A 72089-nucleotide genomic window follows, 5' to 3' on the forward strand; every position below is an offset into this window, starting at 1 on the left:
TGTTAACCACTTGCATATTCGCGCACGTAGAGCACTTGAGGTCAATATGACGTTTGTCATCTTCGTGGTGTTGCAATTGTAATGGCCAGCAGCGTATTTTGTTTAGAAGGCGTCGATCTGGTACAGAATCAAAGACTTGTCGATAGACTGGAATTACTGAATCAACTACGCTTCCTCTGTCCATGTCACTAAAGCAAGCCGCAACAACGGTCGGTGTGCTGACAGTCCGTTGTGCACCAGACATCAGTGTGCAAACTTGTCTTTGTGCAAACACGCCCATGTTCTCACGCAAGCTATGTGACGTGACTGTACGATCCCGCACGGCCGATCGAACTAATGCGTCTGGTCTCCAGGGCGTTATTCGTGCGGGGCCGCTGAGACCCTGCTTGAGGTCGAGTATAGCCATGCTCAACCCATCGATTCCATATTCGCATGACAGCCGTGGGATCCCGACCAACGCGAGCAGCAATATTGCGCCACGATAAATCACTGACTCGGTAGGTCACGACCCAGTCGCTTTGGAATTCCACACGCGCTGGTGGACGTTTCCGTTCCTTACACGAGGAATAACACTATCTTCTCACAAACGAACAACATTCAAACGAGGTTTCTGAATTGCAAGCCCGCAGAGTAATTTTTCGTAATATACGGAGTGTAGATGGAGCTATTTCTACCTATCGTGCGTTTGCATTTTCCTATACGAACTTGTAATACTCTTCATGACCATTTGTGAAGTTAATTGGAGGCAACTTTCATGGCGCTACAGTTTTTTTAATGGAATTATACACTTTTTTCTATAGCACTGGAAAGAGCTTTCGGAGAAGAGCCAAGCGTATCGTCAGGAGTGCCCCAGGGAAGTGTGATAGGAGCGCAATTATCCTCTACATACGTCAATGATCTGACGAACAGGCTGAGCAGCAATCTATGGCTGTCTACTGAAGATTCTAAATTTCTAGAAGATGTTATGAATGGTAGAAAAATGCAGGTTAATTGAGATGAGTAGGAAAAACAGTCCCGTAATACAGCATTAGTAGTGTGCTACATGACACACTCAGGGGTGACACTGCAAAGCGATATGATATGGAACGAGCAAGTAAGGTCTGTAGGGGGAATGCAAATGGTCGACTTCGGTTTATTGGGAGATTTTTAGGAAAGTGTGGTTCATCTGTAAAGAAGACCGTCAATAGAACCCTAGTGCGACTCATTCTTGAGCACTGCTCGAGTGTTCAGGATCCCCAAGGATTAAAGGATGTCATAGAAGCAGTTCAGAGGCGGGCTGCTAGATTTGTTACCTGCAGCTTCAATCAACACGAAAGTATTACCGAAGAGGCTTCGGAAACTCAAATGGGAATCCCTAGAGTGGAGGTAACGTTCTTTTCGAAAAACGCTATTGAGAAAATTTGAAGATCCTATATTTGAAGATGACTGCAGAACGACTCTACTGCCGCCAACATATATTTCGCGCAAGGCCCACGAAGATAAGATACGAGAAATTAGGTCTCGTACGGAGGCATACAGGTAGTCGTTTCTCGCGCGCTCTGTTTGCGAGTGGAATAAGAAAGGAAATGACTTGTAGTGGTGAAACGAATGCTCCGCCATCACCGTACGGTGGCTTGTGGAGTATGTATGTAGATGTAGATGTGTGGAATTTTATCACGTAGTAGCAAAACAATACCACTTGCAAACTACTGCCCCGCCGTCAGGAGAAGTACTCTCCTAAACATCTGCTCTACTGTACTAAATGCAAGCGAACATATAACACAGGTATAGTTCGTGTGCTTATTATAATTATTGTCATATCAGGTCTTCAAAGTATTGGCATCACGTGGATTGCCTTATGTCCAGTGGTTGTCCTCCAATAACTACTGCAGTTTATCTGTTAGAAACTGTAGTTACTCGCGGGTACTTATTTTGTTATCAATAAGAAATGAACTAACAGCATGACATATTGGGAAAATTGATAAGCCCTGGTTTACATACAAAATTTAATGCATAAACAAACTTTTGCATAGGAATTCTGCGTAAGGTTGAAATTTTCTAAGGCACCAGATTTCGAAAGTCATTTTCATGAAGCTGTTGATTGAGAGAAATATGTAAGGGATGATATTTGTTTATATGTAATATTTGCAGAAACTTCTTTCGTCGATCTTAGTAGTGATATCACGGTCTAACATAACAGTCGCGACACTCACTGCTGAAAAGTTGTTGCCGTTTGACAGATGGAGCGACACTGGCGCTTCAAGCGGCAGGTAAGGTGAACGTCAGACGCGTCGTCGGCATAATGTTTGTTCTGCATCCATTTCCTACGTAATTTCCGAATTATTCGAGTTAGTTTCTTGCCTCCAAGAGTTTGTGTAGTAGGCATATATGTTTCTAAAAATGATTCTAAAATAAGCGCAAGTACGGACAAAAATCATTAATAGAGTGGCAAGCTACAACACATTCGTGAAGAAACACTTGACATTGAACAGAATTGCAGCTTACCACGTTGATATCAAAAGAATATAAACACACAGATTCACATGTAAGAAGCACAGACATGTACCTCTACATGAAAAAGCGATGGACAGCTCGTTTATCGTTCTGTAGGCCTACTGTGTTTGTCATTGTCGCCTGTTGCCACAAGTACGACCTTCATCTTTATATTATTCTAAGTGGGACAAACAACTGACAAATAGTGGGAGAAATATGATGAAAATATTATAAGGGGCTGATTACATTACATTTCACGAAAAACCAAATATTTGAATAATTTTCAAACAATCTGTCTGTAGGCACTTTCCTTGTCTCATAATAGTTTCGCTCGAAGTCTAGCGATCTGCACATTCTGACACTTCACACGCTTTTGTAAGACACGAACAGCTGCACTTAATCTAAACACTTCATCGTCAAAGCAGGTCTGTGTTGACGATTCTCACGAATCTGGCACTAATACATGGAGAGTTGGACTGGCTGCTTCTGTGTCATAGGACTGTTTTACAGCTTTAGATTGACTGTCGAATCTTTGTGGCAGTTTCCTCTTCATCGTCAGCTGAGATGGTCATTTGGAATGTCAAACAGTGTGGGTACCGCATTCCACACGAGTTTGTTATTGTCTGCGTTCATGAACTGGTTTTGTTCGACATGTAGCGAACAAAACCTAATATTATTATACAGGTAAACCGGGTCTTTCTTTATAAGGTCTTCTCGTCTGCTATTAACTAGCCACTTTTTGTTCCTAAAATTTTTTTTTTTTTTCTTTATTGTGATTTCATGCCCCTGCCCCATATGGGCAGGGGAGGGCTGTCAGCAGCACAATCCGCCGCTCTTCAGCCGAGTGACATGACAACTAAAACAAGAATAAAATAATACATACATAAGGAGGTAAAAAAGGGGAACATAAAACAGAGTAAGGGGAGAAAATGGAGGTAAAAATACACTGACATGTAGACGTTCATTGGGGACAGTTAAAAAAGTCACCAGAAAGTTAAAAAAAAAACACAGTTGGCGATTCTTAAAACACAGAGAAGACACTGGATGCGCATGCACAGGTTAAAAGTTGGCCACAGTATTAAAAACACTCCGAAACAACACACTTAAAACCCACTGGGAGCACACACGACGAAGAATAAAACTACCAGGCGGGACCTGCCGAGGGAAAGGTCAGAGAGGATGGAAAAGGAGGGGAGAGCATGGGGCAGCTGGGGAAGCGGCGGGATGAAGAAAGGAGGGGCAACCGTGGGTTCACGAAGAGGCAGGAGACACATGGGGCGGGAGAGGAAAAGGGAAGACAGGGCAGGAGGGAGCGCAGAGACACTGAAAGAAGGCACAAGAGATGGACGGGGAGTAGGAGGGGAAATCCGCTCAGAAGGAGGGAGGGGGAGGAGAGGGAGCCCTGAGGAGGAGGCAGGAAGAGGGGGTTAGACTTGGTAGGAAGGGTAGATGTCTGGGCGAAGCTCATCATCCGGGAGTGGTAGACGGTGGAAGTTGTGTTGGGAAAGGAGATGGAGGGTGTGGAGATGGAGAGAGGGAGGGACACAACGGTACAGGCGCGGCAACTGGTTGGGAGTGGAGAGGAAGGGAGACACCAGGAGGTTTGCTCCTAAAACGAAACATTCATCATTTATACACATACATTTGCAAGTGAATCCTGACGATACAGTTTAGTAACATGATGGTATATAGCTCTCAGGATCCTTAGGAAACCTAAAAAAAGACAGCTATGGTGTCTTCTTCCTATTGCTGCTGCAATTTATTGCGCTACAAACGCTCCCGATGGTAAAAACCATTGTATAAATGAAAATAAACAATCACTATTCGCTTTCACGATCGCGCCGAACTCACAGTTCAACCTACCGGCCGCTTGGAGCGCTGCTGGCGCTGAAGGCAATAAAATCGAGGCGAAGTGTCGCGACTGTTATGTTAGACTGTGGTGATATTTGGATCGTGTGTTATTGTTGCTAAAATTATAGTTGCATATCTCTTAACAGTTGCTGTTCTTTTTCGTGCGACATATTTTATTCTTGACAGAGAACTACAAAAGTATTGTGACAGTTCAGTAGGAAACCGCACCTCGATGTGTTTAGTCGCTCTGGACATATACACTGATGTGACAAAAGTTATTGGATAGCGATATGCACATATACAAATGGCGGTGGTGTCGCGTACAAATGGTATAAAAAGACAGTGCATAGGTGGAGCTGTCGTTGGTATTCAGATGATTCATGTGAAACGCCACGACGGGAATTAACAGAATTTGAAAGCAGATTGGTAACTGGAGCTAAACGAATGGGACACTCCACATTGGAAATAGTTGGGAATTCAATATTTCTAGATCCACAGTGTCAGGGGTGTGTCGAGAATGCCAAAGTTCAGGCATTACCTCTAACCGTGAACAAAGTAGTGGCCGATGGCCTTCACTTAACGATAGAGAGCAGCGGCTTTTGTGTAGAGTTTTCAGTGCTAACAGACCGGCAACACTGTGTGAAATAACCGCAGAAATCAAGGTGGGACGTACGATAAACGTATCCGCCAGGGCAGTGCAGCGAAATCTGGCGTTAATGTGTTATGGCAGCAGACGACCGACGTGAGTGTCTTTGCTAAAAGCACGACATCGCCTGCAGCGCCTCTTCTGGACTTGTGACGATATCGATTGGACCATAGACGACCGGAAAACCGTAACTTGGTCAGATGAATCCCGATTTTAGCTGGTAAGAGCTGATGGCGCAGACTCCAAGAAGTCAGTTGTCAACAGGGCACTGTGGAAGCTGGTTGTGATTCCATAATGGCGTGGGCTGTTTTTACATGAAAAGGACTGGGTCCCCTGGTAACCGAACCGATCATTGACTGGAAATGGTTATGTTCGGTTACTTGGAGAGCATTTGCAGCCATTCATGGATTTCATGTTCGTATGACACTGGGTCATGTCACCAGGCCACAATTGTTTTGAAGAACATTCTGGACGAATCGAGCGAGTGATTCGGCCATCCACATTGCCCGATATGAATTATATCGAACACATTTATGGGACATAACCGAGAGGTCAGTTCGCGCACAAAATCCTGCACCGGTAACACTTTTATAATTATGAACGGTTGTAGAGGCAGCATGACTCAATGTTTCTGCAGGGGACTTCCAACGACTTGTTGAATCCATGCCAAGTCGAGCTACTGCACTACGCCTGGGAAAAGGAGGTCCGACCGATATTAGGAGGTAACCCATGACTTTTGTCAACTCGTTCAAGACATTATAACCACCTGCTTAATAGTGGTGGTCCACGTTTGGAAACAATACAGCAGCGATTTTACGTGGAATGGATTCGCCAAGTCGTTGGTAGGCATCTGCCACCATACAGCGCAGTAGATTTGTTATTTCGAGATCAGATCACGCGAATTTCGTGGTCAAGACATCAATGTGAGTTCGTTCTCATGCTCTTCAAACCACAGTTCTTGCCTTGTGAGACTGACAGTATCCTGCTGGAAGAGGTCATCGCCACTGGGGAAGATATCAAGCACGGCTGGTTGCAGTCAGTCCACAATAACGTTCACGTAGTCCTCAGCTGTCAAAAAGCCATCGATTCCTGTCACAGGTCCCATGGTAGGCCATGTGAATAGCCCCCATGGCACAAAATGGCCCCCTACCGAACTATGTCCGTGGCACGGCATGGTGACCGTGAAGCCAATTGCGACCATTTACCTGGCGTAGGAAGAAATGTAACTCATCCGACCAGGCGACACGATTCCATTGATTCACGATCAAATGTCGATGATCATATGCCCACTGAAATTTTAACTGACTATTTCAGTGAGTCAGTAGGAGAACACGTAGGGTGTGCTGCCACCAGAATTTTACTCTATCGTGTTATCTGTCACAGATTGCCGCCTATCGTGCTACACATACCGGGCAAGCTTCTCGTCTCACTGGCTCACCAGTGAATTTGTTTTAACTGCCTCAGTCGTTTTAAGGTAGTGGGCAGCGACGACACGAGTGGCTCTTATCTCTTCACATTGTCTTAGCAGTACTAGGCCAGGAGTGCAGCATAACGAGACCGTGGGCCGTCCGGGCTGGCCGAGCGGTTCTAGGCGCTACAGTCTGGAATCGCGCGACCGCTACGGTCGCAGATTCGAATCCTGCCTCGGGCATGGATGTGTGTGATGTCCTTAGGTTAGTTAGGTTTAGGCAGTTCTAAGTTCTAGGGGACTGATGACCTTAGAAGTTAAGTCCCATAGTGCTCAGAGCCATTTGAACCATTTAACGAGACCGTGCATTTGTAAATTCTGTGACAACGTCTTTTATACTACTGCAACATTAGAACATGAGTCACACAGGTAGACACATTGCCAAATGTCAGTTTTAGCTGCGTCTCGGTAAAAAATGACCAGGGAGTGGGAAGAAACTCTAGAAGAAGCTAGAAGTAACCACTAACTAAAAGTAGGACCAAAAAATTAAGGAATCATACTCAATAGCCTTGCTTTCGCAGACGACCTAGCAATAAAGTCAACCAATACTCACATAAATATTGTGAGGAGACAGCTGAGAAAATGGCCCTGACAATATCTATATGCAAGACGAAGTGCGCCTTGGCTTCTCCGAAGAACCTAAAACAGACTTAGGAAGGATCAACGAAATTCAAAAATTCGTAGACTCGAATCACCGGATTAAATAAAACAGCATATCAACTCTCTAAGGATGTCTACAATAAGGGGTCGATTTCCGTTAACGAAAATCGGGAATTATACTACTGAAAAAAGACGTCGATAACTCTATGCAACTGAGTGTACTGCTTTACTAAAAGGACGAGAAATAGAGATAATACAGAAAAGACACAAAAATCCTTCGATAAGTTATGGGGGAAAAACAAATGAAACAGAAAAATATATACGAAGACTCAACAAAGATAACTGCAGGAAGCTCTAAAATACATGAATGGTTATAATTAAAATTTCGCTACTTGAGAGCCCCTCCCCCCACCCCCTCCCCCATGAAAAACGAGTGATCGAAGGACAGTGAAAATTTCTGGAAACATTAGTAAGGACGTGCGGAACAGAAATAACAAATAGAATGTTGAAAGATACACATTTTAATCTCCAGAAGAGAAGGTAACATTTGTTAATTGCGTGCCATGTTTACGTTCCACGTTACGAGCGTTGCCCAACGTGACGACAATCTGCATCGACGATTTCCTGCAACCGCACTGGAAACACGATTTCGCAACTGTTCTCAGCGCGTTTCGAATGGTGGACCATGGATGATTCAAATGGCTCTGAGCGCTATGGGACTTAACATCTGTGGTCATCAGTCCCCTAGAACTTACAACTACTTAAACCTAACTAACCTAAGGACATCACACACAGCCATGCCCGAGGTAGGATTCGAACCTGCGACCGTAGCAGTCGCGCGGTTCCGGACTGAGCGCTAGAACCGCTAGACCACCGCGGCCGGCGGTGGACCATGGACTGTTCAACTGCCGTCACACAGCTCGTGCGCTGCTTAAAGGTCGCACATTGCGTCCGGCATTCTCAGCCCTGGCTACAGTAACTTCTTCAACAATTTGTGGCGGAATTGGACGTCAGCCTCTCGCAGGAGCAATTCCCAAATCGCGAGCTGATTCGAACTTCCGAATGTTCTTCACCTACGGTGCGGGAAGAAGACTTTTCCGTATTCCATTAATGCATCGATACTCGAGAAAAGCAGCAGCACTATTGCTATTGTTTTGATGAAAGAACTTTACGGCTAAAGCCCTGTTTACATTGTGCAGATCCATGGTGATTGTTTGCAACTGCAGTGCACACTGATTGTGGTGTTTCAGTCCAACACCACCGAACAAGTACCGGCGCCTAACGGCAAGTCATGATACTAACGGTACCAACCAACGCAAATCCTGCTGCGCACAGTCTGAATATCATTCCTATAAATCTGTGTAGCCATTTGGTAAACAGTTTTCCGTCTACACTGTCTCCAATAGCGAGAGTTTAATTATTGCCGTCCTGTACTTCAGACACAATTCGGAAAAACGTGACTTTCTTTGGAAATACGAAAAGAATGGGAGAAACCAGACTAACTAAACAACTATTCCAAAAACTCATCAACGAAAGAGAAGATTTCTTAAGAACAAGATATCCAAAACAGACCAAACATTAGAACCAAAATTAGCAACTTTGAGGGTTGAGGGGAAAAAGAATCTTCACAGAGGAACAAAAAATGGAAAAATAATGTGAAAAAGGGGAAAATCAAGAAACACCGAAATAAGAAGGTAATATAATAGCTGTACGCAATCGATAACTGGCCGGAATATAAAAAAAATTATTATTTCCAAACCAGCATCTTCGTCTCTGACTCTTTATGCTTAACGTCCATGTTGGTATCGTTCAGGCCTCACCTCGAAATTGAAAGCCTTTAAAATAGAAATTCCGGGTTTAGAATTAATTAATATTTTACGAATCCCTGAGCTTTTCAATAAATACAACAAATATAAAAATTCGTGCTTCACAGAGTTAACTACCAGGAAGTTGACTCAACTTCTACCCATACTGAATACAAACCTGCCGACTTTGCTCAGAAAAACAGCTTCCAAGTATTAATGCTGCTAGCAGTTTGGTGGCGGTTTCGCAGCTCTGCCCGACGGAAGCATTATGTAGTTGGGCGGGTCGTGCTGCACTAATTGCGTTAGCCATCGCTGCTGCTAGGGTTTCCTCAGTAAGCGTCCTTCCTCGTAATTAAGTCGGCGCTGCACTCGCGCACTGCCACATTAGCTTTGTTGGAGTCGTTGTTTTATCCGACTCAGTTAGAATGGGACTCACCTTGAGTGGCTCGATAGGCGAAAATGTGTAAAAATTAAAAAGTGAATACGCAGTCGTCCTGTCGAAACCAGAGTGACCTGGAGTGGAACACCCATATTAAACTAGTTGTAGGAGTAACAGAGGTTAGGTGTAAATTCATTGGAAGGATCATCGGGAAATGCAATACAGCCAAGAAATTAGTGGGTCACCAAACACTCGTCCTATCGAGCGCTGAGTATCGCTTGTTAGTCTGGATAATTTATAGGTAGGACTAATGAAATCCAAAGAAGAGTGACGCGTTTCGTAACAGGTTTTTTAGTAAGTATGACATCATTGCGGCGAGGCTCATCAAACATCAGTGGCAGATGGTACAAGAAACCTGTTGTGTATCAGAGAAAAGTTTGTTCTAATAGTGTACGTACCCACAAGATTCGTCATCGTTATCATCATCATAAAGTGGCAAGGCAGACATTTATGATTCAGCCCTTCTGTGAAGGATTGTTCCACCCTTTCCTGTTCGGTGTCTAACTTTTCCAATTCTGAATGAGGTTTTGCCGGCCGGAGTGGCCGGGCCGTTCTAGGCGCTTCAGTCTGGAACCGGGCAACCGCTAGGTCGCAGGCTCAAATCCTGTCTCGGCCATGGATGTGTGTGATGTCCTTAGGTTAGTTAGCTTTAAGTAGTTCTAAGTTCTAGGGGACTGATGACCTCAGAAGTTAAGTCCCATAGTGCTCTGAGCCATTTGAATTTTTTTGTAATGATGTTTTCCTTATGTCCCCTCTGACACCTTCCTCCCACCTTAGATTTGGTCTCCTCGACTGCACTTAATACTTAATTAAGCATTCTGTCATTATCCTTCAGGACATGTCCTATCAATTAGAACCTTTTAATCTTAATGCATCTGACCACGCTTGCTTCATTACATAGATTATACCGCTGTCCTAAGATCTAGTCTTAAGGTTTTTTTCAAATAAGCAAAGCTGCTTTTCATCGAATTTCGCTAGTGTCCAGGATTCAGCAGCCTTAATGAATTTTTTTACATCAAACTTAAGTTTTCCTGAACAGCAACTTAGATTTCAATTGAGATTTTTCTGAAGCCATGGTAATGCATGTTGGCGGACGATATTCATTTTTCTATTTCAGAGCTGAGATTGATCTTACAGTTTATTTCTGATTCAAGCTAAGTGGATCCACGTTTAACATCAAATTTGTATGAACTAGTTTGTATGAATTGCGATGGTTTCTCTTAGTTACAGACATATACATAATTTTCCCTTCATTTATTTATAGGTTCATATATCTGGCAGGTCTTACAAAATTTGAAAATGGTTTTTTCACTGTTCTCGGGGTCGACTGCAAGATAAAAAAGTGAAAGCATTTGATATTTTCCGATTTCAGAATTTGTAGCTAACTTATGGAATCTGTTGCATCGTTTAAATACCGAAAGTTAAAGCTGAAAAGCAATATGGAAAGGACCAAACTCTTTAATCTAACAGCAAGGAAGGGCAAGGAAGCTTAGATGGTCGGCAGAATTGTGGTGAAATACACTGGGCCTATAAGGCAACTGTATATCGGTTCTAGATTACTGGTCCAGTATTTAGGCTGCTTATCAAATAGGCTTTGCAGCAGACGTCGAGGAAATTTAGCGACCTGTATGGTATGATAGTAACACATCAGTGTAGCCCACATCAGACTACACCGAAAATGTACACAAAACTTAACGTGAATGTTTAGATCTAACTGTGAATTAAGCTAAATTGTGCGACGATTCTGACTGTCATGACATTATTCGACAGCTAGAGATGTTAGAAATTACTATGTATATCGTCTGTAGATTAGAGGTCGTATGTAGTCTCGATTAGTCATTTTCCAGTTCACGCACTTTTGATCTCGTCATACTTCAGTGCAGTAGCTTGCAAGTGAGGAAATCGATGCCGTGAATCAATGAAGCTCAAATAATAACATAAACCACAATGCAAAACTCAAAAAAATATGTGATCGATGGTATTAAGGTTACGATAAAAATTGAAGCACAACTATTCTACCTGCCAGTTGGCAAAGAAAACATATCGGTTGAAATAAGAATGGTTAGGACACTGAATGAATAGAAACGGGCACATACATCAGTAATGCTTCCCCGAAGTCTTATATAATGAGAAAATCTAGTATAATATACACAGCTAATTACAGATCGAGGAAGTGATTGCCCTGCTTGCTGTGGCACACCCAACTTAACGTACAATCACATAACTGAAGGGAACACTAAAATTACTACGTAGAATGATGCCTCCAGGATATATCACTATAGTGCTTTCTGAGAAAACGCTGAGATGGTATCATTTTCATACCGCTGTGCTTAATGAATAATTGCTGGCTCATTAGCTTTCAGTGGTCGTTTTATGCTGATTTTTGAAATTTGAATTTTATAAAATTTCGAAATAATTTTGGGCTAAAATAAGCAATTGGTTTTCTGACTCTTAAGAATATATATAAAAGTAAATTAATTCCGTCTCAACCATACAAATACATACTTTCATAGATCCATTACGTAAACCTTTCAAAGGTGAATTGAGAATGTGACACGATGGAACAAAACTGGGAAAGCAAATTGGCCGGCCGGAGTGGCCGTGCGGTTCTCGGCGCTAGTCTGGAGCCGAGCGACCGCTACGGTCGCAGGTTCGAATCCTGCCTCGGGCATGGATGTGTGTTATGTCCTTAGCTTAGTTAGGTTTAATTAGTTCTAAGTTCTAGGCGACTGATGACCTCAGAAGTTATGTCGCATAGCACTCAGAGCCATTTGAACCATTTTGTGAAAGTAAATGCTCCACACGGACATTTCACATAAGCGGAATTCTGATAAAAGTCTGTAGCGGCACCATATTTGTTACACGTTTGTAACTGTGAACTATTGTTTATCTTAGGACAACCCACCAGTAAACCAATGCAATATATTTTTTGACGTATGCATGAAAGCCGTCTGATGATGAAATATATAAATTTGAAGCCGGTGACGGTACTTTTTGAATAAAGTAACCTAAAACAAATTTGTGTCTGGCTGCTGTACATCATCAGCAAGTCATTTCGTATAGCAGCCACGGTCCCCAATCAGATATTCATTTGACAAAAATAAATTACAGGGGAACGCACAGTTAACGTAGATTCCGAACCATGGGGTAACTTGGCACTTTTCGTATGGACACACACTGCCAGAGATGAGGGAAGTGAATAGTGATAGGAAAAAATCCTAGGACTAACCAGCGATCGAACCCGAGTACTCCGGATTTGTAGTTCGGCACCTTTCCGCTTTTTGAAAAATTATTATTTGAGTTATTAGCCACTTTTTTCCAATATTTTTCAAAAAGGTTACTTAGAAGTTGCCTTCATTCCTCGTGTCAAATAAATTAATTGTATTTATGTGAATTAAAATCTAGTGAATCAGTTAATGTCAAGTCACCTGACTCTCTCTCCTTAGAATATGTTATCGGAGGCCGTATAGCTTAGACCACTAAGTCACTGAACAATGTCATTTAGGCATATGAAGATATGATGAGCAGTTTTTAGCATCTTTTTAAATGAAAGAAATCTTTCAGTAAGTATTGAACTGTGCATCTGAAACAAAAATTATCGAATTATAGAAAATTTTTATTGTTAACCTTAAATACCAGATACTGAATTACATTAATGAAAATTGTGGAATGGATTTGTTTCATATGGGCTCACAAGAAATTACTTCAGATATTTTGGATAGTTAAAAAATCTGAATCTTGCCACCTAATGGTTGATTAATTATATGTAGGTTGTGCTTATCTCGTACGTATGGGGAAAAAAATTACGTTTTTCTGATGCATTTTGTTGGGTTGAATGATACATCCCAATAACAAATTATTCACCTAGATATCACTGTCAGAGAATCAATTACACGTACATTAACATTATAAGGATTTGAATGAAGTTCTGTGCAATCAAAATCTCTTTTTCCTCAAACGTAATGATAGACAAGGCGAAATTCATTTAATTTATGCGATTCGTTAAATACTGTATTTACAATTTCTTACCGTTATTAATTTTAAATTTCCTTTTATATTGACAATGATTACTGCTAATTAAAAGTTGGCTGATGCTGAACTTGTGGAGAACGTGCCCAAACAGAAAGCAGAACTTACCGAGAGATATTGTTAAAGATCTGGAAAAACAGTTATTAAGCACCGTCTATTGCGTGATCATGATCTGTCTAATCTGTAAGACTTGGCAAATCACGGTTAGTTTTATGTGTTTCAGGTACGATTGTTATATGACTAGAATAGTTCAGTAAGGGACTGATGTAGGTGTCGTCACCACAACAATGCTAGCACACGTATTTATGCTGGCTGTATCTTGGATTTCGTCGGCCTCCGTTCCGACTACTGCCAGGGAGTGTTCTTTGGTGAGAGGATTGGAACGGGGTCAGCCACGTGATGTCAGTTCAGGAGCTACTTGAATAAGAAGTAGCGACTCCTAGATCTGGAAAGCCGACAACGATCGGGAGAGCTGTGTGCTGAGCCGATGGCCCACTATATCGCATCCGAATGACTCTATATCGCAGAGCATGACGCGGCGGTCGATCGGTATCGCACGGTTCTCTGGGCTTGATCGCGGATTCTTTTGCACATCTGCGAGGTCACTTGTAGGAGTGTTCAGATATTCGCGTGGAATTTTAACCAAGGACAGTTAGCCTCGGTATGATGCATCGAACATACATTAAATCCCTGCAAAGATACACATAATGTGATATGCCTTTTTAAATCCCTCTTGTTATATCTTACCCTACTGTCGACATTATATTGTTTGCTTTTCGAACATTTCTCTCGTTGAACTTGTAAAATTGTGCTATATGATACCATAGTTTGTTGAAAACGTACGGAGAGTACTTCAGAGGGGACGTTTTGCTCTCTTGCAGTTCGCAACCCTAGTCCAGCATGGTTTATGGTAACTTGATAACATCTCCTCTGGAATGTAAAAGAATATCTACTCCATTGTTTCTCATGCCAGATTCAGCGTCGACTGCCTTCACACAGATTGCCTTCCAAGAAAGTCTTATTGAAGTGTGAAACAATATGTATTTTTTAAGCTTATCTCTTCAGCTAACCGTTAGTCAATTTCAAAAGTCTTATGGCGTTCGTGTCCGTTCTGAGATATGAATGTGTGCACCAATTTCTTTATAACAGCCGCTATAATGTACACTGCAAGCGATTAAAACTGCAACACCGTGGAGTGACATGCAAACGTTTTGGTAATATTTGTTTTTGTGGATCTTAGGCCATGTTTCAAAGCGCATTTCTCTGCTTAACGTGTCGTATTCCAATGCTGGAGACATCATGAGAGACTACAACAGCTCGGAAAGCAATTACAATCTCAGACAAGCTCAGCAAACCGAACTGTTTATGCGTATCCAAGCAACAGGCGGTTCGTGACGTCGTCAGAACACAGGCTAAGATCGTCGAGTCGCACCGACGTGTGTTACGGAGCCTTTATTTAGTACTAAGACTCACAAATTACCTAATAGGTAAGGTCATCCGAAGACCGGTATCAGTTGCAAAGCGATTTAGAAAAGATTGCTGTATTGTGTGGCAGGTGACAGTTGACGCTAAATAACGAAAAGTTCCAAAAGAAATCCGTTGGAATCCGATTACTCGATAAATAGTACAACTCTCAAGGCTGTCAATTCAACTAAGTACCTGGGTGTTAAAAATTACGAACAACTTCAATTGGAAAGACCACATAGATAATATTGTGGGGAAGGCGAGCCAAAGGTTGCATTTCATTGGCAGGACACTTAGAAGATGCAATAAGTCCACTAAAGAGGCAGCTTACACTACAATCGTTCGTCCTCTGTTAAAATGGCTCTGAGCACTATGGGACTTAACATCTGTGGTCATCAGTCCCCTAGAACTTAGAACTACTTAAACCTAACTAACCTAAGGACATCACACACATCCATGCCCGAGGCAGGATTCGAACCTGCGACCGTAGCAGTCGCGCGGTTCCGGACTGAGCGCCTAGAACCGCGAGACCACCGCGGCCGGCTATTTAATTGTTATTTTTAGATAAATAATTTGAATCATTCTCACTTAAAGTGTACATTGGGGTGTCACGTTTATTATTTGATCCCATAAATATCATTCCACACAGGATCTGTAAGTAATACCATATTTAATATTACTAATTGACACTGTTAATCAAACAATACCACAATGAGAGCGTACTCCTATCAGTAAGTGTTCGCTAGCTACGCGGGAGCGCGGTTGCTTTGTGCAAGGAATGCTGCATCGGAAATCTTAATTTTACTATCTTAAGTCTCTTCCCAAATTCGATTTAGTACCCCCTAGATCTAAAGGTGAAAAATTTAAGAAACTGTGATTTGGCACCATTGTTAAAAGTTAAAAATGTTTTCTTATACCGACACACTTCTTAGTTTTTGTGAATACACAATTCAACTGATTGTGTGTGCTGTTGAAAAATTTGTTAACTGCGTTTCTTTTTGAGTTTTCTCTCACTGTTAGGTATATATACTTTTTTGGTAATTCAGAAAAGCTTCATCTACATCTACATCCATACTCCGCAAGCCACCTCACGGTGTGTGGCGGAGGGTACCTTGAGTACCTCTATCGGTTCTCCCTTCTATTCCAGTCTCGTATTGCTCGTGGAAAGAAGGATTGTCGGTATGCTTCTGTGTGGGCTCTAATCTCTCTTGCTAATGCGTGATGTTTTGGGCTGGCTTGTGCTACAGGTATTGCTTGTTTTATTAAATCACACTTCTGCCATGAGTGTTTCACGGTAGACTGTAATTTATTTATTTCAGAACAGAGCACATTTTTATAGATTTTCTCGTTGGTTTACTGAATATAACTAAAAAATACACATTCCCCTCCCTCCCCACTTAACTAAAACAGTCTGATGATGGCAGGTAATTTTTTGGATTCCATGCCTGTGAAAATTTACTGGTTTGGAAATCAAAACGTCGTCAGTCCAAGTTCAAAGTGCATTTTGCTCCACTAAGATATTTTCTTGATTGATGATCGATAAGAAGCTATAAAGATACACGTTTGAGGTCACTAGCTCAGAAGAAGAAGTGCGATAGGGACTGCTTTGCAGCAAAACTCCTTGATAGGTTCTTTTGTGAAATCAGCAGAGTGTATGCGGGCGTCCTCGTACAATAGCAACACTACTTGCAGTTTCCTTGGGAGCTTTTCATATGTTGCGACCGGAAAGCAACTCACTTGACCGAGCGAGGTGGCGCAGTGGTTAGACACTGGACTCGCGTTCGGGAGGATGACGGTTTAATCCCGCGTCCGGCCATCCTGATTTAGGTTTTCCGTGATTTCCCTAAATCACTCCAGGCAAATGCTGGGATGGTTCCTCTGAAAGGGCACGGCCGACTTCCTTCCCGATCCTTCCCTAATCCGATGAGACCGATGACCGCGCTGTCTGGTCTCCTTCCCCAAAAAAAACAACCAACAACTCACTTGTTGAATCAGAAGCCATCAGCGATGGACACCCATCTGGGATGCAGTTCTTGACACAAAGCATCATATTTGTGCCACTAGAAGCGTATCGTTCTGAGGTCTCTCAACACTGGCCTATGCCTTCTTCTTTTTTAAGGGCCAACCATTACTTTCTGTTTATGAAGAGAGTACACAGTGCTTCAAAATCCTGTCCGTCCTCCTGATTTAGGTTTTCCGATATTTCCTTAAATGTGTCTTTTGCCATATGTTGTTTGTCTTCCCGTCTGTCCATCTGTTAATACCTCTTTTTCTCGGGAACGTGTAGAGATATCGACTTGAAATTTATGTCGAGTACAAGTGTCTGCAGTCCATTGGTAATGTAAAAAATTTATGATTCTCAGTCAAGAAAGTCAAAAATATACAGCCGACTATAAAGATCACGTTTTCTGAAGAACGGTTAGAAGTATCAAGTTGATACTTATGTCAAATACTAAGGTCTACGGTTCTTTTTCGTTGTACTCGTCTGGAACGGCAAGACCGCTACGGTCGCAGGTTCGAATCCTGCCTCGGGCATGGATGTTTGTGATGTCCTTAGGTTAGTTAGGTTTAACTAGTTCTAAGTTCTCGGGGACTGATGACCTCAGCAGTTGAGTCCCATAGTGCTCAGAGCCATTGACAACTTCGTGACCGTCGATTTACTTCCTGGTGTGGTGCAGAACTGCGCTGCTGGATTCACTTGACATTTAATTGTTAAAATGGCTCTGAGCACGTGCGGTTCTAGGCGCTGCAGTCTGGAACCGCGAGACCGCTACGGTCGCAGGTTCGAATCCTGCCTCGGGCATGGATGTGTGTGATGTCCTTAGGTTAGTTAGGTTTAACTAGTTCTAAGTTCTAGGGGACTAATGACCTCAGAAGTTGAGTCCCACAGTGCTCAGAGCCATTTGAACCATTTGATAATAAAACACAGTGAGAATCACGTACTGGGTAGCCAAGGCAGCTAGTGATTATCGATGTGGATGAACAAGGAAACGAATGTATGGAACAGATTGTAATCAACCTCCAGGGAATCAGAATTCTCTTTCAGTGAGCATCCTTCTTTACGACACAATTGTGAAACAGTGTTCTGTGCATGTTTTAGCTAAGTCTGTCTAAGGTGACATTCGATAATTTTTAACGAACAGACCCTGTTCGCATCTGGTAGCGCAGCTTGAACAATGTGGGGTTGCACCGTGGTTCCATTTCTACATTAAATTTGATGTCCGATCGCTACCTCCTGGGGGTGAGTCGAAGTATGTGTAGATTGGGCCATGACAGAGGCGGAAGTCACGCCATGTTGATACTCTGTCATCAGTAAACTTCCTTACAAGAGAGTTTCTATTATTAACGAGTAATCGTCATGTACCACCACAAAGCACTTATTTCTTATTTTATCTGAACTTGAGATGTTGAAAATATTGGTGCTCGACTGCAGTGCGAGTTCATGTCTCTCCCCTTCGCTGGGTTTAAGTCTTTTGAGACGATGCAGTTCCGTCCTCTCATTGTTTCCCCAAAATTCCGATCTCCTCAAAGTCTCCAACAAGAGCGAGCGTGTCGGTTCGAATTCTGGTCTGGCACACAATTTTCACTTTGTTATTTTGAATTATAGCATGCGCACACCAAAATACAGGTGACTAATAGTTGATTTTCAACACCTCTCCGTGCGTTGTCAACAATGACGGGTGGTACTGATTTCCACTCCCAACTTGCCACTCTTAGTTACTGATGAAAAAGAATGAGATAGTGAAGGTCTCTCCGTGTGTTGTCAACAACAATATGTGCAGAGTTCGACTCCCAGTCAGCACAGAACTTTACATCATGTTACTTCAGGTTCAGACATGTGCACATCTCGCTACAGGCGAAATAAACTTTTGACGTCCGTTCGTGACTAGAAGTCAACGACAATAGGTGCTTGGTACAAATACCAGTAAGGCAAAAAGTTTTCGTTTCGTCATTTCAGTTTGAATCATCTCACTATTGGTGAAAAATTACGGTTTATGACATTTCAAGTTTAAGCCAACGCACACTGTGTTACTTGTGACTCAAACCATATTTAATATTTTTCTTGGTGAATTAACATGAACAATAGTTGCTGGATTAGAATCCCAGCTCTCAGTCCAGTAAAAAAATGCTCGTAATGTAATTTCGAATTGAAATTTGCTTTTTGAAATGTTATTTACTGTATTAAATTTGAGTTTACAAGCGTAATGGCTGTGTCGTCTCCAATAACATGTCTTCTGATATTTGCATCATCGTGATATTAATTTGTATCTGAATTGATAGCCATACAGAGCAGTTATGTCCTGTGACTTCTGCAGTAACCATTTTCTACAGCCAAACGACTGTACTGAAAATAGAACAGAGCACCTGCAAGACAGTTGTGTTATGTGGGTCGCATACAAATCAGGCGAAACGCAATTCGGGTCGTTTAGATACTTTCGAGCATGACAGTAAATTCGACCAATCATTTGTGACCATTTAGTATTAAGTAGTGGACGTGCGGCCATAGTGTGTCAGCGTTGTTGTATCACAAATCGCAATGGAGCAGGATGTTTAAATCAAGTGTGGAAGGCATTATCCAGAATGTTTTGAAGAAGAGATAAGTGTTACAAAGTTTGTTTCGTACACCTTGATTCCCGAACAAAAACAACCTCAAGGACCCCTGCTGTGGCTCAATTGAAAAGCAAAGCGTGGACAATTCTTTTTTTCGAGAGCACCGCATGGAAGTGTGTTGGGTCCCTTGCTGTTCATGTTGCACACTAGTGATCACGCGGGTAATACTAGGAGTAACCTCAGACTTTTCGTGGATGATGCAGTTATCTACAACAAAGTAAAGTCTGAACGAAATTATAGAAATATTCAGTCAGACCCTCATAAGATTTCAAAGTGGTGTGAAGATTGGTAACTTGCTTTAAATATTCAGAAATACAAAATTGCGCATTTCACACAACAACAATGGAAGTATCCTATGAATAGAATATCAATAAGAAACAGCTGAAGTCTATAAATGTATACAAATACCTTGGTGTAACACTTAGTAGGGACATGAAGTGGAACGATCACATAGACTCAGTCGTGGGTAATGCAGGTACTAGAATACAGTACTATGGAAATGTAATCAGTCTACAAAGGAGATTGCTTACAGATCACTCTTTCGACCCATCCGAGAATACTGATTAAGCGTGTGGGACTCGTACCATGTAGGACCAGCTTGGGATATTGTAAGTATACAAAGAAGGGCAGCACGAATCGTCACAGGTTTGTTTGACCTGCGGGAGAGTGTAAGTAGACTTTCTCGGGATAGTTTCTATCTTCAAGAGTCTGCCATTTCAGTTCTTACACCACCTTTGTGACAAGGTTTCAAGAACCGGCTTCAAAAGATGGCTCTAGGAGTATACTGCAAGCTCTTACACACCGCTCCCATAGGAATTGTGAGGACAAGATTAGGTTAATTATAGCGCGCACTGACGTATTTAAGCAATAATTCTTCCCGCGCTCCATACGTGAGTGGAACGGGAAAAAGACGTTAAAAACTTGTACAGCGGGACATTACCAGTGCCATGTACTTCACAGTGCTTTGCAGAGTATAGATGTAGATGTTATACGGTAATCCTGAAGTGTTGACCAGTTGCATATCCATGCAGATAGAACACTTCACACCAGTATGACTGTTGTATGTCACCTTCATATTAATGGCCAACAGCGTATTTCGTTTAAACCGCTTCGACGTGGTACTGAATCGAAGGCTTTCCGATAATTGTAATTACACAATCAACTTGACTTCCTCTGCCTGTGTTAATGAAGACATGTCTCGTTTGACCGATGTTTTCGGATCCCTTGCTGGTTCTAAACGGTGACATTTCGGTTGTGACGTGGAACGACTTGCATACTTTTTACCATTAATGACTGGAAATGTCAGCATAGGGAAGCTAGTGCTGTGAAGATATTGCTGACAGTGCGATCCCTTGTCTCGCGCATCGACCGGTGGCGAGGCCCGCCTTTAGGGGCAATTTCCTGCTCGAGGCGGTGGAGGGCGCTCTCGACCTGTGGGCCCTTCTGCTCTGCAAGAGGCCATCGGCAAGTCCGCCGGCTGCCGCCGCCTTATCGCGGACCGCAGCCTCGCTGCCGAACTCCCCCACTTTACGGCTCACTTCTTTCCGGTCTATCTTATATTTCGAGTTCTTCCACCTCCACTCATGAAACATATACGGGAAGAGTTGTTGCTTATACAGGGGTGAGGTAGCATAGCCAGACAGAATACGTATACCCAGAAGGAGGAAATACGGTGCAATTCGAAGTGAATATAGCAATCACAAACGGCTGTTTAGATTAGATTAGATGTACTTTTGGTTCCATAGATCCTCAATAACTTGAAGCGTGTCACAAAAAATTCACAGTACACTATTTGATAGAAAGTACCTGTGACACCTGTTTCTATATCTACATCCACACTCCGTAAGCCACCTGACGGTGTGTGGCGGAGGGTACCTTGAGTACCTCTATCGGTTCTCCCTTCTATTCCAGTCTCGTATTGTTCGTGGAAAGAAGGATTGTCAGTATGCCTCTGTGTGGGCTCTAATCTCTCTGATTTTATCCTCATCGTCTCTTCGCGAGATATACGTAGGAGGGAGCAATATACTGCTTGACTCCTCGGTGAAGGTATGTTCTGAGCTACTGAGCGTCTCTCCTGCAGAGTCTTCTATTGGAGTTTATCTATCATCTCCGTAACGCTTTCGCGATTATCAAATGATTCTGTAACGAAGCGCGCTGCTCTCCGTTGGATCTTCTCTATCTCTTCTATCAACCCTATCTGGTACGGATCCCACACTGCTGAGCAGTATTCAAGCAGTGGGCGAACAAGCGTACTGTAACCTACTTCCTTTGTTTTCGGATTGCATTTCCTTAGGATTCTTCCAATGAATCTCAGTCTGGCATCTGCATTACCGACGATCAACTTTATATGATAAGTCCATTTTAAATCATTCCTAATGCGTACTCCCAGATAATTTATGGAATTAACTGCTTCCAGTTGCTGACCTGCTATATTGTAGCTAAATGATATGGGATCTTTCTTTCTATGTATTCGCAGCACATTACACTTGTCTACATTGAGATTCAATTGCCATTCCCTGCACCATGCGTCAATTCGCTGCAGATCCTCTTGCATTTCAGTACAATTTTCCGTTGTTAAAACTTCTCGATACACCACAGCATCATCCGTAAAAAGCCTCAGTGAACTTCCGATGTCATACACAAGGTCATTTATGTACATTGTGAATAGCAACGGTCCTACGACACTCCCCTGCGGCACACCTGAAATCACCCTTACTTCGGGAGACTTCTCTCCATTGAGAATGACATGCTGCGTTCTGTTGTCTAGGAACTCTTCAATCCAATCACACAATTGGTCTGATAGTCCATATGCTCTTACTTTGTTCATTAAACGACTGTTGGGAACTGCATCGAACGCCTTGCGGAAGTCAAGAAACACGGCATCTACCTGTGACCCAGTGTCCATGGCCCTCTGAGTCTCGTGGACGAATAGCGCGAGCTGGGTTTCACACGATCGTCTTTTTCGAAACCCATGCTGATTCCTACAGAGTAGATTTCTAGTTTCCAGAAAAGTCATTAAACTCGAACATAATACGTGTTCCAAAATTCTACAACTGACCGACGTTAGAGATATAGGTCTATAGTTCTGCACATCTGGTCGACGTCCCTTCTTGAAAACGGGGATGACCTGTGCCCTTTTCCAATCCTTTGGAACGCTACCCTCTTCTAGAGTCCTACGGTACACCGCTGCAAGAAGGGGGACAAGTTCCTTCACGTACTCTGTGTAAAATCGAACCGGTATCCCATCAGGTCCAGCGGCCTTTCCTCTTTTGAGCGATTTTAATTGTTTCTCTATCCCTCTGTCGTCTATTTCGATATCTACCATTTTGTCATCTGTGCGACAATATAGAGAAGGAACTACTGTGCAGTCTTCCTCTGTGAAACAGCTTTGGAAAAAGACATTTAGTATTTCGGTCTTTAGTCTGTCATCCTCTGTTTCAGTACCATTTTGGTCACAGAGTGTCTGGACTTTTGTTTTGATGCACCTACCGCTTTGACATAAGACCAAAATTTCTTAGGATTTTCTGCCAAGTCAGTACATAGAACTTTACTTTCGAATTCATTCAACGCCTCTCGCATGGCTCTCCTCACATTACATTTCGCTTCGCGTAATTTTTGTTTGTCTGAAAGGCTTTGGCTTTATTTGTGTGTGCTGTGAAGTTCCCTTTGCTACCGCAGCAGTTTTCTAACGCGGTTGTTGTACGGCGGTGGCTCTTTTCCATCTCTTACGATCTTGCTTGGCACATACTCGTCTAACACATTTTGTACGATGGTTTTGAACTTTGTCCACTGATCCTCAACACTAACTGTTTAGTGGACATTAATTTGTGGTATTTCCACCTGTCACTTCTGTGAGGCTTAAGTTCTGCTGAGGACACGTTCGATTTGGTGCCGGAATGTCTGCGGAGGAATGGCAGCCCAATCTTGCTCAACAACTGAAACCAGAGAAGGTAGTCATGTTGGATGCTGGTGCCCAGAGCAAAGTCGACGTTGTAACTCATCCCAGATGTGTTCCATTACGTTCAGGTCGGGAGTATGGGCACTTCAGTCCATTCCAGGAGTATTATTGTCCACAAACCAATGTTGAGAAATGTTGCTATATGGCAGGATACGTTGTCCTGCTCTTACAACCACTTATCGTATCCGAACTGTTCCCCTACTCTATGCAGTACACAATCCTGTTAAATGTATTCATATCCTTCCGTGTTTAGAGTTTTCTTAAGTTTAGTAAGGGGACCATGGCCTAACTAGGAAAAATATCGCCACGTTGGAACACCACTTCCTTTGTAGTCTACTGCTCGCACTGCAAATGACGGCAGGTAATAGCGTGGTTCACCCCAAATCACTCGTTTCCAGGCATCCACTGTTCAGAGTAGTCGCTCTTTACACTACCCATGTAAAGCGTCGCTTGGCCTTAAGTACTGAATTTTGTGGCTTATGAGGTGCCATGATAAAGCAATGAGACTGATTTTCTTTGCAAGATGTGGCAACCGTACAGGCTTGCGTAGGCACAATATCTTTGACCTTAGTCTATAAGCTGCTTCTAGTTCAAGCGGCACATCGATGCAACTGCTCCGTTGTGAGTTGTGCTGTAGTAAGTTAACACGTGTTTGTGTCTCTCGTCACGGAAATGGAACCGCATAATATTGTGCAACGGTATGCCATTTCTTTTTGCGTTAAATTGGGTGAAAAAGCAACGACAACTTACGGTAAGCTTCAGAAGGCTTTTGGAGAGGAGGTTAAGTTTTTAGTTGGCATAAAATGTTTAGTGAAGGCAGAACGAATGTTGAAGATGAAGACCGCGGTGGACGACCATCAACCTCACGGACGGATGTCAACTTGGCCAGGGTGCGTGAACTCGTGCGATCTGATCGAAGGTTATCCGTGAAAATGATTGCAGAAGAACTGAGCATCAGTCGAGAAACGGTTCGTCTAATAATAACTGAAGATCTTGGTATGGGAAAGATTTGTGTAAAAATGGTCCCCAAAAATCTCACACCACAACAGCGAGAAACACGGAAAAATTTGGCAGCCGATCTGTTAGAGCAAATGGAAATCAATACAGAATTGTTGAGCTGTGTTATCCCTGGTGATGAAAGTTGGTTTTTTCAATACGATCCAGAGACAAAACGCCAAAGTTCGCAATGGTGCTCAAAGGGATCACCCAGACCAATGTTAGCGTAAGGAGGGCTATGCGTGAAGCGTTCAGTGAATTCGAAAGTAAAGTTCTATGTACCGACATGACAGAAAATCGTAGAAAGTTCTGGTCTTACTTTAAATCAGTAAGTGGATCCAAACAACATATCCAGACACTCTGGGATGGCATTGAAACAAAGGATGACACGCGTAAAGCTGAAATACTAAACACCTTCTTCCAAATTTGTTTCACGGAGGAAGACCGCACTGCAGTTCCTTCTCTAAATCCTCGCACGAACGAAAGCAACTGAAATCACTCAACAGAGGAAAGTCCATTGGACCTGACGGAATGCCAATTCGATTCTACACAGAGTACGCGAAAGAACTTGCCCCTCTTGTAACAGCCGTCTACCGCAAGTCTCTAGAGGAACAGAAGGTTCCAAATGACTGGAAAAGAGCACAGGTAGTTCCAGTTTTCAAGAAGGGTCGTCGAGCAGATGCGGAAAACTATAGGCCTATATCTCTGACATCGATTTGTTGTAGAATTTTAGAACATGTTTTTTGTTCGCGTATCATGTTACTTATGGAAACCCAGAATGTACTCTGTAGGAATCAACACGGATTCCGGAAACAGCGATCGTGTGAGACCCAACTCGCTCTATTTGTTCATGAGACCCAGAAAATATTAGATACAGGCTGACAGGTAGATGCCATTTTCCTTGACTTCCGGAAGGCGTTCGATACAGTTCCGCACTGTCGCCTGATAAACAAAGTAAGAGCCTACGGAATATCAGACCAGCTGTGTGGCTGGATTGAAGAATTTTTAGCAAACAGAACACAGCATGTTGTTCTCAATGGAGAGACATCTACAGATGTTAAATAACCTCTGGCGTGCCGCAGGGGAGTGTTATAGGACCATTGTTTTTCACAATATATATAAATGACCTAGTAGATAGTGTCGGAAGTTCCATTCGGCTTTTCGCGGATGATGCTGTAGTATACAGAGAAATTGCAGCGAAATGCACGTAGATCTGCAGAGGATAGACACTTGGTGCAGGGAGTGGCAACTGACCCTTAACATAGACAAATGTAATGTATTGCGAATAAATAGAAAGAAGGATCCTTTATTGTATGATTATATGATAGCGGAACAAACACTGGTAGCAGTTACTTCTGTAAAATATCTGGGAGTATGCGTACGGAACGATTTGAAGTGGAATGATCATATAAAATTAATTGTTGGTAAGGCGGGTGCCAAGCTGACATTCATTGCGAGAATTCTTAGAAAATGTAGTCCATCAACAAAGGAGGTGGCTTACAAAACACTCGTTCGACCTATACTTGAGTATTGCTCATCAGTGTGGATCTTGTCTATCTCTTCGGTCAACGCGACCTGGTACGGCTCCCAAAGCAGAGCGGCACGTTCTGTCACAGGGTTATTTGGTAAGCGTTACGGAGATGTTTAGCAAACTCAAGTGGCAGACTCTGCAAGAGAGGCGCTCTGCATCGCGGTGTAGCTTGCTGTCCAGGTTTCGAGAGGGTGCGTTTCTGGATGAGGTATCGAATATATTGCTTGCCCCTACTTATACCTCGCGAGGAGATCACGAATGTAAAATTAGGGAGATTCGAGCGCGCGCGTAGGCTTTCTGGCAGTCGTTCTTCCCGCGACCCATTCGCGATTGGAACAGGAAAGGGAGGTAATGACAGTGTCACGTAAAGTGCCCTCCGCCATACACCGTTGGGTGGCTTCCGGAGTATAAATGTAGATGTAGAAGAATCACTGGTCATATTTAGAAGCTACGCCGATACTGATAAGACGCCTCATACATTCCCTGAGGATTGTCTATAGCCCACAGATGAAGATTGTGCAGATCGATGATGCCATTTCTGGTAAAGGTTACTTCGTCGCTAAAGAGGACTGGTGACAGAAATCTCAGAATTGTGACAGTCTGGTGCAAAAACCGTCGACGTAATCCTTCCCGTAGAGGGAAAACCGCTGCTGATAATCCTTGCACTCGTTGCAGGTGAAAGGGATAGAAGCTGTTGTCGCGCAGGATGCAAATACTTGTACTTTGCATTACACCATGTTGGCAGGCATTTGCCTGGACCTTGTACTAAGGTTTGTCTCAATATCTTGTAGAACATGGTCCTCCAAATCTGGTGTACGCACAGTCCGCCGCTTCCCTGCACGTTCGTCAATCTGAAAAGACCCATGATTACACAGACGCCCAGAAAGGGCTTGAAATGTAGTGCAATGTGATTGGTGTCTGGTGAGGATACGTGTTTTGGTATAGCCGTGTTGTCGCTCGACCGTTTCCATCTGCTTGGTCGTACACAAACTCCATCTTGGCTTGTTCCCGACACGAATACCGGACTACTCTGCTGCTTACAGTACGCTGCGTCAATCACACAGCCCGCAACGCACAAGGAATACAAGGCACGTGATCAGAGGAACTGTAATTCGTCAGCACCCTCTGTTGTGGCAACGATACATTTCCGGACGGATGTTCATAGGACGTTTTTTCCTCTACTTCCAGTCAGGGATGTGACCCTGCATTTTGTCAGCTTTATTAATGTTCACCCTGCATTTGCCATAAGCCGTTAACTACAACCACCTTGTAGTCGAACACGTTCACTTTGTAATGCGCAGCACGGCGACAACGAATTTCGTTTTTATTGTTGGCCAGGATGTTTTAAACTCCGAATAGATACTTACGTATCCATGAAGTATACGATCAGCATATGCGCCACCACAATTATTTTAAGCATTGCTTATATACAAGTTTGTTCCATCCTTTTAATGTTAGTTCTCTGTACCACAAATCTGATCTGAGGACGCTGTTACAGCGAAACGCGTAACAGGAGCAATAATAAAGAAAAAGTATAGCGACCAAGACAAGAGTGTATTATTGGAATAGAAAAATGCCAGTGGATAACATGTAAGTACAATATCAAAGAAGCAATGTGTGTGGCTGTGTCCGCCCGCCGGAGTGGCCGAGCAGTTCTAGGCGCCACAGTCTGGAACTGCGCGACCGCTACGGTCGCAGGTTCGAATCCTGTCTCGGGCATTGACGTGTTTGATGTCCTTAGGTTAGTTAGGTTTAAGTAGTACTAAGTTCTAGGGGACTGATGACTCAGCAGTCCCATAGTGCTCAGAGCCATTTGAACCATTTGTGGCTGTGTCCTGTGCAGAATAAAGTGGGGGGTTGTGGAGCATAAACACCACCATCTTGCTACGCTTCGTTTTAGTACCCCCTCCCCTCCCTATAACCCTGTCAGGAGATTTCTGTAGTTTATTTCTGGTTTTTCCCTTACGGGCATCTCTGTTACCACAACAGCATAACAGTCTGAAAAAAACACTCGCTTTGTCCGATGACGGTTAAGTCTCCACCTTTGTCGGCGGTGATCGATCTACACGTACCCACTGCTTGCATTTCTCCTTTACCACAGGTGATAGTGAATACGCAGCACTCGTCCATGATTATTATTTGGCTGAAGAAGTCATCTGGATTGGCTGACATAGTATTAACAATTCCGCTGCTGATTTGGTTTGGTGGGTTTTTCGAATAGATGTGAGCAGTAGGAAAGGAAAGTGTTGGAAACTAATCCATAAACAATCGTCATTTTTCCCACTTTCGCCTCGATTGTGATATGTATGCTTTAGAGCACCAGGACTGTCCCATCTAAGACGGTTCCCGTTTCTGTATTGAGAGATCGATGCTACATCGTTCTTCGACATTCAAACTCTGACTTCACTGTAAGTGTCTAGGGCACCTTACCACTATGTCATAAGAACCTAAGGTACTGTAGAGCAGGCATATCAGTGTATACCAAGATTGTAGATATGTACACTTGACAGCAAAAAAAGTGGGTCACTGCCGAATTCAACCAACATAACGTAGCTGTGTTGCAGGTCCTCTAAACACCAAAACCCCGTGGGATACAGTCGTTTGACTACACACAATGGGTGCCAAAAGAGAATCCTAGAGACCAAAGGTCTTTATGGCAGTCAGTCTAAGCGTCAACTAATATCGTCATACAAAACATATTAGAAAATACGTTCTTAGCTATGAGATACCCGATAACACTCATAAACTAACCATTTGAACCATTTAACGGCAACAAGCACTCTACGGAAATCTCAACATTAACAGCGAATCACCAGTAATATCATTGTTCTCGTAACACATCAGCAGCTACGTGTACACAAATTTGAACTTTAAATGACATGACCAACGTCGTCGTTCTGGACCTGGATTCAAACCCAGCACCTATAGCCATTGCTAACTAAGCTAAGCTTTGTTTGTGCCTTATTGAGACCCGATCACTAGGCATGAAGAGACGTGAAGTATAGACGTTTGCACCAGTATCAGTTATCAATTCAAATCCCGAAAACAAATAACGAAAATGTTTGTACTGAACTGGGCATCCTGTCGTAACAGTTATTTTCCTGGGAACTACCCCCAACGATGTTTAATATGGTGTCATTCACAAGGAACAAGGTATGCTCATGTTTAAAATTGAAATGCCATCATGTAAAGCTTGTGACAGGGATGCGAACCCAGCACCTAATCGGATTGTTGACGAAGTACCTAAAATCAGACGTTAAATATCAAATGTTTTCACCAACAGGGAGATGTCGGAACCTTAAATGACGATAGAACTGTTTGTGCCTGAGTGGGATTCGAACCCAGCATCTAGCGCCGTCGTTTTCTAGCCAGGAACAGAATATAAATAGCTAATGTTGGTTCACCATTAGCGAGATGTGCGAATGTTTAGCTAGACATCAGGCGACGACGAAAAGTTCCATAGTGAATGGCATTCAAACCCCACACACGTCGTCATGAAGACAGTTAAACTATTAAATTCTTTTCCAATAATAGCTAGGAGTGGCATGTTTGTACTTTCAATGATGTGATGGATAATACTCTGCTGGCTAGAAGTTGAATCCACAACATATCGCCGTTGGTGATCACAACGTCAAGCCCAAATCCGTTTTCGCCAGTAGGATGGAGAGAAATGTTTGAACTTGAAAAGATGTAAGGAAACGTTTGATCTTGTAATGTTGTGATAAAAAGCTCATCATGTGGCTGTGAGTTGAAACGAACACGTTACAGCTGACAACGCACGAAGAGACGTTGAAAATGCAACTATGTTTCACTAGTAGTTTGGAGTGCACATGATAGGGCTTGAAATGAAATAGTGAATATTTTGTGTTGATCAGGATTCAAAACAGATAGGTGCCTTTCGAGGAGGCGTAGAAAAATTTGCTATCTTGGGGAACACAGTGAAATCGAATTCGAATCCCAGTCCAGCACCACAATTTTTCGACGTCTCACTTTCAAATAAAGTAAGAGCCTTGTGAACTTACATGGCCATTAGTTCATTAATTGAAATACGTTTTCTAGTTTACGACGGCTTGCTGGTGACAGAGTCTCTGCCTGCCGGGGTTTCTCCATCTGTCACAGCTCAAACGAATACCGCTTTGCCCCAGTCGGCAGCGAAGGGATGTTATCTTTACTGCCGATATTGAACTACGGAGCTTACTGGCGTTCTGCACTTGGCGTTACCAGGGGTGAAGAAGAGTTACTTGTGTGTGTTAAAAATCTGCATCTGACGTGAGATGTGAACCTACACGTTTTACACATCAATACAAGATTAATCAAAATTCAAAAATGGTTCAAATGGCTCTGAGCACTATGGGACTCAACATCTATGGTCATCAGTCCCCTAGAACTTAGAACTACTTAAACCTAACTAACCTAAGGACATCACACAACACCCAGTCATCACGAGGCAGAGAAAATCCCTCACCCCGCCGGGAATCGAACCCGGGAACCCGGGCGTGGGAAGCGAGAACGCTGCCGCACGACCACGAGCTGCGGACCAAGATTAATCCACCAGACCACAGAACCCCCTGCCAAGCACATAGTTATGAATTGCCGAGTATTCATTTAGATGTAGATGCAGATGTCAAGGGACGGGTAACAGGAAGGAGGGTGGGATCTGGGAATGGATAGAAGTGCAGAAGTGCAAAATATAAGCGTGAAATACTTGCAAAGTATTGCTTACTCAGATGTATGCCACAGCCCGTTTTACCTTAAGACCGAGAGATAAGGAAGGACTGTTTTCAGAACGAAGAATGGGTTATAGGGAAGGGGAGATCAAAGAATGCGATTTCATAAGTGTTGATAGGAATGATAGAAAGTAAAGACAGCAGCAATTAAAAGAGAAAATGTAGCGTCAATGGAAACCGCTAGATTTGTTTATAACGTTTTGGGGGAATGGAATGGAAGGTCACTTGCGGCGATAGTGTCAGAGAGAGAGTGTAAGAGAGAATAGAGGAGATATTAATAACGAGTAAACATAATATGAAATCGTTTGCGTATTGTGTGGAGGACGGAGGGTGTATTCATGGATGGAGGGGAAGAGAGAGATGTATCTGAAATAACAAAAACTACTGTGGCAGAGTCCATCTACTCTGATTAGTTTGTAATTAGCTAGATAGGGTATAAATGAAATCAAAATAGAATATTTAACAAACCGTATATTCAAAAGAAATCCACTTTAATTAAAAAGGTAACTCAAAGGAAAACTAACCCATATTATATCTTTTCTGTTGCCACGCGATCTTCCACTAGCTCTCAGTGAGGAAAACTGACGAAAAAGAAGACATAACAAAACATTTTAAGGACTAATATTTTATCCAGACTCCTTCATTATTTCGTATTTCTATCATGCGTCTTGGCATAGAATGTATAAGCCGTCGGACGTAACAGCCTGAAGAAGCAACTTCCTCCCAGGCTTCCAGGACGCAGTCCGAAAGAGCTTCCGCAGTAGTTGGTTGGTTTCGTGGCCAGTTCTCTGTTAATGTTCTGGCGACCTCAACCCAGATGTTTTCCATGGGGTTCATATCAGCCGCCAGTGGCGGCCAGTCCATGACGTTGTCGCCAATCGTGGAGAGCCGCTGCTGAACAGATGCAGACTTGTGAATGGGAGAATGGTCCTCTTGCAGTGTGACGTCCCCTTCTGTGTACAGCATTCGCACTGACGGAAGCATCACATTTTCCAATATGTGGGCATACTGCACGCTGTCCAGAGTTCCTGCTTTCCTGTGAAGAATTTCTACCCCTCTCGCAGAAATCCAACTCCAGCAGGTAACAGATAGCCGTCCAATTCTTCTCGTCGTGGCTACATATTCGCGTCGATGGCGAGTTCCTTGCGGCCTGTAAACAATTCATAGACCGTCGTTACTGGTGGAAAACACCTACTCATCAGTGAAAATGACTTTGTCCCACGACGCCCTCAGATGGAGCTCTGCAAATGCTAGCCGGTATAAAACGTTGTCTTCGCTGAGCTCTTGTTTCACTGCGGATCGTCGTGCATGCAGTCCAGCGTCCCTCAGCCTTCGGCGAATCGTGTCACTGGAGCCGGGGAAGTTGGTCTCCCGCCGAAACTGCTTCGCGTTCAGAAAGGGATTTCTCTGCTCCCAGACACTAGGTCCCTGTCTTCCTACTGTGAGCTCACTCTCTTCCTGCCTGAGCCAGGAGCCCTGCTGGTGGTGCCTCTTCCAAGGCAGATCCTCCACCATCTCGTTGCAGTGGTATGTGGTATGCGATACCGTCTGCCAGCTTCTCTGATGGAACATCCTCCTTCTTCAATGAGAGCGTCGACTCTATCTCGAATAGACCTCTCCCAGTGAGCCATTACGGCAGACATCCTGATGTGTATTTCTGCTTGCCGCTCTTATACTGATGCCAGGAGAGGAGGTAAACATATTTACGTCAAACGGAGCGGCAGAGGCAGAGAGCTATGCGGCGCAGCCGCGCTGCCTCGTCCCGGGCTGTTGGCCCACCAACGCCACCGCCAGCTCGCACACTTCCGTCTCGCCTCGGCCAGCCCGGCTGGCCCGTAGCTCGCGAGCTGCGGCTAGTACAGACCCGGGCCGCAAGGCCACAATCACCCCTTGAAGGATCAAAAGTTACACCCAACCTACCCAAGTCTGTACTATAAACTAACGCAGCTACAGCTATTATGCTATAACATGTGCAGGCACACCTACGTTTGACGATTCATTCAAATATTTGACGAACAATACGTTCAAAAATACATTCATTTTAAATATAGCTACCACAAAATGTTCACCTAGCTAGCAATAGCATGACGGAAGAAACTATTCTTTCTTGTAAGCGCTCTGCATTAGATGTAGCCTTAAGAAAACGTGTGTTCAACCACAACTAAGCGGAATGTAAAAGTAAACGGGTTTGGTGGCAGCTTCTCCAAATAATAGTATATACGTAGTATATAATACACGTTTTGTGCACTTATAACATGTACTCAGAGTCTCTGAAACAATACGTGCTGCACGACGGAAATCACTTTCCGCTGAGGCACTTCATTAACATCGCAATGATAACCGAATACTAGAGAACATTGCTCTTTACGGCAGTCAATTCACTTGTAAATTAACACCATGATTTCGAAGATATTAGGCAACATGTTACAAGGGATGAGAAAGGCGTTAACGTTTGCAACTAAACATTCTACTCCTAGCTACTACTGAATAAGAATTTGAGTATTAACGTGTCTTCATAACCATGTGTGGGACGTTCGACTCTCAGTCAGCATAGACGTTTTCGTCGCCTTATTTGTCCGCAGCTCGTGGTCGTGCTGTAGCGTTCTCGCTTCCCACGCCTGGGTTCCCGGCTTCGATTCCCGGCGGGGTCAGGGATTTTTCTCTGCCTCGTGATGACTGGGTGTTGTGTGATGTCCTTAGGTTAGTTAGGTTAAAGTAGTTCTAAGTTCTAGGGGACTGATGACCATAGATGTTAAGTCCCATAGTGCTCAGAGCCATTTGAACCATTTTTGTCGCCTTATTTCTAGTTAAACGTGCGCACATCTAGATAATGGTGGACCGACATTGGACATTTCTCGTCTGTTCCTGGTTAGACAACGACGGCGGTAGGCGCCAGGTTCGAATCCCTGTCAGGCCATACACCTTCAGTCGTCATTTAATGTTCCAACCTCACTACTGGTGACAAACTGTGATATCTGCATTCTGATTTTACGTACTTATTCAACAATCCGATTAGGTGCTGGGTTCGCATCCTTGTCACCAGCATTAGATGATGGCGTATCAATTTTAAACATGTGCATCCTTTGTTCCTTGACAATGAAACAACATACAACGTCTTTCGAGGTTATTTACCAAGAAGGTAATTGTCATGTTAGGGTTCCTGGTTTCGTACAAACATTATCGACATTTACGTTCAAGTTGAGAATTGAAAACTGATACTGGTGCAAACGTCAATATTTGACGTCTCTTTCTGCTTTGTGATCGAGTCTCGATAAGGCACAAAGCTTTGCTTGGTTAAAAATGGCTTTACTTTCTGCGTTTGCATCCGCATCCACAACGAAGACGTTGGTCATGTAATTGAAAGTACAACTTTGTGTACAAGTAACTGTTGATGAGTAATGTGAACAATGATATTACTTGTGATTCGCTGTTAATTTTGGACTTTCCGTGGAGTGCTTGCCGCCGTTAATCACGTTTTCTTTTAACTGCTTAATATTACATGAAGTTGATACGAAACCACTACCTGCTAAATGTTGAACAACGTTCAGCATGTGTTGGGTAACCTTTTAGACAGCAAAGAACTTGTTTCCAACTGCCATACAAATTTATAAAAATGGTTCAAAATGGTTCAAATGGCTCTGAGCACTATGAGACTTAACATCTCGGGTAATCAGTCCCCTAGAACTTAGAACTACTTTAACCTAACTAACCTAAGGACATCACACACATCCATGTCCTAAGCAGGATTCGAACCTGCAACCGTAGCGGTCGCGCGGTTCCAGACTGAAGCGCCTAGAACCGCTCGGCCACCAGCGGCCGGCTACAACTTTATAAATCCATATACTGTCTCAAATATTTAATTGTGCCTAAGAATTGCTGAACGATTTATGTGACAAAATTAGTTGTCCCAAACGTTTGAAATGTCATTTATGGTAATTAAGTTTAGTTTACAAATGTTAAGGACTGTCTGATCTCTTCTGTACTACTGTGGTGTTACTTTACGCCGTGCGGGATTAGCCGAGCGGTCTGAGGCGCTGCAGTCATGGACTGTGCGGCTGGTCCCGACGGAGTTTCGAGTCCTTCCTCGAGCATAGGTGTGTGTGTTTGTCCTTAGGAGAATTTAGGTTAAGTAGTGTGTAAGCTTAGGGACTGATGACCTTAGTAGTTAAGTCGTATAAGATTTCACGCAGATTTGAACATTATTTTTTTGTTACTTTACATCTGGACGGACTGTCATAAATACCGGTGTTCTCTAGTAGTCTCTAGCGGTACCCATTGTGTACCTTACAACGACTGTACTGCGGAGGGTTGCGACGATGTGCAACACAGATTTACTATGTTGGTTGCATACATTCAGGTGCAGCCTACACGTTGGAATTCAGGGGTGATCCACTTTTTTTGCTGTCGAGTGTACCTGCGAACTTAATAACGAAATTTTGTATTCTGTAGGGGAGGAATAAAATCTTATGACTAACCTTCATATAATGGCTTTCCAGAAGGTGCTTGGTGTGCCCGTGTTTTCTAAGGTAGCTGTGCTTTCTTTGTGTCTGGGGATACATTACCATATTAGATCTAAATCTATTTTCCTTCTTTTTGCATGTGCTAAGAACTGGCGAACGTAATCAGTATCTTTGTATCTAAAAGTGTGTAATAACAGTGTGAGACTCTCTATGTTTCTTTACAGTGCCATGATTTCAACTGTTAAAAGTTCCACTGAAAAGTGCGACTTTGTTGTAATTCACCGTTCCATCGTAAAGTGCCTACATTTAAAAATATAATCTGCCATCAGAGTATGGCGGAGGGTATTTCGTACTAGTATTATTGATTTTTTAACAAAATATTCTCGGATTTCAAGCCGCGTTAATTCAAGTAAAATACTCGAGCTTCTGACAGCAGTCTCCGCTGTCGTCGTCAGGAGTAAAAACCACTGATTGCCGCAGCTGGCACGTCTTTCTGCTTATAAAGGGTTCTTCACAATTCATATTAGACACTTCTAGAGGTTGTAGAGGGGACTTAGTAGATCAAGTTTTTCATAGGAACCCATCTCCGGAAACGGTTCGTTTCGATGTCACAAGGAAAAGAAGAGCTATTCAGTTGCGCGCTAGGTGTTACTTACGCAGTTTGCCTGTTATGATAGGCTACCAACACTCATGAATAGTGCGATGACGCGGTGTGATGTGATGTCCTCTATTTCTGTCTGGGTAGATTTCATGCTTCCTAGTGATGCGTCAGTTGACTTTACAGTGCTAGTACTGCAGTAACAGGACGCCTGAGTACAAGTTAGCAGAGTACTCCGATATGTTGTTAATTTACCGTGAAGCCCACCGTAATGGAATAGTAGCTCAACGTCTGTATCACGAGTACTTTCCAAATCGTGTGACTCCATCTCATCCCATGTTTGCCAGAGTAGAACAACGGCTGCGGGAAAGTCGGAAATCCATAAGTGATAGAGCAAACTGTGGTGCTCCAAAAAGGTGGCGCACTGTCATATTGGAGAAGGAAGTGCTTCATCAAGTCGAAGAGAAGCCATCGATGAGTACTCGAGCTATTGCACATGACTTGCATCTCTCTCACTCGTCTCTCTGGTGTGTTCTGCATGAACAGCAACTCCACACATATTACCATCAGAATGTACACGCCATGCTCCCGGCGGCTTTTGTACCATCTGTCCATTTCTATACTTGGTTTTTACACCGTTATGTGGATTTTTTTCAGTTTCCAATGCTAATTTTGTTTACCGACGAAGCGCATTTAAACAGGGTAGATGTACTGCACGTTATAATTAGCCACATTCGGGATCAAGACAACCCCATAGCCACGTGTACACGAAGGTTTCAGCACACCTTCGGCATCAATGTCTGGTCAGGTACCTGTGATGGTAGTATGATTGGGCCATACGTATTTCCTCCCCACGTAACGGGTGCCAAGTACTTGATATTTCTGCAACAAGTGCTGGCGGAGTTTTTGGAAGATGTGCCATTGGATATTCGGTACCAATTTTGGTTCCAGCATGACGATGCGGTAGTATAGTTTACAGTTCGCGTCCGAAACCATGTGAACGTGATCTACGGGGACAGGTGGATCGATCTAGGTGCACCACATGTTTGGCCGCCAGTATCCCAGATTTAACCCTTTACAATTTTCTTGTGGGGCCACATGAAGAGTCTCGTTTACGAGATGTCCAGTCGGAGAAAGATCTGGTTGCACGGAACATGGCTGCAGCAGAAGTGATTAACCATACACCACACATGTTGGACAGAGTTTATGCAAACTGACTGCGCAAATACATTACGTGCACCGAACTTGGTGGTCATCATATCGAACAGCTGTTGTAATATCACAGTAAACAGGAGTGAATCTGTACGTCTTGGCCGGCAGGGGTGGCCAAGCGGTTAAAGGCGCTACAGTCTGGAACCGCGCGACCGCTACGGTCGCAGGTTCGAATCCTGCCTCGGGCGTGGATGTGTGTGATGTGCTTAGGTTAGTTAGGTTTAAGTAGTTCTACGTTCTAGGGGACTGATGACCTTAGAAGTTAAGTCCCATAGTGCTCAGAGCCATTTGAACCATTTGTACGTCTTGTTTTCCTTGTGACATGAAAACGAACCGTTTCTAGAGTTGGGTCCCTCTGTAAAACTTGATGTACTAAATCCCTTTTACAGCCTCTAGAAGTGTGTAACACCAATTGTGAAACACCCTGTACAGGCACGATTGCAGCATCTAGTACCATTCACGTAGGGCTGAAACGACGCGCGCGAGAAAGGAGAGATGGGCACCTCATAGCAGTCCCATGATTCTAACTCCAACTACCATTTTGCATTTAAAGTCTGTTAATTCCTGTCGCGCGGCTGTAGTCACGTCGGAAATATTTTCACACGAATCACGTGAGTACAAATGACAACTTCACCAATGCACCGTCCTTTTATCCCTTGTGGACGCGACACTAGCGCCATCTGTATATGTGCGTATCGCTATCTCTTGACTTGTGTCAACTCAGTGTGTATCGAACTGAGATACGGAAATGATCATTACAGCTGAAATATCAGACTTTCTCTGAATGCAAGCACGTTCCTATTTTTACGAAAGGTGTCAGAATAACTACATTGGTTGTTCACTGCAGACGCCAGTTTACCCATATGAGCCTTTTTACCCTGGACAGTGTGTAGGAAATTACCTCAGGGACCGATAAGTTTGCTATTAAAGACCAGCTTTGTCGTGAGCACCGTTAACTTGCTATCTACTGCAAGAGACCTTTTGCTACATCGTGGCGTCTTTCAGGTTTTAATGAAGTGCTCGTTTACAGGGCACAACATCGTTAGCTGTGCCGCCTCCGGCGCGTTGAAACTCATTTGCGCTCCGATGCCACTATACTACAGAGCTTTTTCTGTATGAGACAGAAGGTTGCCAACTTGTGACAAACGAACTCCGCCTTTTTCATTGGCCATTAACAAAATCTGTTTGAGGTAAGGCCTCCACTCTCACAAGTAATCATTTAGAATCATTTAGCTCAGTTATACGAGTATTATTAAAACTGTGCTTTCTAATAGATCTACATCTACATCTACATTTATACTCCGGAAGCCACCCAACGGTGTGTGGCGGAGGGCACTTTACGTGCCACTGTCATTACCTCCCTTCCTGTTCCAGTCGCGTATGGTTCGCGGGAAGAACGACTGTCTGAAAGCCTCCGTGCGCGCTCTAATCTCTCTAATTTTACATTCGTGATCTCCTCGGGAGGTATAAGTAGGGGGAAGCAATATATTCGATACCTCATCCAGAAACGCACCCTCTCGAAACCTGGCGAGCAATCTACACCGCGATGCAGAGCGCCTCTCTTGCAGAGTCTGCCACTTGAGTTTATTAAACATCTCCGTAACGCTATCACGGTTACCAAATAACCCTGTGACGAAACGCGCCGCTCTTCTTTGGATCTTCTCTATCTCCTCCGTCAAACCGATCTGGTACGGATCCCACACTGATGAGCAATACTCAAGTATAGGTCGAACGAGTGTTTTGTAAGCCACCTCCTTTGTTGATGGACTACATTTTCTAAGCACTCTCCCAATGAATCTCAACCTGGTACCCGCCTTACCAAGAATTAATTTTATATGATCATTCCACTTCAAATCGTTCCGCACACATACTCCCAGATATTTTACAGAAGTAACTGCTACCAGTGTTTGTTCCGCTATCATATAATCATACAATAAAGGATCCTTCTTTCTATGTATTCGCAATACATTACATTTGTCTATGTTAAGGATCAGTTGCCACTCCCTGCACCAAGTGCCTATCCGCTGCAGATCTTCCTGCATTTCGCTACAATTTTCTAATGCTGCAACTTCTCTGTATACTACAGCATCATCCGCGAAAAGCCGCATGGAACTTCCGACACTATCTACTAGGTCATTTATATATATTGTGAAAAGCAATGGTCCCATAACACTCCCCTGTGGCACGCCAGAGGTTACATTAACGTCTGTAGACGTCTCTCCATTGATAACAACATGCTGTGTTCTGTTTGCTAAAAACTCTTCAGTCCACCCACACAGCTGGTCTGATATTCCGTAGGCTCTTACTTTGTTTATCAGGCGACAGTGCGGAACTGTATCGAACGCCTTCCGGAAGTCAAGAAAAATAGCATCTACCTGGGAGCCTGTATCTAATATTTTCTGGGTCTCATGAACAAATAAAGCGAGTTGGGTCCCACACGATCGCTGTTTCCGGAATCCATGTTGATTCCTACATAGTAGATTCTGGGTTTCCAAAAACGACATGATACTCGAGCAAAAAACATGTTCTAAAATTCTACAACAGATCGACGTCAGAGATATAGGTCTATAGTTTTGCGCATCTGCTCGACGACCCTTCTTGAAGACTGGGACTATCTGTGCTCTTTTCCAATCATTTGGAACCCTCCGTTCCTCTAGAGACTTGCGGTACACGGCTGTTAGAAGGGGGGCAAGTTCTTTCTCGTACTCTGTGTAGAATCGAATTGGTATCCCGTCAGGTCCAGTGGACTTTCCTCTATTGAGTGATTCCAGTTGCTTTTCTATTCCTTGGACACTTATTTCGATGTCAGCCATTTTTCCGTTTGTGCGAGGATTTAGAGAAGGAACTGCAGTGCGGTCTTCTTCTGTGAAACAGCTTTGGAAAAAGGTGTTTAGTATTTCAGCTTTACGCGTGTCATCCTCTGTTTCAATGCCATCATCATCCCTTAGTGTCTGGATATGCTGTTTCGAGCCACTTACTGATTTAACGTAAGACCAGAACTTCCTAGGATTTTCTGTCAAGTCGGTACATAGAATTTTACTTTCGAATTCACTGAACGCTTCACGCATAGCCCTCATTACGCTAACTTTGACATCGTTTAGCTTCTGTTTGTCTGAGAGGTTTTGGCTGCGTTTAAACTTGGAGTGGAGCTCTCTTTGCTTTCGCAGTAGTTTCCTAACTTTGTTGTTGTACCACGGTGGGTTTTTCCCGTCCCTCACAGTTTTACTCGGCACGTACCTGTCTAAAACGCATTTTACGATTGCCTTGAACTTTTTCCATAAACACTCAACATTCTCAGTGTCGGAACAGAAACTTTCGTTTTGATCTGTTAGGTAGTCTGAAATCTGCCTTCTATTACTCTTGCTAAACAGATAAACCTTCCTCCCTTTTTTTATGTTCCTATTAACTTCCATATTCAGGGATGCTGCAACGGCCTTATGATCACTCATTCCCTGTTCTGTACATACAGAGTCGAAAAGTTCGGGTCTGTTTGTTATCAGTAGGTCCAAGATGTTATCTCCACGAGTCGGTTCTCTGTTTAATTGCTCGAGGTAATTTTCGGATAGTGCACTCAGTATAATGTCACTCGATGCTCTGTCCCTACCACCCGTCCTAAACATCTGAGTGTCCCAGTCTATATCTGGTAAATTGAAATCTCCACCAAAGACTATAACATGCTGAGAAAATTTTTGTGAAATGTATTCCAAATTTTCTCTCAGTTGTTCTGCCACTAATGCTGCTGAGTCGGGAGGTCGGTAAAAGGAGCCAATTATTAACCTAGTTCGGTTGTTGAGTGTAACCTCCACCCATAATAATTCACAGGAACTATCCACTTCTACTTCACTACAGGATAAACTACTACTAACAGCGACGAACACTCCACCACCGGTTGCATGCAATCTATCCTTTCTAAACACCGTCTGTACCTTTGTAAAAATTTCGGCAGAATTTATCTCTGGCTTAAGCCAGCTTTCTGTACCTAGGGAAGACATCCATTTGCTAAAATACTCACCAGTTTCACTTAATGGGATACGGACTCAACGGATGGAAATTACTTTATTTTAGGAATCGATCAGCTACAGCTTTGAAACATTTTTAAAAAACTCATGATTTTGCATAATAGCTGTACCGTATGACACTTTATTTTTAAACTAGCTTTGGTTAAACAACACCAGTATATACAGGTATAACCATACCACATCCTTTTCCAATATGGGCTTGTGCTATGTCTCTAACGACTTCATCGTCGACTTCAAATCGAACCCTAATACTTTTTTTGGTGAAGTTTGAGCTGTAACGGTTTTGCAACACTACTGGGCACTAAAACTACTACACCCCGAAGATGACGTAGTACAGCCGCGAAATTTTACCGACAGGAAGACGCTGCTGTGATATGCAAATGATTAACTTTTCAGAGCATTCACACAAGGCTGGCGCCGTTGGCGACACCTACAACGTGCTGACATGAGGAAAGTTTCGAACCGATTTCTCATACACAAACAGCAGTTGACCGGCGTTGCCTGGTGAAATGGTTCAAATGGCTCTGAGCACTATGGGACTTAACATCTGTTTTCATCAGTCCCCTAGAATTTAGAACTACTTAAACCTAACTAACCTAAGGACATCACACACATCCATGCCCGTGGCAGGATTCGAACCTCCGACCGGAGCGGTCACGAGGTTCCAGACTGAAGCGCCTAGACCGCACGGCCACACCGGCCGGCTTGCCTGGTGAAATGTTGTTGTGATGCCTCGTGTAAAGATGAGAAATGCGTACCATCACGTTTCCGACCTTGATAAAGGTCGGATTGTAGCCTTTCGTGATTGCGGTTTATCGTATCACCACATTGCTGATCGCGTTGGTCGACATCCAATGACTGTGAGCAGAATATGGAATCGGTGGGTTCAGGAGGGTAATACAGAACGCCGTGCTGGATCCCAACGGCCTCGTATCACTAGCAGTTGAGATGACAGGCATCTTATCCGCATGGCTGTAACGGATCGTGCAGTCACGTCTCGATCCCTAAGTCAACAGATGGGGACGTTTGCAAGACAACAACCATCTACACGAACAGTTCGACGACGTTTGCAGCAGCATGGACTATCAGCTCGGAGACCATGGTTGCGGTTACCCTTGACGCTGCATCACAGACAGGAGCGCCTACGATGGTGTACTCAACGACGAACCTAGGTGCACGAATGGCAAAACGTCATGTTTTCGGATGAATCGAGGTTCTGTTTACAGGATCATGATGGTCGCATCCGTGTTTGGCGACATCGCGGTGAACGCACATTTGTCATCGCCATACTGGCGTATCACCCGGCATGATGGTATGGGGTGCCATTGGTTACACGTTTCGGTCACCTCTTATTCGCGTTGACGGCACTTTGAACAGTGGACGTTACATTTCGGATATGTTACGACCCTTGGCTCTACCCTTCATTCGATCCCTGCGAAACCCTACAATTCAGCAGCATAATGCACGACCGCATGTTGCAGGTCCTGTACGGGTCTTTCTGGATACAGAAAATGTTCGACTGCTGCCCTGTCCAGCAGATTCTCCATATCTCTCCCCAATTGAAAACGTCTGGTCAATGGTGGCCGAGCAACTGGCTCGTCACAATACGTCAGTCACTACTCTTGATGAACTGTAGTGTCGTGTTGATGCTGGATGGGCAGCTGTACCTGTACACGGCATCCAAGCTCTGTTTGACTCAATGCCCAGGCGCATCAAGGCCGTTATTACGGCGAGATGTGGTTGTTCTGGGTACTGATTTCTCAGGATCTAAACCCAAATTGCGTGAAATATATTTATCCAATGAATACACGTTTATCATCTGCATTTCTTGTAGGCGCTACAGTCTGTAACTGCGCGACCGCAACGGTCGGAGGTTCGAATCCTGCCTCGGGCATGGATGTGTGTTATGTCCTTAGTTTAGTTAGGTTTAAGTAGTTCTAAGTTCAAGAGGACTGATGACCTCAGATCTTAAGTCCCATAGTCCTTAGAGCCATTTGAACCATTTTTGAACAGACTGCTGCAACCTGTGCAAGTTGTGAGTCCCATTACTCTTTCTTCAGTGTTTGTGCTCGTACTCAGGAGCACTCAGAAGCTGCTTTCACATTTGTCGATTGTATGAAATTCAGTTACGTTGCCCTTTTCCGACACAGGAACATATAAGTATATCTTTGGAGCTTTCTTACTCACAGATGAAGTTTCCGTTGCTTGTTGGTGCTGCTGTTCCTGCCGAAGGAGGGAAATTCAAAAAGCCAAGATGGCTGATGACGGGGAATTTAGAGATTCTAGATGATGGGAAATTAAGAAACTTTTCAACAACTTAAAAAATCCAACACTGAGGAAAGTTATGCTTTTTAATTCCTCACCCTCCATACCCCTCCCTGCCTCTTCCCTCTCACCACCACTGTCATCATATCACATTCCAGTCCCTTACAGTCCATTAAAACGAAACAGCCGATGACAATATATCCCCAGAGCCACGATCTCGACTGTGCTCTAAAGTATTCGAGTTGTTACCTGAAACTGCCAGGATGTAGAATAACGGTCTGAAATATATGTTTTTGTATACGTTACTTTAAAAGTTATTTTAAAAAATTTTATTTGTCTATATCACAATGGCTGAGAATAATTAGATATCTAGATTCAGTTCTGAAAAGAAGAAGCAAAAACAAACATTTTTCAGCTCTGAAGATGGTCGATTTTTCAACCGAAATTAATTATCTAGTTATTGTTTCCTAGTTTCAGTCCAAACAATTGTAAAATAATTGTATACAGGGTGGTCCATTGATCGTGACCGGTCCAAATATCTCACGAAATAAGCGTCAAATGAAGAAACTACAAAGTACGAAACTTGTCTAGCTTGAAAGGGGGAACCAGATGGCGCTATGGCGGATATCAACTGCGTTTTTTTTAAAATGGGAACCTCAATTTTTTATTACATATTCGTGTAATACATAAAGAAATATGAATGTTTTAGTTGGACCTCATTTTTCGCTTTCTGATAGATGGTGCTGTAATAGTCACAAACATATGGCTCACAATTTTAGACAGACAGTTGGTAACAGGTAGGTTTTTTTAAAATTAAAATACAGAACATGGGTGCGTCTGAACATTTTATTTCAGTTTTTCCAAGTTGATACATGTACCTTTGTGAACTTATCATTTCTGAGAACGCATGCTGTTACGGCGTGAATACCTGTAAACACCACATTAACGCAATAAATACTGAAAATGATGTCCGTCAACCTCAATGCATTTGGCAATACGTGTAACGACATTCCTCTCAACAGCGAGTAGTTCGCCTTCCGTAATGTTCGAACATGCATTGAAAATGCGCTGACGCATGTTGTCAGGCGTTGTCGGTGGATCACGATAGCAAATATCCTCCAACTTTCCCCACAGAAGTAAATCCGTGGACGTTAGATCCGGTGAACGGGCAGGCCATGGTATGGTGCTTCGACGACCAATCCACCTGTCATGAAATATGCTATTCAATACCGCTTCAACCTCACGCGAGGTATGTGCCGGACATCCATCATGTTGGAAGTACATCGCCATTCTGTCATGCAGTGAAGCATCTTGTAGTAACATCGGTAGAACATTACGTAGGAAATCAGAGTACATTGCACCATTTAGACTGCCATCGATAAAATGAGGGCCAATTATCCTTCCTCCCATAATGCCGCACCGTACATTAACCCGCCAAGGTCGATGATGTTCCACTTGTCGCATCCATCGTGGATTTTCCGTTGCCCAATAGTGTCGGGAGGACGACGATTCAATCCCGCGTCCGGCCATCCTTACGTAGGTTTTCCGTGATTTTCCTAAATCGCTCCAGGCAAATGCCGGGATGGTTCCTCTCAAAGGGCACGGCCGACTTCCTTCCCCGTCCTTCCCTAATCCGATGAGACCGATGACCTCGCTGTCTCGTCTCCTTCCCAAAAACAACCCAACCCCAACCCCAATAGTGCATATTATGCCGGTTTACGTTACCGCTGTTGGTGAATGACACTTCGTAGCTGAATAGAACGCGTGCAAAAAATCTGTCAGCGTCCCGTAAAATCTCTTGTGCCCAGTGGCAGAACTGTACACGACGTTCAAAGTCGTCGCCATGCAATTCCTGGTGCATATAAGTATGGTACGGGTGCAATCGATGTTGATGTAGCATTCTCAACACTGACGTTTATTGAGATTCCCGATTCTCGCGCAGTTTGTCTGCTACTGATGTGCGAATTAGCCGCGACAGCAGCTAAAACACCTATTTGGGCATCATCATTTGTTGCAAGTCGTGGTTGACGTTTCACATGTGGCTGAACGCTTCCTGTTTCCTTAAATAACGTAACTATCCGGAGAACGGTCCAGACACTTGGATGATGTCGTACAGGATACCGAGCAGCATACATAGCACACGCCCGTTGGGCATTTTGATCACAATAGCCATACACCAACACGATATCGCCCTTTTCCGCAATTCGTAAACGGTTAATTTTAACACGGGTAATGTATCACGAAGAAAATACCGTCCACACTGGCGGAATGTTGCGTGATACCACGTACTTATACGTTTGTGACTATTACAGCGCCATCTGTCACAAATCAAAAAAAGTGGTCCAACTAAAACATTCATATTTATTTACGTACTACACGAATATGTAATGAAAATGGGGGTTCCTATTAAAAAAAAAACGCAGTTGATATCCGTTTGACCTATGGCAGCGCCATCTAGCCAGCCAACCCTAGCGCTATGTTGTTTCCCCCCTCAAGCTAGACGAGTTTCGTTCTTCGTAGTTTTTTCGTTGGCGCTTATTTCGTGTGATATTTGGCCCGGTCACTATCAATGGACCACCCTGTATAAAGAAGAGTATTCGCATGATCTGAATTTTTTGTGCCAGGTCCTAAATAAAACACACCCACACACACACACACACACACACACACACATTATTCATGGAAAACAGTTCAAGGGTGTTGGAATTATCTGAGGATATTGTATTCATTGGACAGAGCATCTTTCCAAATTCCAGTTCGTTACAAACGCCGAGGCATATTTCGAGAAGGCAAAAATAGGAGGTAGTCACAGCATGTAGAAGAATCATCAGCTCCATATCCTCCTATCGTATCAGTTGTGCCTGCAGATAGGCAACCCAATGTACAGATTCCTAAAGATGGCTGTGTTGCGCCTTCACGCATTGGCCAGTTCAATAAATAGCATGCACACATTGACGTTTGTCATGTCAGAAACAGCGCTTGTATTGAGTACCTGTAATGTTAGTCAAAACTTGGATAGATACTCTATCCACTTACATGCGTCTATTTTCTTTATGTCTTCTAGTTTTCATGCAATCGTTCTTTGAAACCCCAAGTGTATTTATGAATAACACTGTTTCTATCAGCATGACGATGGATCAAATAATTTTAACTGCATCTTGTTGATTGAACTAAGGGAAAAATTTGTCAAACAAAGTAGTTAAATTATATCTACTGTGCATGTTTTGTGATATAATTGCTTAATGTAACAAATGAGAAACTTTAATGTCTACAGATAGTTCATAGACGCTGTCTGTTTCACCAATTATATTAATCCAATTTCTTAGAATGTTTCTTGGATTCTTCATCAAGAATACATGACGAAATAAATCGGAATATATATATATATATATATATATATATATATATATATATATATATATATATATATATATATATATATATATATATATATATATATAATTAACGTAACGTAATGAAACTTCAGGAATACATTTATCTAGGTAAGATATTTAAATGATTAACATTGCAAGATCACAGATTAAAGTTAGCGTAAGCCATTGTAAATGTGAACTGCTGGTACATCAATAACCGGTATAACCGCCAGAATGGTAAATGCATGGATGCAAACGTGCATACATTGTGTCATACAGGTGCCGGATATCGGTTTGTGATATGGCGTTCCATGATTGTTGCATTTGGTCTGTCATTACAGGGACGGTTATTGCTAGTTGTGGATGACACGAGTTATCGTCCGATGATGTCCCATATGTTCTCGATTAGAGATAGATCTGGTGATCGAGCAGGACAAGACAACATGTAGACTGTAGAGCATAGGTATTGGGTTACAACAGCGGTATGTGGGCGAGCATTATCCAGTTGGAAAACATTCCCTGGAATGCTGTCCATGAATGATAGCATATGAGGTCGAAACACCAGACTGACGACAAGTTTTCTAGTGAGGGTGCATGGGATAACTAGGATGGTGTTGACCCTTATTTCTTTCATAAATTGGATTACGTTTCGATGGACTAGAGGGCCAAATTTGTCACTAACTTCTGACAAACAAACGAAAACTATAGGTAGCAGTTTTTTGGAAGGGGTTAATCCGTATCAATTGTGATGATAAAATCTATTTAATAAAACTTGAGATATTTATTTCTTTTCCCATTGGTTCCATTGCATTTCAAGACGAGTTCCACGACAGTAAAAGGGAAAGAAAACATAAGATTGGATTTAAAAACGGGGAGCAAAATTTCAAAACTATGCGCTTCGCCACTGTTTAGTTCTTGTACCCTGATGAAAGCGCGTTGACCATTATTTTCTCGGAAGCTATTGCATTTTAGTATCTAAGCCAAAATAAGGGACCTTTATTTTCATCCTTCTATCACCCTGCCAAGTTTCGACCGAATTAGAGAGCGCCATTTGGTGGGTTCCCCGTGTAGGATAAGAAAAGAACCAGTACAGGGAGATGTTTCTCTGAATTTGTAGAATAAGTTAGGTCACCTAAGACCACTGCAGCATGACTTGTCTCTGTTTGCTATATCATAGAAGCCACAATATATGATGAGCTGCCTTTCTATTCGTTTATTCGTAATAATAGTATATTATGACATTCGGTAAAATGGAAAGTCTGTTCTGTATACACCAACATGATTTCCGCAATCAACGATTTTGTGAGACCCAGACTGCTCTGGTTATTGTCGAGAACCAGAAGGCAGTAGATAACGGGGCCCAGGGTCATGATGTGTTCCTTGATTCACGGAAGGCATTCGATGCGTTACCACACCGTTGCCTGACAAACAAAATACCTACATACGGAATATCAGATCAGCTTTGTGATTAAATTGAAGAGCTTCTGGCAAACAGATCTCTGCATGCCATTCTTATCGGAGAGAAATTTTCAAATGTGAAACCATAAGAAAGTGTTACAGGACTATTATTGTAAAAGATATATATATGACCTAGCAAATAACGCCCGAAGGTACATGGGCTTGTTTGCTGTTGATGATGATGATGATGATGATGATGATGTTGTATACGTGAAGTGACAACGCTTGAAGATTGTAACGAAGTGCAGGCACACCAGCAGCGAATCGACTCTCGGTGCAGGGTTGGGAGCTGATCCTCAACAGTAACTAATGTAACGTATGATACATAAAAAGATACGTTATTGTTTGAATAGACAATTGACAAACACACAGAAGGAGCAATCAAAGCCATTAAATATCTGAGAAAATGCATACATAGCGATTTAAAGTGGAAGGACCACCTAAAGCTTATAGAAGAAAAGGCAGGTGGCAGACTGCAATTGACTGGAAGAATCCGTAAGATGTGTAGTAGTCCTCCCGCGAAGGAGGTTGACCGGCCAGAGTGGCCGAGCGGTTCTAGGCGCTACAGTCTGGAACCGCACGACTGATACGGTCGCATGTTCGAATCCTGCCTCGGGCATGGATGTGTATGATGTACTTATGTTAGTTAGGTTTAAGTAGTTCTAAGTTCTAGGGGACTGATGACCTCAGAAGTTAAGTCCCATAGTGCTCAGAGACATTTGAACCATTTTTGAAGGAGGTTGCTTGCTAAACCCTCGTTCAACCGATACTTGGGTACTTTTCGGCAGTCTTGAACCCCTACCAGATATGACTGATAGAGGAAATAGAGGAGACCCAAAGAAGAGTAGCGCGATTCGTCAAAGGTTCTTTTAGTAAGGGCGAAAGCGTTAGGGAGATGCTCACCTAACTACCGTGGCAGACGCTACAAGAGAGGCATCGTGCATCACAATGGGATTCACTTTTAAAATTATGAGAGCGTACGTTCTTGTAAGATTAGAAGATGTAACACATATAGTGTTTCCTTCTACGTATATTTCGCGAGAAGACCATTAAAGCTAGAGTCGAAAGAGTCCAGTTCGCACCGATGCTTACCAACAAGAACTGATTGTGGTACACAGTTTTCTTGCTTAGTATAAATGTAGATGTATAAACATCTTGTTATGGTGATCTCACTAAAAGAAAACACTTGACTAGGAGAAATTACTACGATGATTAAATGAAACGTGTCGTAGGATCCACTATCAAGTTCGAAAAAAAATATTGATCATGAAATATGTCTCACGAACTCTGGATGAAGAGGTCGCTACAGAACAGTTTACTGCTATTTGTACAACAGGGAATGAAATACACGATGGGGCAAATAAAAGGGGCCGAGAGGAGTAGATACAATTGGACGGAGGACCTACAGTTACTTCCAACAGGATGGAGCAACAGCTCATGGTGCCTGCCGAACATTAGGTCACATCTATACAATCTTCACGCCTGAAAGAGTTCTTAGCAGAGGTCCGTCTGCTCGCGGCCCTAGCTGATCACCCAAGTCTCCTGCTCTGTCAGTGTGCGAATAGTCTGTGTGGGGAGCCCTCAAGTCTAAGATGTATCGCAACAAACCGCATAATTTTCAAGAGCTGCAGCTGAACATTTCGGATGACATTTCAACAGTCTAGCTTCGAGCCACCTTCAGCAACTTTCTGATCAAGGCACAAAATGGTGGTCACTTTCAACATCTGCTATAGATAGCTTAGTATTGTATTTCCTTTCTTCTGCTGCGTTTCTTTGTACCCTGGAACTCTGTTCTCCGGGCCCTATTATTTGCCGCATTCTGTATGCGGTCACTGCAGGCTGTTTCTCTGTCCTGTGTTTAACAAGTAAATGCAACAGGACCTTAGCCACAATTTAATACTATCGATGAAATATCTTGTGAAGGATCTTTCGATTACAAATCCACCGTCGGTTTTCTGTATGCTCGACGTTTGAATGGTTACGCAACACAAGAGTTGATGGGCGCTGCATTTCTCTGTTGATCTCTACGGCCATAACACTACACATTGAAACTCTTATTAAGTGGTAATGAGAACCATGATTGCGTCACATACTTATCCAGGTATATTGATTTCAGTTACATCTCTGATCAGAACTTTCGGTGTGTTTGAATGGTGAGCGCTTCGATTACCGTTTGTGATAATACCTTCACGGTTCACGGAGACTTCCAAATCACACTTCCGCGTAACACTAATCATGTTTGCAATGTTCATCAAATAAGCTTGCAAGCATCAGCTCTCTAATACCGTTCCTTCCTCAACCAAGCGGAGTGATTTGATTATGTAGTTACATGTGTAACCCGAACCGCACCCATCAAATTTCGAAGGTTGTTCAGTGGTATTTTTTTTTAGTATTTGGCATAAGGAACCCGTGACCTGGAGTGGCTTCTCATCGAATAGTAATGTAGTTATCATTTATTCGGTTTGCTACCTAGTTACCACTGTTTCTGGGAAAATATCTTCAAAATAGTGAAAAAGCTCGTAATGTGCAATTAGAACAACATAAAAAACACGCAGTAATGCAAGAAATCTCAGAGGGAAAAGGAGTGTGCTACGAATGTCGTAGCTGCGGGGACAGCTGCGTATAATGTAGTTGTGCTGCTCTTCCATTACTGTCAGTGAACGCATACACGAGGTAGGTATCGGAAACCTCTTCATCGGTAAACCTATCCACGTTACATCTGTGTATCACTGCCAACGTGCAACTAACAGTGCCGGAAGAGCTAACAGGAGACAAAACCGAGCAGCACTCAATGCAAGCTTGAGGGCAAAAGAGTAAAGTGTGCATTACTGTTGTCAATAGCAATTACCCTGGACAAATGGGTTAAATTTGTTTCCAGACAAGACACGCTGCTCATACTGTCGACATTTGAACTTCTGTGAGATACTTTTTGTGCTGTATAGATACAAAGATAAACAGTGGTAGGAAATAAAACGAATTACAAGTACTCTGAAACGAGCGACCGGGACTAAAGGGCCATTATACCAAACTGCTCAGCAAGTATCCGTGAACAAACTCATAAATTTTTTTCTGTCGGTTTCACGGGCTGCCATTAATTAATGTACGATTTGCATCTGTACCTACAGCATACTCTGGGAATCACTGAAAATTGTGTAGGAGTGTTTCTCGTTGCACCATACGGTAACGATCCGTCCGGTTCTGTTCACAGATCGAGTGTGGGGAAAATATTTGCTAAGACGAATCTGTGCTGGTATTAATAAACTAGTTTTATCTTGAGATCTCAGTGCACTGAAGAGCGTTCGTAGAAAATCGCTCGTTAGAAGAATGATCAAAGTCAAAGCGGTCAAGGATAAGTGTTCTACATTCCCGTTCTGCCATGCCACCCACCAGAGCAAGGCCATGCAACACCCCCAGATATTCCAGGAGTTAAATCATCTGTCTTTCGTTTCATTATCAGCATATTTTGTTTCACAAGTTACATATTAGTATTTTTATTTAAGTTCTTGTCATATAAATAGCAATCTATTTTCCGTTCAGTATGTGACAGGAATACGTAAACTAAAGTCTTCTACCACCTAATTCAACTAATTCCCCATAAACTATTTACGATCTCATCCAATAATGTCATAATTAATTACGTGGTTTTAAGTAATCTGTAGAACTTGGTATTATATACAGACGGATGGAGCGCCTGGTATATGTCTACCTGAATGAAGAGGAGACATGTTGGAAGTCGAGAAACATCACTAACCAGGTGACTTATCTTAAACGTAGTTTTGACATTCTGTAATCTATCTTCTATGTCATTAGTAGACGCGCGGCTAGAGGCGCCATGTCACGGACTGCGCGGTTCCTCCCACCTAGGGCATGAGTGTGTGTGTTGTTCTTAGCATAAGTTAGTTTAAGTAGTGTTAAGTCTAGGGACAGATGACCTCAGCAGCTTGGTCCAAGGAATTCACATATACTTTACATTTTGTGTCATTAGTAGAACCAGTGAAAGCCTTTTTATAATGTTGGCTGCGATACAATCTTTGGAACTCTAAAGGTAGCAGGGACAAGGCAATGATAGTGAAAGACTATCTATAACTTGCACAGAAAAGAGACTACAGTAATAAGAGCCGGAGGACCTAAAAGGGAAGCAGTCGTTTAGAAATGAATGACACAGGTTTATAGCCTATGCCCGACATTATTCGTCTGCACTAAAAGAATCAAGGAAAAATTTGAAATGGAATTATAGTTGAGAGAAAAGAAATATGATCTTTTAGATATGTCGATGACACTATAGTTCTGTCAAAGGAAGGAAGATCAGTTGAACGGATCAGTGTCATAAAATGAGGTTGTAGGATAAACATCAATAAAAGTAATGTTATGAAATATAGTCGAATTAAACTAAGTGAAGATGAGGCAACTGGAACAGGAAATGACACACTAATGTATAGATGAGTTTTGGTACTTGAGAAGGAAAATAACCGATGACAGCAAAAGTAGAGGACATAAGGTTCCGAAATGTGGTGTTAAAGAAGAATGCTGATGATTAAGTGAGTAGATCGAGTGAATAATGAAGAAATACTGAATCAGAGTGAGAAGGGAATTGCTTTGTGACACAACTTGACAGAGAGAAGGGATAGGTTAATAGGACACATCATGAGCCATCAACCAATAGTTAATTTGGTAAATGCAGGAAGAGGGGGGGTGGGGAGTAACAATTCTAGAGGAAAACTAAAGCTTGACTGCAGTAAGAGAGTTCAAGTGGATATTGTTTGCAGTAGTTACTTGTACAAGGTTGATTAGAAAGCAGAGTTGGAACTAAAGATGCCAACAACAACAACAACGACAGCATAATGGTTGCTATCGGGAAGATGGTAGTTTATAATACTGCTCTTGTTTGGAACCGCACTCGTTTCTCACTTGCAATATTCATTTAAACAGAGTAGCTATAGCTGAATTGAACAGTCAGATAAATTAGTCTCGTCCCGTGATATTCTGTCTACATTTTATAGTAGACTCGCATGTCAGATCTAAATACCGAGAGCACCTCTGATATGTTTGGTCTCAACTCGCTAGTTATTATGAACCTTCATTTTTTAAAAGAAATAAATTTTATAGTGCAGAAAAATAGCACAGAAATTCTAATGCACTCACAAAGATTTCAAAATGTGGGTTATTTAATGTCAAATCTTCGTTCGCTTTGATAAACAAAAATGGTTCAAATGGCTCTGAGCACTATGGGACTTAACAGCTATGGTCATCAGTCCCCTAGAAATTAGAACTACTTAAACCGAACTAACCTAAGGACATCACACAACACCCAGTCATCACGAGGCAGAGAAAATCCCTGACCCCGCCGGGAATCGTACCCGGGAACACGGGCGCGGGAAGCGAGAACGCTACCGCACGACCACGAGCTGCGGACTGCTTTGATAAACCATTGAGGTCTGTGAAAACCACGACTTAAGGTAACTGAATGATACTCCCATTAACATTGTAAGTATAACTAGAAAGATATTGCTAAGAAATAGTCTAGGTGCAACGCTCATTCCTACTATAAACTGGTGGCTACGCCCTATGCATTTTATCAGGATACGTGGATCAATACTAAATCCCGCAGCAGAAAAAAATAACTAGATGCTCTGGTAAACCCGTCTGATAATGCACATTGCCGTTCCATGAGGTACGCGTTTTTTTTTTTTTCGTATGGGTAGTGATACGTTCGAGATATATTGGTCACCTGTTTACGTCCATACAGTCAAATGAAGTCGTGAAACAGTGATTAACTACCAGGATGAAATTTTCACTCTGCAGCGGAGTATGCGCTGGAAACATCCCCCAGGCTGTTACAAAGCCAAGTCTCCAATATATCTTTTCTTCTAGGAGTGCTAGTTCTGCAAGGTTCGCCGGCCGGTGTGGCCGAGCGGTTCTAGGCGCTTCAGTCTGGAACCGCGCGACAGCTACAGTCGCAGGTTCGAATCCTGCCTCGGGCATGGATGTGTGTGATGTCCTTAGGTTAGTTAGGTTTAAGTAGTTCTAAGTTCTAGAGGACTGATGACCTAAGATGTTAAGTCCCATAGTGCTCAGAGCCATCTGAACCATTTTTTCTGCAAGGTTCGCAGGAGAGCTTCTGTGAAGTTTGGAAGGTAGGAGACGAGGTACTGGCGGAATTGAAGCTTTGAGGACGGGTCGCGAGTCGTGCTTGGTTAGCTCAGATGGTAGGGCACTTGCCCGCGAAAGGCAAAGGTCCTGAATTCGAGTCTCGGTCCAGTACACAGTTTTAATCTGCCAGGAAGTTTCAGTGATTAACTAATTTTAGTAACCGCAGTAACCAACATTCTAAAGACATCAGAGTTGTGTTTCAGGTAAAAATACACTGAGGTGACAAAAGTCATGGGCTACCTCCTACACTACTGGCCATTAAAATTGCTACACCAAGAAGAAGAACAGATTATAAACGGGTATTCATTGGACAAAAATATTATACTAGAACTGACGTGATTACATTTTCACGCAATTTGGGTGCATAGATCCTCAGAAATCAGTACCCAGAACAACCACCTCTCGCCGTAATAACGGCCTTGATACGCCTGGGTATTGAGTCAAACAGAGCTTGGATGGCGTGTAAGTAGCTTCAACACGATACCACAGTTCATCAAGAGTAGTGACTGGCGTATTGTGACGAGCCAGTTGCTCGGCCACCATTGACCAGGCGTTTTCAGTTGGGGAGAGATATGGAGAATGTGCTGGACAGGGCAGCAGTCGAACATTTTCTGTATCCAGAAAGGCCCGTACAGGACGTGCAACATGCGGTCGTGCAGTATCCTGCTGCAATGTAGGGTTTCGCAGGGATCGAATGAAGGGTAGAGCCACGGGTCGTCACACATCTGAAATGTAACGTCCACAGTTCAAAGTGCCGTCAATGCGAACAAGAGGTGACCGAGACGTGTAACCAATGGCACCCCATACCATCACGCCGGGTGATACGCCAGTATGGCGATGACGAATACACGCTTCCAATGCGCGTACACTGCAATGTCGCCAAACACGGATGCGACCATCATGATGCTGTAAACAGAACCTGGATTCATCCGAAAAAATGACGTTTTGCCATTCGTGCACCTAGGTTCATCGTTCAGTACACCATCACAGGCGCTCCTGTCTGTGATACAGTTAACACTGCAGCCATGGTCTCCGAGCTCATGCTGCTGCAAACGTCGTCGAACTATTCGTGCAGATGGTTGTTGTCTTGCAAACTTCCCTATCTGTTGACTCAGGGATCGAGACGTGGCTGCACGATCCGTTGCAGCCATGCGGATAAGATGCCTGTCATCTCGATTGCTAGTGATAAGAGGCCGTTTGGATCCAGCACGACGTTCCGTATTACCCTCCTGAACCCACAGATTCCATATTCTGCTAACAGTCATTGGAACTCGACCAAAGTCGGAAATGTGATGGTACGCATTTCTCCTCCTTGCGCGAGGCATCACAACAACGTTTCGCCAGGCAACGCCGGTCAACTGCTGTTTGTGTATGAGAAATCGGTTGGAAACTTTCCTCATGTCAGCACATTGTAGGGGTCGCCACCGGCGCCACCCTTGTGTGAATGCTCTTAAAAGCTAATCATTTGCATATCACAGCACCTTCTTCCTGTCGGTTAAATTTCAACTCTGTAGCACGTCATCTTCGTGGTGTAGCAATTTTAATGGCCAGTAGTGTAATATATTCTCGGATCTCCTTTTGCCCTGCTTAGCGCAGCAACTCGACATGGTATGGATTCAACAAGTCTTTGGAAGTACCGTGCAGATATATTGATCTATGCTGCCTCTATAACTGTCCATAATAACGAAATGGTTGCCTGTGCAGGATTTTGTGCACGAACAGATATCTCGATTACGTCCAACAAATGTTCTATGGAATTCATGTTGGGTGATCTGGGTGGCCAGATCATTCGCACGAATTGTCCAGAAGGTTCCTCAAACTAATCGTCAACATGTTGTGGCCCGGTCACATGGCGCATTGTCATCCATAAAATTTGCGTCCTTGTTTGCGAACATGAGGTCCATGAATGGCTGCAAATGGTCTTCGTGTAGACGAACATAATCATCAACAGTGACTAATCGGTTTAATTGGACCAAAGGACCCATTCCATTTTGTGTAAATACAGCCCACACTATTATGGGGTCACCACCAGCTTGCACAGTGCTTTGGACCATGACTTGGTGGGGTCTGCGCCGCACTTGAACCCTACCGTCGTGTCTTAAGAACTGAAATCGGGTCTTATGTGAGCAGGTCACGGTTTTACAGTCGTCTAGGGTTCAATCAATGTAGTAAAGAACCCAGGAGAGGTGCTGCAGGCGATGTCGGCTGTCTGCTGCCATAACCGATTAACACCACATTTCGCCGCACTGTCCTAACGGATAAGCTCATCGTACGTCCCTCATTGTTGTCTTCGGCTATTTCCCGCAGTGTTGCTTGTCTGTTAGCACTGACAACTCAATACAAACGCCGCTGTTCTCAGTCGTTAAGTGAAGGTCAACGGTCACTGAGTTTTCCGTGGTGAAAGATAATATTCTCGGTACACACTTGACAATGTGGATACCAGAATCATGAATTACGTAACGATTTCCGAAATGAAGTGACCTATGCGTCTAGCTGTAACAAGCATTTCGGGTACAAAGTCTGTTAATTCCTGTCGTGTGGCCATAATCACTTTGGAAACCTTGTCACATGAATCACCTCAGTATAAATGACAGCTCTGCCAATGCACTGCCCTTCTATACGATTCGTTATTATGTATACTAAGGTCCATTTGCTAATGTTTTCTGTATCAAACTTAAGTTGTCGAATCGTTAGTTTTCTTCTTCTTCCTGACCTTATCCCATATCTTCACCACCATATTAGTCTGGATTTGGCAATGTGCATGATAGAGGGTGGCCCAATGTCCTGCCTGCCGCCACGCGTCGAAATTTGTGTATTCCGTCTGTCTGCGTCTACTGTTACCTCATGTAAAAGAGTGAGAACATTTCCAAAATATTTATGAATCGTGACTTAGATACCAGCCCGGTATTCACGAAGTGTTATGTGGGACACCACCTAAAAACCGTATCCAGGCTACCGGCACAGAAGCCCTTGTCGTTAACACGCCGGGCGGATTCGATGTGGGGCCAGCACCTCTCACCGAATTGCGGCAGCGGTCTACTACTCCATCACTTCTTACCTGGGGTCCTACACATTCTGAAACCTTTCCAGATCTGTCTCTGACTCTGCTGTAAGTGAAGGACATTGGAGGATAGCTATTTGAGTTGCAGGTGTCAATGTAGGGTAAGATAAAAACAGTGGCTTATACTACTCTGCGAAGTTTTATTATAGTGAAGAAAGCTAACAGTTATAATAAATAGTCATTATCAATAGTATACCTCATGTAAGCCGATTAAGTTACTTTTCCCAATTCATACTGCATCCTGTGTTAGGACAAGAGAGAAAGAAGAGAACTACGAGACGGCAAGCACTGAGAGTATAATGGATGTTACAATATACATGACCCATATGAACACACAATCTGTCGCGTTTACTCAACAGAATTAAAAATTTACAGAGATGCCGGCGTGGTTTAAACAGTTAATTAAGAATAAAACTTAAACTTGTGTATAAGAGAAGTGAAATGAAATCAATGTAACATTAAGGCTGGGGTCCTACAAGTGAACGAGAGGCAGGGTCCTGCAGCCGTGCAGACTGCTGTGGAACAGAATGCGGAGAGCAAATATCAGCTCATCTCATACTGATGAGTGCTTCGTTAATAACTCATAGATTTTTAATATCATCTATAAAATAATACTTTATGAAATTAATATTATGGATGTATGATGCATGTGTCAAAATGGGTAGGAGCGGCTATATCAAGAAATTTTGTTTTATTGTTTTTAAACTGAGCGATTTAAGAAAATCTGAAACACTGATTCACGCACTGAGCGAGAGCAGATCAAAGTGGCGTTTTGTAGTAGAACACTAGAACATACTGGAAATGAAATAACTCTCTTGCAGTCTGCAGAAATATCAGTTTCTGTGCTGAAAAATAACTAGTTTTTCTGTAACTCAAGAAGAATCAGACTACAAGTAATCCTGAACTCATTATGCGATACTTAACTCTGTACAGTTTAAAATTTCAAAGTTCTCCTGATAACACTTTGCAACTCTTTTCAAACAGGACAGGCTTACTCAACACAACATGTTGAACCAAGTCCTTCACGATACTAGAGAACAGTTCTTCACACTGTGTCTAAGTTATACCACTTAGTAAATGTCGATGAAATCATCGAGCATCGTGATCAGCTTGTAAGCTGAAGAATGTCATCACAAAAAGTAACTGAGCTGAATAGTTATCATGAAAACCATCAACAGTTAACATACTACAAATGTGTATAGGTTGCCACTCGTTGTTATTGAGGTAGCAGGTACACTTAGAAAAAAAAGTAGCCCGAGGAAGTAATTAGATTTCCCAGGAAATTCACAACAGAAACTCACAAACTTCTCAGCTGACTATGGAAGGAGCTAATATGATACAATTACAAAACTGAATAGGAGTTCTGTGTGTAATAAGATCACCCAGAAATTGCAGAGGATACTGCAAACATAAAACTATTTACATACTAAACCGCATTAACAAAGTGCAAAACCACAGTCTTCTGTCATTAAGGGAGGAAGCATCTAAATCGGTTAGATAAATAATTGACACACGCCGTATAGAAGCTTGTCAAAAATAAAAATATGCAGACCTCTGGTGCCACAAGCAACATCACTCAGGTGAAATTATCGAAAAGTCTAGTTGAGGAATTGAACTGCCTGCACACAGATGGCAGACTCTAGCTCCCGTAACGTAATAGTTGGAATTAAGACTAACATAGCAACTCTGAGAACATCGGTACCACATATGGCAGAATGCTAGGTTTAATAGGCAATGGCTGACTAGCTCAAAAAATGTTCAAATGTGTGTGAAATCTTATGGGACTTAACTGTAAGGTCATCAGTCCCTTCTTAACCTAAATTATCCTAAGGACAAACACACACACCCATGCCCGAGGGAGGACTCGAACCTCCGCCGGGACCAGCCGTACAGTCCATGACTGCATCGCCTTAGACCGCTTTTTTCTTCTTTATTTTATTTTATTTTATTTATTTATTTATTTTGATTTTATAGAAAGTCGTCGTGCGACTTGTAGTTAAAGATCAGTTCTTACAGGAGCGGATGAAGTGTCTCCGCCTACAGCAGGCCAGCTCGTCCAAACGTGTCTTCTCATTGCGTAGGCGTGGGTTCTGGGTAGCAGATCTATTCAGTTCGGTTCGGTTAATACAGTTTTCAGCTTCTCAGAGCTTGGAGGTTCCAGCTACGAGGTGGGTCATCGAAGGTGCTCCGTAAGAAATTGGAAAATATTGCTTGTAGCGTGGGTTACGGATCAGGACGCAGTGTCGTTCGTTGAGGTAAGTCCAATATCCTAGCGTAGACTTGTGACCAGAAGTAAAAAGATAGCGGATCGTGTGGCCACAGATCCAATTCACAGGGTGAGTTTTGGCAGAGGGATAGAAAGCCTTATCGGGGTACAAAAGCATGTGGACGTCGATCTGAGCTGGTGTCTGTCGAGTAAGAAAAGCCAAAATTCGCCGCGCAAGTGTCCAGACATCGAACGCTGTGCCACAGTGGAACCGGTGGACATCCGTGTCAACCACTCCACAGTGGGTGCAGAGGGATGAATCGGCGAGATGGATGCTGTGTAGACGACCTCGGTTAACTTGTTTGCCATTCACGGTGATGTACCACGCTGATTGAACGTCTCATTCGAGAAAACGCGCATGGATCGCCTTCTATATGTGTCGCCACACGTATTGTGGATACTTACGTTCGATGGGGTTGGACGGGCGGCACTGTTGTAACAATTCGGAGACTGTTTTCGTGAGGTACAAACGTGTAAGTGGTAAGGACAGGTAGACATAGCTGAACCCCAGGAAAAATCGTTGGATGTAATAAAAGGGGGTTGGAATGGTCAATACCAATACTGGGGCGGACAAGGAGGCCGGCGCAAAGGTGTGAAACAGGAGGCTAGTAAGGCTCTGCGGGCAACGATGCCAAAGTTTTAGTTGTGGGCTGACGTAAAGTGCCTTGACACGAGTCGGCACGTGGATGAGTCCCACCTCGCCACGATCTCGTGGCAGTGCAAGGGATTCATACTGCACCTTGAATAACATCCCCGAGCTGACGAAGGAGCCGAAAGCCATCAACAGTCGTCGGGCCGGGAGATTTGGGACTGGTAGTACTTGAGCCACATGTGGTATACGGGAAGCATGATGCATGTTCACGTATTGTGCGCGTTGGATAACGCCGAGAGCTCGTAGCCGGTGATCTGCCAGATTTTCTCTGATTGTCTGTAGCAAGCGTCTACCATTGATAGTCGCTGAGCGGCGCAGATCTGCTGCGAAATCAAGTCCAAGACATCGTATGGTGGCGGCGACACTAAGGGGGGCAACGCATCTCTTCGGCAAGCCCTCACCAATGAGCAGGACCTTGGATTTTGACACTTGAGGCAGCTCCCCGACGCTTCGCCGTAAGTCGCCACCCATGTCAGTGCCGCTCGTACTTCATCTTCACTGCGCAGATATAGTACTATGTCGTCTGCGTAGGCTGTACAACAAAAACGGTGGCCGTGCACAGCCATACCTTCCAAACGTTGGCGCATGCCCTGGAGCAGGGGTTCCAAGGCGAAAGCATACAAAATCGTGGAAAAAGGGGAGCCTTGTCGTACAGATCGTGCCATGACCAGGGGCGGTGTGAGGCGACCATTGTACATGATTTTAGAGGTTGCACTACTCAACAGGCTCATGACCACTGTGACAATACCGCCAGGAAATCCCATATGCTCAAGAACTGTCCGTAAATAGAAGTGGTCAACACGGTCGAAAGCCTGGCTAAAGTCCAGTGAAGCCAAGGTGCCAGGGAGACGTTGATAATGCGCCAATGCTATCATGTCTCTGTAACGGCAAAGGGCCGTACGGATGTTGTTGTCACCTCCTAGGGAAGTCTGGTCGCAGGATGTGATGTAACGTGCGACCTTCTTGAGTCGCGATGCCAATAGCCGTGTGAATATTTTCATGTCGCTGTTGAGCAAAGTAATTGGTCGATAGTCCTGGACCCTCGATAACCCGTGCGGTTTATGCACGGGGACAATAATGCCATCTAGAAAGGCGCTCGGGACCACTGTCATCGGTGACATCAGCTCTTGTGCGATTGCCGTCCACGTGGAAGCCAACAAATAGTGAAAACTTCTATAAAATTCGATGGGTATACCGTCAGGTCCAGGAGATCTGTTATTGGTACCCACCTTGATAGCATCTACCACTTCATCTGTGGTTACGTCGTCTTGGAGGTCATGCACTGCATCCTCAGGAAGAGTGTTCGTAATAAGCTGAGCGACTTCTGTGACCAGTGCTGCAGAATGCGGTACGGCTGCGTAGAGCCCGGCAAAATGAGCATGGAGAGCACGACCGATGCTTTGTTGGGTGTCGTGCCGGCGCGCTTCCACATCAGTGAGTACTTGGATCAAAGCTCGTCGTCGTTGTTGTCGTTCCTGAAGGAGGTGGTACATCGACGGACGTTCTTGAGGGATACAATTAGAAGCACGAGAACGGACTACGGTTCCTTCCAAGTAACGCCGCATGATCAAGGAGATCTGCGCCTTCGTGCGATGGACCATCGACCGCCGGGCTGGCGAGATAGGCATCGTCGCACAATCACGTAGTATGGTGTAGTAGAAGTGCAGGGTATTAGTTTTCCACGCCTTAAATTCCTTCCCATAACTCATCAATGTCTTCCTGAGGGTCGGTTTTGCACAGGAGAGCAACCATGATAAGGTGGAGTCATAGGCTTCTCGACGATGGCGGCAGCGTGCCCACGCTTCTTCGACCATACGGCGACAGTCTGAGGAGGTCAGGTGAGCGACATTGAGTTTCCACAGACCACGACTATGCCACACTCGCTGTCGGGCGAGAGTGACGTCACAGAGGTACGCATCATGGTCTTAAAAAGCCAAGGGCCAGACTTCCGCATGACGTGTGCCATCAGCAAGGGAGCGGGTAACGTAGATGCGATCTGTGCGGCTTGACGAGTGAGAGGTGTAGAATGTATAGCCCGGTTGAATTCCGTGGAGCTTCTCCCAAGTGTCAACAAGTCGTAGACGGTCGATGATCACTGAGAGAGATGCACAAGGTGAATGTCGCTGGAGTTGGTCCGCGGGCTCTTGTGTAGAGTTAAAATCCCCACCGAGTACCAAATCGTCTTGCGGACCTGTGAAGAGGGGTGTGACGCTTTCGGCAAAAAAAGTTTGTCGGTCATGACGGCGGCCAGTTCCGGACGGAGCGTAGACATTAATAATACGCACGCCGAACAGTGTGAGGGCCACACCTCGCGCAGTGGGGAGGTAGATGACGTCCTCTGCAGAGAGTCCGTCGCGTAGCAGGATGGCGACGCCGCTACCGGTGTCGGATGCGGGGGAAACATGGGCGCTGTATCCGTTGGGAACTAGGAAGTCAGCCACAAACACCTCTTGTAAGAGTGCTATATCAACACCCGCAGAGTAAATAATGTCTCGGAACATGGCCAGTTTGTGGGGGGCACGAATGGTGGCAAGATTCATCGTGGCGATACGATATTGCTGTGTACGGCCATCCTCAGTATTTGCCGAACGTGCGGTAGAAGTAGCCGGTAGGTGGTGACCCGCCGGTGGTGCCGCGGTGGTGATAATTACTGGCGGGGCGCCAGCCCCACTGTCGCCGTGATGGACTCCTGTGCAGATACGCTGGCAGTCTGTTCCACTTCTCCTTCAACGTCATCGGCCCAGGAAGCCGACGACGTGGACATGAGACGGTCACGTACTTCTGGAACGGGTGTTGTGGATTCCGCATCATGAGTGGCAGGGGGACCGCCGTCATCATTCGTTGACAACGGCGAGGACACGTCTTTGGCTGGGAGAGGAGGCGTCATAGGAGGGGCGCCTGTTGCTGCCACATCGCGTGACTGGACGCAATGTGGATCACCGTCAGACATCAGGTCGACATCTCGCGGGGCCGTCTGAGAAAGGGCGTCATCGGAAGGCGTTCGTCTTCGTTTCCTGTGTTTGCGAGGCGACCGCTGTTTTCTGATGTGGCCTTCTGAATCAGAATGTGGTCGCCCGTCATCTGACGCCGAACCTGTCTGGACGAAGGCAGACGTCGGCACGATACCGAGGTCAACGTCCATGGTTCCAACAGGAACATCGGTTTCGGTCTGCAAACCGGACGGTCCTGAAGCGAGCACTGGAGGCGGCGCCGTGCTTGTGTCGTCGGCGCGTTTTTCTGCGGCGGGTGGCGTTGACAATGCTGCTGGCGCAATCGGGAGTGGCACGACGGGGTCCTGTGCAATCTTGGCGTAGGTGATGGCTAAGGACGTGACCGTCGAAGCCAGGGTCTCTTCACGTAACGTCGTCTGTATTAAACGGCGGTGTAAGGATTAGGAACGTACATGTCCCTCCTGGCCACATCCTGCGCACGTTCGTGGTTGTCCATCGTACATGACGATGGCCCTCACACCGCCAATCAGCAGGTACGATGGGACATGTTTCGTCAGCTCAATTTTTATTTGCCGGTCGCCATTTAGTAAGGGGTAGGTGGTAAATGTTTGCCACTTCTCCGCGACGTGACCCAAGACGGTGCCATATGGTTGGAAAGCGGCAATGACCACATCCTGGGGCACTTCGAACGGGAGGTCAAACACCCGCAATGTCCGGAGACCGAATCCAGAATGGGCGACTGTCACAGCACCCATGTGTCCATCAGAGTGTTTAAATTTTAGTCCGGTGGCATGACGGTGAATTATGTCAGTGCAAATTTCCTCCGTCGACATCTTGATGTAGACAACACTTCCAGTGATGGAAAAGTGTATGCCGATTACGTCCTGAGGGTTCAAACGTAGATCCTCTCGGATGAACTGTTCGACTTCGAAAGCTCTGGGTCGTGGATGTTCGGCCTGAAACGTTACTTTGATCGTTGCACGGCGGTACGAGTGCGCCATGGATTACGTTAGTACTGGACTCAATAGACACAAACACCGCGACGTGGAAGTAAACACCACCGAGAGCCGAGCGTCGGACGGCGCGCGGAGCAGCTCCGCACGCTAACACGGCTGTGAGCCGACTCCTAACTCTGAGAACATCGGTACCATGCATGGCAGAATGCTAGGTTTAATAGGCAATGGCTGACTAGCTCAAAAAATGTTCAAATGTGTGTGAAATCTTATGGGACTTAACTGCTAAGGTCATCAGTCCCTAAGCTTACACACTACTTAACCTAAATTATCCGAAGGACAAACACACACACCCATGCCCGAGGGAGGACTCGAACCTCCGCCGGGACCAGCCGTACAGTCCATGACTGCATCGCCTTAGACCGCTCAGCTAATCCGACGCGGCAGCTGACTAGCTCAGAAAGTCAATGTGAACTGCAACGAACAAAAGTGAGATAAACTCTTGAACAAGTGCATGCCAGTCTACCGAAGTGTGTAGCAGACAATCTGTCAGCAAAGTTTGACCTCGTTACGCCACTGACATGTCGACGTCTTTACGACAGAGGAAAGACAAAACATTTTATTCAAAGCAATTTATGCACTAAATCACGAATACTGGCTGTTAAATAAGATAACGCTGCAGTATATGAGGGAGAGCCCAAAACGGCAGACTTGACAAAATGACATCACATATCTGTAATCATTTTCACTTCACCAAGCCGGCCTGTGTGGCCGTGTGGTTCTAGGCGCTTCAGTCTGGAACCATGCCTCAGGCATGGATGTGTGTGATGTCCTTAGGTTAGTTAGGTTTAAGTAGTTCTGAGTTCTTGGGGACTGATGACCACAGATGTTAAGTCCCATAGGCTCAGAGCCATTTTCACTTCACCAAATATACATTAAATTTCCTCGGTAGGTAGGTGGTTGGAATATTCTGCTGGAGAGCGTAACAGTATACATCAACGCCAGATTGAACTTTGTAGTGGCAAACTATTAGGTCGTGCACAGACATGATCTACACCAGAATCATATGGTAAAAATAGATAGAAACTATCGCATGGTGAAAATGCATAAATTCTCAACATCCAAATACAGGCTGTAACTTGAATCGATGGAGTTCAAAAACCACCCAACATTGTGTTATTTGATTTGACATGTCTACGACTACATTGGCAAAGTCTTCCACGAAACCTCTGCTCGAAGAACACCACCATGTTGACATGATATAAAAGTTCCATGTGTTCTTATGCATTACGTCCCACGCTAACACAGGAACCATGGTGTGCTTGCATACATCTGCACGGTGTCGTACATTTGTGTCCTCTCCACTAAATTCGTTCCTCACCCACTGCACATGTTCTCATGTTACTGGTTACGCAGAGCGCAGTATACAGTTGTATTTCCTGTGAATCCAGACGCTCACAACACACGTGAAATTATACATCATCTGTGTGTGAGAGACTGCGATCAGTGAGAACGCTTATCTAATATATCTGTTATTCTTCAGAGCCTGTGGAAAGAACTGGTGATCAACCCGATCCCTACCACCCACTAGTGGGCGATACAGCTTTCATGGAGTGTGGCAGGCAGTAAGGGGTTTGATAAATGTCTTCGTTAGGTTTTCATATAACGGGAGATCAAAATGTTCCCGTTCGAAGGGCATACAGTCCAGAATCGATTTGTCAATCAACCAAAATCGCCGTGAGCATTGAGGCAGTCATTTCACCGACGCATCAGGTTGAAATACCCGTTTGTCTAAGCACCTAAGCACCGTGTCCTGCTGCATCAAAAAGTCCGTAACTGCCTGCTGACTGCCTCGTCTGACAGGAATCGTTGACTCTTGAAGAACTGTATTAAGGGACTGAAGGCGTGTTACTCACACAGCACTATAGGGCGGGTGCTCAAGTGTCTCCCACTTGAGTTGCCCATAATGAATGAGGATGAGCTACTAAATCGACTGGCGTCCTGTGTCGAGTGGCGAACAGCACGGAATTTGGCACACCATTCCACAACGGTGGTTTTTGACAGATATGCTGCCCTATACATATTCTTCATTCGGCAGTGGATGTCTACCGGTGTTTGTCCTTCGGCAGCCATGAAAGGAAGAGCAACACGTTGGTCCTCTTTGGCCGCGTTTGGTAATAACGTCACCATAGTTGATGATTCCACATAAGCCGCACACACGGGGGAAATATACGAATGCCATACTAATTCCTTGGCTACTTGTCGGTGTTTATATAGCCGCATCAGAATCACACTACGTTGCTTATACTCTGCAGCAACTCCCTCAAACGGAAACTTTTTCATTGCCCCTTATAAAATTTCCCACAACAATATAAATTCCAGAAAATATACTGATAGCATCGTCTGTGAATAGGCCCAGTTCACGTTACGTAAGTGAAACTAAATGGAGCTAGAGCGCGACTGCAAAGAAAAGTGTCTCATCCCACAATAGCTCGTGCATGTTCACCCACACCACCCAAATGTAATTGTCAAGCAGAGCTGGTAGCCTGCGCCGCCCCCATACTAACGCAATCTACGGTGCGCGAGAGACATGCGGAGACGACGATACACGGTACAGACTCTTCCGATGGGATCGCTCTCGAGACAGCTCATGCTTTGTTTGAGCTTTCGATCGCCTCATGATCTGGCGAGATCGGTTGGCACCATCTTCTAAGTATGCCTCCGCGTTATCAATATTATTATGGATTTTAATCATAAAAATAACCTTTAAAATTATTTTATAGGTCATGTCACATATAAACAAAGTGACAAATATATAAATAAATGATCGCAGTCACGATTCAAACGAATTCTCGAACTTATGTAGGCTCCCTACCGAGGTTTAGCTTGTCCTGCTTCTAGTGATGCCCGTAGATGTCTTCTTAGTGGGTCTTGCCGCTGTTGCTTAGTTTGGCGATCGCAGTTTAATGATTTATTTTCTTTAAAGCAGTGCATTCAGTTCCCAACTAATTTTCTCCCTTGTTTGACCTGAATGATAACATCTAGTTTTAAAGAGTATTAAAAACTGGTAACATTTTTACCGTTATTTAAGTATCTTAACAGGGACGGAAATGCGCATTTGCAGTGCAATTAATAAACTACCACAATCTCCAATAAATAAAACTTTTTATTGGTTTGAGATTCGACTAATATTTTAGGACAATTGCGTCGCCTTTGTCTGTTCTCATCACCATAAATATTTATATACGGTGTCCATAAATGCTATATGTGAACTCTTATTGTAAATAAGTTCATCTACATGTACATGGATGCTCTGCAAATCACATTTCAGTGCCTTCACAATTCTCTGTTATTCCAATCTCGTATAGCGAGCGGAAAGAACGAACACAGGAGTTTGTACGGTAGAACGATTTAATATCATTTTCAATTGTGTTTCAAGAAACTGTCAGATTTGAAGTAGAACTATAGCTTGTTCTTTTGGCATTTTTTTAGTTTCCCGCGATCATTTGCCCTCGCGCTGTGTCAGTCAAATGCCACGCTATTGTTCGAGCAGCACTCGATACTGTATCGAGTTCTGCGGCGTATAGGGAAATGAAGTCTTCAGCATGCCCGAACGGGAATATCGTTTGCCCAACCCATTCAGTGCTCATATTTGTGAGAGTAAACACGTTCCAACAGATTCAAACACAATATCTTGAAATATTGTGAGCCCGTGTTAAGGAAAGAAAGAAAAAGAGAAGAACATGTGACAGTGCTGCGAGCTGACCCAGCGGAAAGACTGAAAGATGAGAAAAACTGTCTCTATATTTTCGATACTGCCTTTTTAATGTGGACTTTATGCAGCCTTTACGGTGAGCGTGCTGCATTTACATTTTCTGCAACCAACAGTATGTTTGTCCAGAGCGACACTTTCTTTGTACTCTTGTGCGATAACATGAGAGGCTCTTTATCTATGTATGTTGCTGTTGCAGTTACATGCTTGTTCACGAATACCACCGCAGCTGATGCATGGGTTCTTTGTCAAATTTCGCACGTAGTGGAGGTGTGGCGTGATGCCGGCAGGAGGATTTGCTTGAAGCAGGATTACTAAGCTAAGTTTAGTGGATGGGGATATCACTCATGGTAAAATGGGGAGAGAGAGAGAGAGAGAGAGAGAGAGAGAGAGAGAGAGAGAGAGAGGTATGAAGAAGGGGCGCGGGGACAAAACACCGCTACCAGTGAATTAGGCTGCGCTGTCTAAAAGAGACTGGTATGTGAGAGGATTTCGGTAAAATTTGTAAACAACTCACTCAGATATATTCTGAGATGCAACTCTTCAGCTTACGTGCTGATTACGATGATTGGTTACCTCATCAAAATATACCAAGCGATATAACTTACCTATACTGTGTGAAGAACTATTCTCTCGCATCATTGAAGACTTGTTACAGACGTTATGATGAGTAAATCTGTCCTGTCTGATTAGTTGGGCTATGCAAGGAAACTAGCACAGTCTTGCTATTCGAAGAATTAACAAGTGTTGTTACATGAACATTGAATGCTTAGAAAAAATACAGAGTTACGTATCCATAAAGGAGTTAAGGAAGTATTGTAGCCCGATTTCTCTTCGAGTTATAGAACTTTTCAACTCATAATTTGAGCTGTCTAGAGATTTGACGTAGGTTATTTCCTTCCAAATACGTATTAATAATCTTTTACCAAATGTGACCATTATGAGCTCCCATTTGGTATATGTTTGAATGTCTCAGACGTTCTTAAAGTGCTCAGTTTTAAAAATTATAAAAAAGTAGTATGTCGTGATTTAACCACGCCTGTTCAGTATGATGGCCACGTCACAATTTAAGAGTATTGTTCTCATTAACCATTATTATATAGATTCTAGTACATATCTGTTGGCTGTTTATAAAACTCTCATTGGTATCTTCCACTGCACATAGGTCTTCTCTACCAATTATAATAAGAAAATATTTGTTACCTTGCTAACAGTTGTTGAAGATGGTATTAGACTGACTGAAAGACATATCAATAACGACATGTTCATTGTGTAACACGTAGACACTGCCTCACGTGTGGCACGTCACAGCCCATAGCAACCAACTCAAGATGACTGGGTGTTCGTGTTGTCCTCATCATTTCATCATCATTCATGAAAGTGGTGAGACTGGACTGAGGAAGGGTTGGGAATTTCTACGGGCGCTGATAACCGCGCGTCCGCAGCTCCTGGTCATGCGGTAGCGTTCTCGCTTTCCGCGCCCGGGTTCCCGGGTTCGATTCCCGGCGGGGTCAGGGATTTTCTCTGCCTCGTGATGACTGGGTGTTGTGTGATGTCCTAAGGTTCATTACGTTTAAGTAGTTCTAAGTTCTAGGGGACCATAGATGTTAAGTCCCATAGTGCTCAGAGCCATTTGATAACCGCGCAGTTGTGCGCCCCACAAACCAAACATCATCATCATCATAGCAGCCAACCACCAGTATGTGTCAACCACTTGTTCGAGACTGGAAAGGGATAATGGCCCTCCTTCCAGCTTAAAAAATAATTTCCATACATTATCTACATTTTGTATGCAGTAATGTACACTGAAGCCCACCGAATTTGGACTGTTGCTGACTGGAAACACGTTGCCTAGTTGGACGAGTCTCGTTTCAAATTGTATCGAACGGATGAACGTGTACTGATATGGAGATAACCTCATTAATCTATGGACCCTGCATGTCAGCAGTGACTGTTCAAGCTCTGGAGGCTCTGTAATTGTGTGGGGCTTGTGCAGTTGGAGTGACATGGGACGCCTGACACGTCTAGATACGACTCTGACAGGTGACACGTACGTAAGCAACCTGTCTAATCACCTGCATTCATTCAGTCTATGTCGGTCTATTGTGCATTCCGATGGACTTGGACAATCCCAGCAGAACTGTGCGACACCCCACGCATCCATAATTGCTACAGAGTGGCTCCAGGAACACTCTTGTGAATTTAAACACTTCCGTTGGCCACCAAACTCCCCGGGCAGGACCATTATTGAGCATAAGTGGGATGATTGCAACGTTCTGTTCAAAAGAGATCTCCACCCCCTCGTACTCTTACGGGTTTATGGACAGCCCTGCAGGATTCATGGTGTGAGTTCCCTGCAGCACTACTTCAGACGTTATTCGATTCCATGTCACATCGTGTTGCGGCACTTCTACGATGGTTCAAATGGCTCTGAGCACTATGGGACTTAACATCTGTGGTCATCAGTCCCCTAGAACTTAGAACTACTTAAACCTAACTAACCTAAGGACATCACACACATCCATGCCCGAGGCAGGATTCGAACCTGCGACCGTAGCAGTCGCGCGGTTCCGGACTGAGCGCCTTAACCGCGAGACCACAGTGGCCGGCGCACTTCTACGTTCTCGAGGGGGCCCTACACGATATTAGGCAGGTGTACCAGTTTCTTTGGCTCTTCGGTGTACAACGTCAAAAGGCATCAAACGTGAACTGGCCATTGACAACATTTTCACAGTAAACTCTTTGAAATATCTGTAGAGAGTTACATAATTTCAAAATATCGTAGTAACTATGACAGAAACAAAATAAGGGAACAAGTTCCGTATCTGTGTGTGATGTGGGACTATAAGATACAAAGGAAAGAGTTTTTTATCAGAGACTTTCCTCAAAATGGAATAAGAGATTGAATATTGGTAGATGTATGCAAATCCGAAAACAGTGAGATTTAATTTTTACCTGAAAAGTAAAAGTTTTACTGAGAAAATAACAACAGAGTCGGATGTAGCTTTTCTATATCTATATAAAACAATTTCTTAAGAGGTACAGCAGATGAGCTCGTATTTGACTCTCCACATTCTGTGTTACAACTGGCTGCATAGCTACAGCACTCTCCATGACACTGCTGTATGTCTTGTGATGAGAGACATTCCACTTGTGTGGTCAGAGGCTTAATGTTATACTGATTTCATTTCACTTTATTAAGCACAAGTTTCTGTTTTATTCTGAACGTACTGCTTAACTGTCCCTGGTATTTTGGTAATTTCATTATGTAGTCGAGGCCGGCCGCGGTGGTCTCGCGGTTAAGGCGCTCAGTCCGGAACCGTGCGACTGCTGCGGTCGCAGGTTCGTATCCTGTCTCGGGCATGGATGTGTGTGATGTCCTTAGGTTAGTTAGGTTTAAGTAGTTCTAAGTTCTAGGGGACTGATGACCACAGAAGTTAAGTCCCATAGTGCTCAGAGACCTTTGAACCATTATGTAGTCGAGTAATTTCAGCATGTCTGTGTGTTCATATGGATTGTTTACATTATAGCGTCCTTTCACTACATTCATGTTGCTCACCATGTTATAGTTTTATTATTTCTTTTACTAAGGCAGAAAATTCAGTTTAACTGTCATATACGGATAATAACCACTTAGAGTTGGTGTTCCGTTTCACCACTGTAATAAATCTTCACAGAATATTATATGTCGCTACTTTCAGTTTAGCCTACATTGACATCTGCAACACACATAGCTATCGTCAAATGTTGTTCACTCATGCCACTGTTATTAACAGAACTTGCAGTACGGGGTACCCGCCAAGTCGGGGCGCCTTGTCACGGTTCGTGTGGCTCCCCCCGTCGGAGGTTAGAGTTCTCCATCGGGCATGGGTGTGTGTGTTGTCCTTAGCGTACGTTAGTGTAAGTTATATTAAGTAGTGTGTAAGGCTAGGGACCGATGACCTTAGCCCAACAAGAGGGCAGCAGAGGCTATTGTGTTGAAATCCACTTAGAGGGGAGCTTCCCTGGCTGAGTGCCTGCCTCTCAGCGCAGCCCACAGCTTAAGGCGAGCCACTCCGGCAATGCTGTGTTTGCTCGACACAGCTGGACCCCTCCCCTGTGTTCTCTCGCCGCAACGATTCTCGAGTTCCTTCATTATAAGTGCATATTTCAGTTTTAATGTCCGATGACGGAACGGTGACTCATTAACGCAAATGACACATGTGACAGGCGGCGATGCTCGCTTGTTCAGTAGGGCGCAAGTACCTGAATTGTGGTCTGTCGCCGGCCAGGGTGGCCGAGCGGTTCTAGGAGCTACGGTC

Source organism: Schistocerca serialis, chromosome 3, assembly GCF_023864345.2.
Source record: "Schistocerca serialis cubense isolate TAMUIC-IGC-003099 chromosome 3, iqSchSeri2.2, whole genome shotgun sequence".
Lineage (NCBI taxonomy): Eukaryota > Metazoa > Arthropoda > Insecta > Orthoptera > Acrididae > Schistocerca > Schistocerca serialis.